The sequence below is a fragment of the Elephas maximus genome, chromosome X, assembly GCF_024166365.1.
Source record: "Elephas maximus indicus isolate mEleMax1 chromosome X, mEleMax1 primary haplotype, whole genome shotgun sequence".
NCBI classification, from domain to species: Eukaryota; Metazoa; Chordata; class Mammalia; order Proboscidea; family Elephantidae; genus Elephas; species Elephas maximus.
In genome coordinates, this window is record NC_064846.1 from 41,574,117 (window position 1) to 41,646,205 (window position 72,089).

The following is a 72,089-nucleotide window of genomic DNA, read 5'->3' on the forward strand; positions in this document are numbered from 1 at the left end:
CTTCTAATCCCACGTTAACCAGAAGTGACATAGTGGGTCCATGTACTTCAAAAACACATTCCACTTGATGGCAGTATTGCACCAGAAATACCTACACTCTCGTCTCCCAGAACCTCACCCTCCGCCCTTTGATATAGGAAAAAAAAAAAAAAATGCCAACAAAGGTAGACATCTAAACAGGTAGCCTAACTGGATCATTTAATACTGCTAGAACAGAAATAATAATAATAATAGGGTCGATGGCACAGAAATACCAAAAGTGGATGCTTTCAACAGTTTCTTCTGTCACAGTCTAGTAGGCTAAGAAAAACTAGTGCCATCGAGTCGTTTCCGACTCTTGGCGACCACAAGGGTTTCCAAGGAGCGCCTGGCGGACTTGAACTGCTCACCATTTGGTTCACAGCCATAGCACTTAGTTGCTACGCCACCAGGGTTTCCAGTAATCTGGCGGTCTAAATCCAACCCTTAAGCTGCAGGAGAAGTTTTTCTTTCCGCGGCCTCTAGAGGGAGTTCCTTGTCATCAATCTTCCTCTGGTCTAGGAGCTTCTAAGACGCGGGGAACGTGTGTCCAAAGGGCAAGCTCTGCTCCTGATCCCCATGTCTCTCTGCTCGCCTCTCTCTTTTATATCTCAAAACAGACTGACTCATGATACAATCTAACCTTGTAGACTGAGTTTTGCCTCATTAACTGCCACCAATCCCGATCTCATTAACAACACAGAGACAGAATTTTTTTTTTTTTTAGTAAAATCACAAAACGGTGGACAATCACACCATACTGGGAATGATGGCCTAGCCAAATTGATATATGTATTTTTGGGGGACACAATTCAATCCATAAAAGCGCCTCACCACCTGTTCACTTTTGGTGCTCCAGCTCCCTCCTCTAGTGCTGAATCTTGCAAGCCCTTGCCTCTGAAGATGGGAGGTTTCCTTCCTTCCTGACAAGGAGGAATTACTCCACATGGGACAATCTGGGTGGACGACCTAAAGCCATCCATATCTGCAACTTTAACACTCCATCTTGGCGGAGACCCCAAGAAACAGATTGCATCTCCGCAGAGTCGACATAACTAGCGCCCCACTGCCGACCTGGGAACATTCCAACTTGAGCTTTCTTACGCCTCACCTAAAAGCGTGTTCGTTATGAGTTTCAATTTTGTTCTTCTTTTGGAAGTACCTGTTGAAACCAAACCCGTTGCCGTCCAGTCAATTCCGACTCATAGAGATCCTACAGGACAGAGTAGAACTGCCCCATAGGGTTTCCAAGGAGCACCTGGTGGATTTGAAGTGCAGACCTTTTGCTTAGCAGCTGTAGCACTTAACCACTATGCCACCAGGGTTTCTCTACGCCACCAGGGGAGTACACACCTAAAATTCAGGGGGTGCTGCCTGAAATCAGATCTTAACTAGATCCTCTGAAATATAAAGATACCTTCTTGATAATCTATTTCCCTTGGGAAGCACAACATCAACTTGACGTGTATAGTCCCAGATCTTTTGTGCTCCACTGTGCCTGTGTGACTACGGAGAACCTACGGAAATGCATTCCCAAGCCTGTTCCCTCCACCACAAATTGCATACCTGACCTTCAGAGGATCATCAGTCCCTCTGACTTACTTGTAAATGGGAAACAGATGTCTCCCATATGGACTGACAGATACCAGCCACACTGTGTAACAAGGGTACTCACTGCAGTTTGTGGACACGTGATAATTCATCCCATATGGACTGACAGATACCAACCACACTGTGTAACAAGGGTACTCACTGCAGGTTGTGGACACGTGATAATTCATCCAACTACTTACCTTTGGGTTACCTTTATAATACAAAATGCATCTGGACGCATACACACACACATTATCATAACTATTAAGTTATAGTCTTCCTCAAAGCAAGTTACTAAAGAAATGCTGATGGAGGCAGACAGAGAAGTTGGTTGGATGCAAAAAAGAAGAAAAAAATTGAAGAAAGGTAGTGTTATGGACTGTATTGAATCCCCCCAAAATGTGTGTCAACTTGGGTAGACCATGAATCCCAGTATTGTGTGGTTGTCTACTATTTTATGATTTGATGTGATTATCCTATGTGTTGTAAACCCTAACCTCTATGGTGTTAATGAGACAAGATTAGGTTATGTTAGAAGATTAGGGTGAGATGCAACACTCTTACTCAGGTCACAGCTCTGATGCAATGCAAGGGCAGTTTCCCTGGAGTGTGGCCCTCATCACATTTTATCTTACAAGAGATAAAAGGAGAAAGCAGCAAGCAAAGAGACAGTAATCTCATACTACCAAGAAAGAAGCCCCGGGAGTGGAGTGAGTCCTTTGGACCAGGGGGACCTGCGCTGAGAAGCTTCTAGACCAGGGGAAGACTGATGGCAAGGACCTTCCCCTAGAGTCCGCAGAGACAGAAAGCCTTCCCCCAGAGCTGGCACCCTGAATTCGAACTTCCAGACTCCTAGACTATCAGAGAATAAATTTCTCTTTTTTAAAGCCATCTGCTTGTGGTATTTCTGTTATCCCAGCACTAGATAACTAACACACGTAGACAGGAAATAAAGAAGGAAGGAAGGATATCTAACACCTGTGTCAAAGGAAACGCCCAGGATAAATAACCCACGTGCCACCCCATCCCCACACAGGTGAACACTAAGCAGTGGATAGAAAGGAAGTGATAACTACCTGCAAGGAAGTTTTCTCTGCACAGATGTGCAAAGGCCAGGACGCATCTTTTGTGAAAGCAGCAAAATGCAGAAGGGTGTATTGCTCAGGATACCCTTTAGGTTCAGTTAAAAGAAGAAATTTGCTTTCATATACCTTAAAAACTGAAAGGATACATAAGGAATAATTCAATCTGGTTCTCGCTATAAGGTGTATTAGAACAAGGAGTGGAAGGGAGAGGAACAGGCTTGGAATTGGGCCTAGAATAATGGAAATGGATGATTTCTTTGAATGGGAGGTGGATCTATACACAGAGGATCTCACTCTTTAGTTTCCATGGCACTTAAAAACAAACATACACGGGCAAAAAAACCATGTATGTGATTGTGTGTAGATGTGAGGGCATGCAGCCAGACCTTAATGTAGACCTTTTGAGTGAAGACTGAAAAACAAATGTCCCTGGCAGTTGTCATTTGTGTATGTGACACCATGGATTCTCCTTCTGATTCATAGACCTCCAACCTAGGGCATCAAATGGCCATATCTACTTGGGATTCCTGAAGGTGAGCCAGGTTATAGGACTCACTGTCTTCTGACCTGCCATGGCCACTGGTAACAACTCCAGCTGCTGCCACAATGGCCTACTCTCTGGGGCTAGGCTCCTGAATCCTTGGCCTGGATAAGTTGACCCATGAGTCCAGAATAGCCAAAAGGCAATGATAAGAGAGGAAATCAAGGTACTCATGTGTGCACACACAGCTCCCCTAGATGTACCAAGCAGTTTGTGTTCAGTTAGTAAGCTTAAGATTGGCAGCTGGAACTCACCCCGAAGTGGTGCAAAGGCCTGGCCATCTAATTCTGTAAAGATGAAAGCCAAGACACACAACAAGAAAAGCATCTGAAGGGTATTGCTTGAAGTATCTGAAATTTTATTAGACAAGTTAACTTATATCAACCTGGCCAAATGAATTCTGAGTCGTTCCCTCCCCCTCCTCCACTCAGACCCTAATAATCACTAATCTTGTCTCTACAGGTGGTCCGTGACTTATGCAAGGGTTCCATTCAGAGAACTCCATTATAAGTTGGTTCTACTATAAGTCGAGTACCCATTTTTGTTTGAATTTTCATTACTATTGCCTTTTATTATCAGCATCTATAAGTCCCATCTTTATTTGTCTTTGGTGGCTAGAAACATTACATAAAATTTATATATGTATTTTAATACATACCCAAACCAAAAACCAAACCCACTGCCGCTGAGTCAATTCCAACTCTTTGTGACCCTACAGGACAGAGTAGAACTGCCCCCCTAGAGTTTCCAAGAAGCACCTGGTGGATTCGAACTGCCGACCTCTTGATTAGCAGCCGTAGCACTTAACCACTATGCTACCAGGGTTTCCTTAATACATACATACATACATAAAAATTACACAAATCATAACAATTTGACGATAAGGAAGAGTTGGAAGACACTGGCATTTTTCCTATTGAGGGAATAACTCCTTTGTGGAAGGTTGTGGATCATCTGGATTATCTCTGGGAACGGGGATGGCATTTCCAGTCAAAAAGTTAGTGAGAGAGGTATCTGTATGGTCCTTTTCTTTTTTTCCTGCATATATTTCACAGTAACATCTCACTGCTTCCCAAATCTACCTATTGACTTTAACAAAGCGACCAGCATTTGGGTCCATGTTTTCAAGCAACTGAAGTCCCAAATGTTGTTCAGAAAACTAAATCTATACAGCAGTGTTTTGAACAGTATCATGGATTGAATTGTGTCCCACAAAATATGTGTCAACTTGGCTGGGCCATGATTCCCAGTATTGTGTAATTGTCTACCATTCTATTATCTGATGTGATTTTCCTATGTGTTCTAAATCCTATCTCTGTGATGTTGATGAGATAGGATTAGCAGCAGTTTTGTTAATGAGACAGGACTCAATCTACATGATTGGATTGTGTCATTAGCCAATCTCTTTTTGAGATATAAGAGAGAAGAGAATAGAGAGACAGGGGACCTTATGCCACCAAGAAACAAGAGCCAGAATGGCTCGTCCTTTGGATCCAGGGTCCCAGCTCTGAGAACTCCTAGTCCAGGGGAAGACTGATGAGAAAGACCTTCCTCCAGAGCCAACAGAGAAAGCCTTCCCTTGGAGCTAACTCCCTGAATATGGACTTCTAGCCTACCAGACTGTGAGAGAATAAACTTCTGTTTGTTGAAGCCATCCACTTAATGGTATTTCTCTTACAGCAGCACTAGATAACTAAGACAAACAGTAAACCAAAAATTGAATATCTGTGAGTGAACATCTGAGAATAACACCAGCAAATTACACGCTGTAACACTATATATAGTACATATTACTAAGGAGAACATGTGGCACACACACAAAAAAGGGAGGGTTCATCACAAGGCGAATACATTGGAAGTTGAGGACTATCTGTATTTGCTCATTCTAGATATTACAAATAAATGGGTGTCTTTTTGTCTCTGGCTTCTTAACCCTAGCATGTTCCTAAGGTTTATCCATGTTCTAGTATCCGTCAATAACTTCATGCCTTGTACTTACTAACAATCCCATATTGCAGATATATCACATTTTGTGATATTTGTTGCTATAAACATTTGTACAAGTTTTTATTTTCCATTATATTTCACTTGTCATCCTGAAATATAAATTTGAATTCCAATTTTAAATGTGGCAGTGTGCTGTGTAAATCGGGCTATGAGCACAACAGACCATGCACGCGCTGAAGTCGACTGCAAAAATAGAATTAACAAGCAGTACGGTAACATATAAAACAGGTAAAATTCCTAGGCCTGAACCCTGCTGTCCACTCTCCCTAGATGATTGTATAAGCCCACAAATTACTGTGGTGAAATAATAATAAAATTTAACCAATTTATGAGTTTTCATAATTCTACCAAGATAATTTTATTTCATGCAATATGCTTTTACTTGAAACCAATGTTTCCAATAAAAAATTCCTCCCTTAAAAAAAAAAAAGATTCCAATTAAGAAAAACCTGTGGGGCAGTTCTACTCTCAATAGGGTCACCATGAGTCAGGTTCTCCTTGATGGTGACATGTTTTTTCTGGATTATCCTGTGGATGGGTCTCTGGTATGAACAACACACTGGCTCATCCTGGTGAGGGTCACTGACTTCTGAACTCTGCTGCGGGCTCTCCGGGCTCCCAATCTTCCTGGGGCCTCCCGGGGCTGGCTGGACAGGCTCCAGGTCTCATCCCTGATCTGGACAGAGTCTCCTCATGGGTTCCGCATCCAGAGCCACCAAACATAGCCTTTTACTAGGGTTCGCAGCAGTCAAGGGAGACTACTGTGGCCCTGGGCTCAAAATAGTTGACCCGCCTCCTGCTCTTGGGGTCTGGGGTATGTGGTAAACTGCCCACAGTTCAATGCTGAGGTGCCTTCCCAGCTAGTCCTACCCAAACATGGTGACCACAAAGGGCTAATTCTTGGCTTCCTGTGCCTAACGTACCTGGTACTATGGCTTCGACGTCACCCTGGCCCACCTCCCCAGCTTCTTGGGTAGGTTCCCTCCTCAAATAACACTTGTCCAATGATTCAGGACGCTGTATATTTGGGACCTTGCGTAAAGCTACGCCTAACACCCTGACTTCTAATTCCAAGCCTCCATAGCAAGCAACAATGGTGGCGCCATGTGCTTTGGAAACAATTTCCGCTGGATGGCAGTATTGCGCCAGAAGTACTGGTGTGCTCTTCTGCAGGCCCTCCCCCTCCGCCCTTTGGTATGGAAAAAAAGGCCAATGATTTTCTGGCCTCACTAGAGTATGTTGCCTCACCATCTTGTCCACTTTAGGGGCTCCAGCTCCCACATCTCCTACTGAATCTTGCAAGTCCTTGCCTCTGAAAAGGAGGAATGACACCACACCAGACACAATGTGGGTGGACGACCTAAAGCTATGCAACCTTAGTGCTGCAGCTTGGTCAAGACCTCAAGAAATAGACTACGCGCCTGCACAGAGTCCACCCACCCTGCACCTGACTACCCACAAGGGAACGTTCGAACTTGAGCTTTCTAAAAAAGCCAGTTGGATATGAATTTCAATTTCGTTCCTGTTTGGGAAAGTACACATGTGTAATTCAGGGATGCTTCCTGAAATCAGACCTTAGAGAAACAGATCCTCTGAAACATAAAGAAATCTTTCTGATAATCTCTTTCCTTTGGAAGCCACAATCATCAACTTAACGTGCATAGTCCCAGGTCTTTTCTGCTCCACTGTGCCTGTGTGTCTGTGGAGAACCTATGGGGATGTATTCCCGAGCCTGATTCTTCCACCACACTTGGACTACCAGACATTCAGACAATCATCAGTTCCTCTGACTCATTTGTAAAGAAATCTCTCCCTTATGGCCTGATAGACATCAAGTACATCCTGTAACAAGGGTGCTCATTGTAGGATGTGGACTTGTGATGATGCATCCGACTGCTTACCTCTGGGTTGACATTTACAATACAAAATGCATCTGTACACATACTCACATTATCATTGACTATGAAGTTATACTCTGCATCAAAGCAAGTTACTAAAGAGAAATACAGGGAAAGAGAGAGGTGGGTTGGATGCAAAGAAGTATAAAAGAAGGTAAAAAAAGGAAGAAAGGTAGGTAGGAAAGAAAAGAAGAAGGAAGGCCATCTAACACCTGTGCCAATAAAAGCCCAGGATAAATAACATATGCACCTACTCCCCCCAACACAGAGGAACACTAAGCAGCTGTTAGGAAGGAAGTGATACCTACCCAGCAGGAGGTTTTTTCTGTACAGATGGGCAAAATCCGGGACATATATTTTGTGAAAGCAGCAAAATGCAGAAGAGTGTATTCCTCTTGATACCCTTTGGGTTCACTTACAAGAAGTAATACAAACACAAATCTCTATTTGCTTTCATGTGCATTAAACATCGGAAGCATACAAAAGAAATAATTCAATCTGGTTCTCATTATAAGGAGTATTAGAGGAACGCAGGCTTGGAAGTGGGCCTAGAACACTGGTAATGGATGATTTCCTTTAACGGGAGGAGGATCTATCCACAGAGCATCTAACTCTTTAGCTTTCCATGCCAGTTAAAGACAAACAGCAACAACAAAAAAAACATGTATGTGATTGTGTGTGTGTTTGTGTGTATGTTAGTGTATTATGCAGCCAAACCTTAATGAAGACCTTTCCAGTAGAGACTGAAAAGCAAATGTCCCTGGCGGATGTCAACTGTTTGGGTGGTATCATTAGACTCTCCTTCTGATTCATGGGCCTCCACCCTGGGGCACCAAATGTGCTATATCTGACAGGGATTCCTGAAGGTGAGCCCAGGTTATAGACCTCGCTGTCTCCGGACCTGCCATGGCCACTGGTAACAACTCCTGCTGCTGCCACAATGGCCTACTGAGTCCTTGGCCTGAATGAGTTGGCCCATGAGTCCAGAAAAGCCAGAAGGCAATGGTAAGTGAGAAAATCAAGGTATTCATCTCTACTCAAGCCAAGAGTCAATTTCTTGTGACAGCTAAAATCCTAACCAAGGAAACCTATCTATCTACATGAATAAAAATATGGGTACCTGTTAGCATGCAATTCTGACATAGGAGTCTCATAGAAATAGATGTAGCCATAGATAAATATAAACATGCACGTATATATATTCTCATACTAGCATTCATGTAAGTGTGTCTACGTGTATCTCCCATGGGTGGGTGCAACCTGTTTGCATCTGTCAACTAGCCTAAAGGTTCATGGTTTGAACCTACGCAGTGGTGGTGCAGAAGAAAAGCCTGGCCATCTCCTTACTTAAAGATTACAGGCAACCAAAACCTGTGGGGCAGTTCTACTCTGTAATACAAGGTGTCACCCTAAGTTGGCACTGACTTAAGGGCAACTTGTTTTTATGGTGTATCTTGTAGAAAAGGCCTGTGATATGAACATGGGTGCATGGAGGGGGGGAAGGGGCAGGACACTGGGGACTTACCAGGCTACCACTGGAGCAGGTATGAAAGCACCAGTGCAATGATCCCAGATAAAGAAGCCAAGGACGCCATACCTACCAGGCTCACAGAGACCTAGAGGGTGGCCTCAGTGGCAGGCATGTTTGCCAAAAAATGGGAACGTGTATTCTGTCCTAACTCTAAATGGTAACTGAAATTACAGATAGTAAAGATGAAGTGAAGCCCCATTGGTGCTTCTGCTAGTCCTGCCCAGACATGGTAGCCACCAAGGCCTGGCTTTTGCTTTGTGTGCCTGACCTGCCTGGCACAGCAGCTATCTGCCTCGTCTTGACCCCCCCTGCCACATATTCCTGGGCAGGCTTCCACCATGGTATGCACTTGCAACATGCCTTGGGAGCTCTGGACCTTGCAGGACTCTTTTTGAAGTCCATTTCCAAGATCCCGACTTTCTTCAAAACCCAGGCCTCCCCAGTAAGTAACCGTGGTGGGTTCTTGGGCTTGGCAAACAATTTCTGCTTGGTGGCAATATTGTACCAGAAATAACACCTTACCCTTTTGCCAGGGCCTCTCCCTCCACCCTTTGCTATACAAAAAACCAGTGTCTGGCCTCCTTAAAGCAAGACATGTCACCATCTTGTCTACTCTTGGGGAGGAAGCTCCCACATCTTCTGCTCAATCTTCAAATTTCTTGCCTGTTTGGGGAAGGGAGGTACGTTAGGTTTCCTTCTGTTCTAGGAAGTGATATCTCTCCCTACTCAGACTCCCTGTGGGTGGACAGGATTAACGCCATCCATATCTGCACCCTTAGTGATCTAGCTTGGTCAAGACCTCAAGAAATAGTGAGTGCCTGCAGAGTTTATCTACCCATCCCCCCACTGTCCACTGGGGAGCAATCCAACGTGAGATTTCTCACACCTCAGTGAAAAGCCAGTTTGACATGAATTTCAATTTTGTTCCTCTTCTGGAAAGTACACATCTTAAAATCAGGTGTACTGCCCAGAATCACATCTTAAGAGAACAATATAAAGATGTTGTCTATGCTATGTGCCACTCAGTCAATATTGTCTCATAGCAACCCAGTGCGTCCGTAGAACTGCCTCATAGGGATTCCGGGGCTATACTCTTTAGTGGAACAGATGGCCAAATCTTTCTCCCAGGTAGTGGCTGGATGGGTTCAAACTGCCCTGAGCCCCCTCATAATACTTCAGCAAGAGCTCGTTAGCATGTCCTTATTAGTCTGGCCGAGGACTATGGCCCAGTGTGCTCCACCCACAAGGGATAAAGGAATCATGGAAGGAACAGGTAGGAGGGCTCAGCTCAGAGGTGAAGGCAAAGGCCTTCAAGACCTTGTTCTCCTCAATGAGTTCCCAACACTCTCTCCCCATGGGAGCCTAAGGCTGCTCCTTCCCCTTGGCAACATGAGTAGACAAATGATCCTCTCTTAGTCAAATGGAATCAAAGAACTCCAGCCTACAAAGGCTTTCCTCTCGCCCTTGCAATGAAGGACACTCATTTCTCATTCCCAGTACCTCACCTTCGGGTGTAGTAAGATTATCTCCATGCCCCTCAACACTGGTACCTCACCTTAAGGTGTAGTAAGATCATCTCCATGCCCCTCAACACTGGTACCTCGCTTTAAGGTGTAGTAAGATCATCTCCATGCCCCTCAACACTGGTACCTCACCTTAAGGTGTAGTAAGATCATCTCCATGCCCCTCAACACTGGTACCTCACTTTAAGGTGTAGTAAGATCATCTCCATGCCCCTCAACACCTTTCAATGTGGAGTCACACAATCGAGGTGTCACTCAAGATACTTCTAAACCATACTGGAAAGCCATTTAATAGTCTAAAAAACATAAAAGAAATACTCTATCAATGTGACTGCTACATGAATGGATCACTGTTGGGAATCTCACTTCCTACGGTTTGTTCAAATACTAGAAATAACTGTACTTCTTTAAGAAAATTAATAGTCATGCGCACCCTGGTTTTGAAAGGGAACAAACAGAAAAAACACCACTCACCCGTAAGTCCACCAGCTAGAGATGAGCGGCGTTCTCTCTCCTGTCTTTCTTTCCAGACCAGGTTCCTCAGCAAAGAGATGCTCAGACACCCAGTCCTAGAATTTGGGAAAGTCAGGGTCTCGGAAAAGGACAAAGGACAGAGTCCTGCAAGGTCCAGAGCTCCCAGGATTCCATTCTGGATTGTCAGAGTGATGGTCAAAGGTAGCCATGTATACTCCATCCAGGCAACACAGATATTATTTGCATGGCTATAAAAGAGAAAAATTTGCTGCTTTTTATTATTTTTTAATGTTATGAAATCAACTATAAGAATAACATCAATTTCTGAATCAATGGCGAAATGAATTTCAACTCTGTTCCTCTTTTAGAAAATAAAATTCAGGGCTGTTTCAATAGATTGAATCTTACAGAAGCAGTTCCTGTGAAATCTGAAAGTAACTGTTCCAAAACTATTCCGAGTGTGACAAGAACAATCACGTCAGAAGACAGTAAGGTCAATGCCCTGACTCACCTTCAGGAATCCAAGTAGACATTACCCATTTGGTGTCCCTAACTGGAGGTCTATGGGTCAGAAGGAGACCCCCATGGTGCCACACAGGCAGACAACCTCTTAGAGGGCCCACTGTTTTACAGTCTCTACTGTAAAGCTCTATGTGAAGGTCTGGCTGCATTGCACACTCAGAACCTCACATATATACATACACACACAAAAACACATACAACCATAGTTTTGTTGTTTGTTTTTAACTGCTATGGAGGTGCCACTGTGCACAGAACCTCACCCCATTCAAAAAAACATCTACTACCATTGTGCTAGGACCGCTTCTAAGCCTGTTTCTCTGCACTGCACCTCTTCTACCAATCCCTCTTATAGTGGGAAAGAGATATAATTTTCCTTGGGGGCTTTCAATAGGGTTAGGAAGAGATCGAAAACCTAAACAAGGATCATGGACTCCAATGCCAACAGTGCACACTTCCATGGGAGCATGGCTACATGGGAGAGATGCCTGTGTGCTCCTCTGGGTAAGGAGGATGCTCTAGTTTCAGCTCAGCAGTAACAATCACTAGACTAGTAATGTCACTAGATGTTGTCTGTATGCATAGAGTGGAAACCTCGGCAGTTGAGCATGTTCTGCTGAAATCAGACTGTGGCTACAGAGTTCCATTAGGAACTTGGTTAACATTTTTGATATCTGAAAGAACGCATGCTGATGGGTCAGATAAACTGGGAAAACACACAGGAAGAAACCAGGTCCTTCTCACTCATTGTCGTGAGAGAAATGGATTCAGTTTGCAATCCAAAGAGGAGATTATCTGGTAGCTATAATTTCTGATTCTCACCTTACCAACTTTCCTGAAAAAAATTTTTTTTTCTTGAGTACATGTTCCTTTAGCATTCAGAGTTTACAAGGAATACCACATTTCCCATTTCTCCCAAACATGGAGGCCACCAATGCCAAGCCTTCACTGCACACACACACACACACACACACGCACATGCGAAGGAAACCCTGGTAGTGCAGTGGTTAAGAGCTAGGGCTGCTAACCATAAATAGGTCAGTGGTTCGAATCCACCAGGCACTCCTTGGAAACTCTGTGGAGCAGTTCTACTCTGTCCTATAGGGTCAATATGAGTTGGAATCAACTCAACTGCAACAGGTTTGGTTGATACATGAAAATACGAACATCAGATATGTGTAAATTTGTATATATACATCAGTATGAACGCATGTATGCATGCATATTTATTTTTATCTATTGCTACACCTATTTGTATAAGACAGTCGATATTGCTTGTTAATATGCGCCTATATTCTTGTTCACACGTGTAGATACACAGGTCTTCTTGGGCAGGACTTTAGCTTTCACTGGTTTCTTAAGAGGAATGTCTTTTTTCTTTATTGTGCTTTAAGTGAAAGTTTTTGATTCAAGTCAGTTTCTCATACAAAAACTTATACATACATTGTTATATGACCCTCGTTACTCTCCCTACAATGTGACAGCACACTCCTCCTCTCCACCCTGTATTCCCTGTGTCCATTCAACCAGCTCCTGTCCCCCTCTGCCTTCTCATCTCACTTCCAGACAGGAGCTGCCCACATAGTCTCATGTGTCTACTTGAGCTAAGAAGCACACTTCTCACCGGTATCATTTTATGTCTCATAGTCCAGTCTAATCTTTGTCTGAAGAGTTGGCTTCGGGAATGGTTTTAGTTTCGGGCTAAAAGAGAGTCCAGGGGCCATGACCTCCCGGATCCATTCAGTCTCAGTCAGACTATGAAGTCTGGTCTTTTTGCTAGAATTTGAGGTCTGCATCACACTTTTCTCGGCTCCATCAGGGATTCTCAAGAAGAATACCTTGATTTCTCTCTTATCATTGGATCATTGGCTTTTCCTGGATTCACTGAGTTACCTCATCTAGGACCAGACAGACAGTAGGGCATTGCGGCATCAGAAGTAATGACCAGTGTCCTCAGCTGGTTGGACAGGCTGCAGGTCTTGTCCCTGTGTTGACCAGAGACATGATCCAGGTTTGCCTCCACAGCCCCCAAGAGTGGCGTTGTGCCCTTTGGCATGGTCTTTAAGTGCAGTTAACTATAGCCAGGGGAGGTCAGCCCACCTCCTGCTTCTAGGTCCGCAGTTATGAGGCAAAATACTCACAGTCCAGGGCTGAGGCACCTTCCTAGTGGCTTCCACTAGTCTCTAACACACATGGCAGCCACCGAGAACTGAGCCTTGGCTTCCTGTGCGAGACCTTCCTACACCATGGCAGTCAATCTTCTCGGTATCCACCTTCGCAGCTTCTTGGGTAGGCCCTCAAATCAGGGCACACTTGCCCAGAGTCATGGACATCTGGATATGGGGGACTCTGTGTTTAGTCATGCCTGGGACCCTGACTTCCTTTAATACCACAATTCAACCAGAAGCCACATGGTGTGTCCGTGCGCTTCGAAAACAATTTCCGCTTGATGGCAGTATTGCACCAGAAATACCTGTGTGCTCATTTCCCAATATCTCCCCCACCACCCTCTGGTACTGGAAAAAAAAAAAAAAAAAAAGACGGAAACCAGTACCCATTCTTCCAAAGGTGTGGCGCTCAGTCGTCTTGTCCACTTTTGGTACTTCAGTTCCCATATCTTGTGCTGCATCTTGCAAGCCCTGGTCTCTGCAGAGGAACATTAGGTTTCCTTCCCTCCTGAGGAGGAGGAATGACTCCACACCAGACACCCTGTGGGTGGATGACCTAGTCATCCATATCTGCAACCACAATGCTCCAGGTAGGCAGAGTCTTCAAGTATAAACTGTGTCCCTGCACAAAGTCCCCCACCCACCTAAGCCACTTCTGCACCTTCTTGTGTAGGCCCCCAGGAGTCAGGGCCCAGAGACAGAGTAGGGCATTGTGACAGCAGGAGTCATTACTAGTGACCAGGGCAATGAAGAAGAAAGTGAGTGTGAGGCCCTGGCTCATCTTCCAAGGGGCCCAGGTAGTTATTGTCCATTTGTTGCCCCAAGTTGGCGGCCATGGGTCACAAGGAGACCCTAGTGGTGCCACACCGACAGGTTTACCGTCTGAAATCCATTTGCTTTACATTTTCTACTTTAAAGCACTACAAAAAGGTTTGGGTGACTTACATACTCAACATCCCACACATACGTGCATATACACACAGAAACACACACTGTATTTTTGTCTTTTAAATTCCAGGTAGGTGCTCCTGTGAACCTACTCATCCAATTCAACGAAAACATCCATTATTATTGTACTAGGTCAGCTTCCAAGCATGTTCCTCTGAATTCCCCTCTTTGTCCCAACCCTCCTTATAGTAGTCAACAGATTTCATTATTCCGTGTGTTTATTTCAGTGTTTAATGTACATAAAAGCAAATACAGGTTCATACATACATCGCACCTTCTCACTTAACCCAGACAGGTTTGTTGTTGTCAGGTACCAATAAGTGAACCTAACTCATAGCGACCATACGCACAACAAAATAAAACACTGCCCAGTCTGGCACCATCCTCGTAATCACTGTTATGCTTGAGCCCACTGTTGCAGCACTGTGTCAATCTATCTCAGTTGAGTGTCTTCCTCGTTTTCACTGACCCTCTACTATACCAAGCATGATGACCTTCTTCAGGTACTGGTCCCTCCTGATAACATGTCCCAAGTATGAGAGACGAAGTCTCGCCATCCTACCTTCTAAGGAACATTCCGGCTGTACTTCTTCCTAGACAGGTTTGTTCATTTTTTTGGCAGTCCATAGTATATTCAATATTCTTCACCAACACCTTAATTCAAAGGCATCAATTCTTTGATTTTCCTTATTCACTCTCTAGCTTTCACATGCACATGAAGCAACTGAAAATACCATGGTTTGGATCAGGGGCACATCAATCCTTAAAGTGAGATCTTTGCTTTTTAGTTGTCCAATGCAATGTGTCCTTTGATTTCTTCACTGATGCTTCCACTAGCGTTGACCATGAATTCACGACATATGAAATCCTTGACAACTTTAATCTTTTCTCCATTTGTCATGATGCTGCTTATTGGTCCAGTTGTGAGGATTTAGTTTTTTTAATGTTGAGGTGTAATACACACTAAAGGCTGTAGTCTTTAATCTTTATCAGTAAATGCTTCAAGTCCTCTTCACTTTCAGAAAGCAAGGTTGTGTCATCTGTATGATGCAGGTTGGTAAGTTTTCCTCCAATCCTAATGCCATGTTCTTCTTTATACAGTCCAGCTTCTCGGATTATTTGCTCAGCAAAGAGACTGAATAAGTATGGTGAAAGGCTACAACCCTGACACACACCTTTCTTAACTTTAAACCACGCAGTATATCCTTGTCCTGTTCTAACAACTGCCTCTTCGTGTATGTACAACTTCCTCATGAGCACAATTACTTGTTTTGGAATTTCCCATTCTTTGCATTGTTATCCATAATTTCTTATGATCCAAATGCCTTTGCATAGTCAATAAAACACAGGTAAACATCTTTCTCATATTCTCTGCTTTCAGCCACGATCCATCTGATACAAACAATGATATCCCTCGTTCTATGTCCTCTTCTGAATCCTGCTTGAAATTCTGGCAGTTCCCTGTTGATGTACCGCTGCAACTGCTTTTGAATGGTCTTTAGGAAAATTTTACTTGTGTGTGATATTAATGATAATGTTCGATGATTTCTATTGGATCAACTTTCTCTGGAATAGGCATAAATATGGATCTCTTACCCAGACGGTAGCATAAGCAATATAGTCTTCTGCTTCCTGTTTTCACAAAATACATGTCCTGGCCTTTGCACAATTATCCAGAGAAAAATCCTGCTGGATACTTTTAACTTCCTTTCTAATGACCACTTAGTGTTCCCACTCAAGGGGATGGGAGGTGGTAAGTTATTTATCCTGGGCTTCTCACCTGATACAAGGTTTACAATGTCCTACTTTCCTAACGACCTTTCTTCCTTCCATTTTCCCTTCTATCCTTCCATCCATTGCCCCTTCCCCCATCTCTCTATATCTCACACTCTTTCCCTTTGTATCTCTTTAATAACATGCTTTGAGACAGTGTATTACCTCATGATACCATGTGTGTGCAGGTACTTTTAATACTAAATGTCACGTCAGATGACATAGCTTGTGCTCTTAGGGACATGGGTCCTGAGTCCTTGCCCTGGATGAGGTAGCTCGTGTGTCCAGAAGAGCCAATGAGATCATGATAAGAGAGAAAAAAAAAAGTACTTATCCTGCTTCAATTCACAAGGCAATTTCCTGTGGAAGCTAAAATCTTGCCTGAGAAGACCAATATATCTATGTACACGTGTGAACAAAAATTTGGGTACCCGTTAATATAGAGTTCTAACTTAGCAATCTTAGAGAAGTAGATGCAGCAATTGATAAAGATACACATGCATGTTGTCTCACAGTAATAAACCCTTACTCTGCTAAAGTAAAGGAGATTTATTATATGTTCTGTAACAGTCCAGACTGTGGAAACCATCTAATTTTACGCTTCCAAAATGGCAAAGCTGCAGAGAACTTTTAAAGGGTAAGAACAAAGGACCTGAACTGTACTATTTTGACTGGACATTACAAACTTAGATTAATATAAGGCAGTTTACTGGAAGTGGGGCTAGGAGGGTAAAGTTACGGGACATCTCTCTCTTAGAAACAGCTTGTTCAAGTGAAATTTTTCTTGTCAGTAGCTGCCTAGAATTCAGCATCAGTCTTCTTCCCGAGACACTGTTTCAGGAAGGGTCTTGATAACTCCTATGAAACAATTTATACACATTAAAAGAAGGGCAAGATGCAGTAGGGCAGCAAACTCTAAAGCAGCCGTTTTACTTTAGACAAGTGCCTCAGTGTACTTGTTCTTACTCACTCTCTCCTTTTGATCAAAGACTTCTATGAACATCTACTGATCGCTTTTTGAAGGAATGCTTTTTCTACATGGACTTGAAACTTTTTATTCTTCTTTTGGTGACTAAGTTCAGTGAAGTTTTACATCGTCATTTTTAAGTAGCCACTGGTCATGATAAGTCTTTACACTGCTTTTTTTCTTTTTTCCTTAGCTTGATGTTCGGCTTTTGTAATTTCATGTTGGTGGGTTAGTAAAGAGCAGGGCCACATTAGAGGAACAACATGGCTATTTCAAAAGGTTAATCTATTTTGTTGTACAGAAAGGCAATTTCTATATATATGAGCAGTATGGCATTCTTATGGGTTTTAATGAGGGCAAGGAAAGTCACAAGTGGAAGACTTCAGCAAGGCATCGTAATGCAGAAATATTAGTAAAAAAAAAATAATATAATAAGGCAAAACCCATAGCCATCCAGTGGATTCTGACTCATAGGAACCCTTCCGTAGAGAGTAGAACTGCCCCATAGGGATTTCAAGGAGTGGCTGGAGGATTCAAACTGGCAACATTTTGGTTAGCAGCTGTAGCTATTAACTGTGCCACCAGACTCCATAATAAGGCAAGGGTCATAAAAATTATATATATTTCCCCAAAAATTCAGTACTGAGGCCCTTTGTCAGCGGCCTGTACTACTCCCACACAGACAGGGGCCGCCAAGGGATGAACCTTGGCTTCCCGGGCTAGACCCGCCTGACACCAAGGCTGTCGGCCTCCTCGGTGGCTGCCTTCGCAGCTTCTTGGGTAGGCTCCCAGATCAGGCGACACTTCTCCCATGACTTACTGGGCTCTGGATATGCAGGTCCCTATGTTTAGTCAGGAAACCCTGGTGGCATAGTGGTTAAGTGCTATGGCTGCTAACCAAGAGGTCGGTAGTTCAAATTCACCAGGTGCTCCTTGGAAACTCTATCGGGCAGTTCTACTCTGTCCTACAGGGTCGCTATGAGTTGGAATCAACTCGATGGCAGTGGGGTTTTTTTTGGCATATTTAGTCATGATTGCAACGCTATCTCTAATCCCACACATCAACTAGAAACAACATGGTAGATCCGTACACTTTAAAAATAGTTTCCGCTTGATGGCAGTATTGCACCAGAAATACCAGCACACCATTCCACAGGACCTCCTCCTCCGCCCTTCGGTATTGGAAAAAAAAAGCCACCTCAATAAAGTAGGGCGCTTTGCTACTTTGTCCACTTTTGGGGCTCCAGCTCTCACATCTTATGCTGAATTGCAAGCCCTTATCTCTGAAGAGGGGCTTTAGGTTTCCTTCCTTCCTGAGGAGGACTAATGGCTACACACAAACAGTCTGTGGGGAGATGACCTAAATACACACACACACAAAAAAAAACCCTTAGTTTTCAAATGGATCCCAACTCAAAGGGACCCTATAGCCATCCATATCTGGAAACTTAGTGCCCCAGCTTGACCAGAATCTCTAGAAATAGACAGTGTCCCTCCACAGATTCCACCCACTCAGCACCTCAGTGACCACTGGGTAACATTCTAACTTGACCTTTATTACAACCTCAACTAAAAGCCAGTTTAATGTGAATTTTAATTACGTTCCTCTTTTGGAAAGTATATACCTGTAACTGAGGGGTGCTGCCTACAATCAGATCTTAGAGAACGAGATCTTGCGAAATATAAAGGGATTTTCCTGATAATCTCTTTCCTTTAGGAAGCACAGACTTCAGCTTGAAAAGTATTGTCCCTGATTTTTTCTGCTCCACTGTGCCTATGAGGCTATGGGAGACAAATGGGAATGTATTTCCAAGCATGGTTTCCTCCACCACAAATGGAATAGCTGACCTTAACAGGGAATCATCAGCTCCTTTGGCTCACTTGTAAGTGTGAAAGAGATCTCTCCCTTATGGCCTGACAGATATTAACTACATTGTGTAGCAAGGGTACTGCTCATTGCAGGGTGTGGGCCTGTGATAATTCATTCATCTGCTTACCTCTGGATTGACCTTTACAATACAAAATGCATCTGTATACACACTCACTATAACTATAAAGTTATAGTCTATATCAAAGCAAGTTACTAAAGAAAGAGAGATAGAGAGAGACAGAAAAGTGGGCTGGATGCAAAGAATAATAAAACCCAAATCAAACTCACTGCTATCGGGTGGATTCCAACTCATAGCAACCCTATACGACAAAGCAGAACTGCTCCATAGGGTTTCCAAAGAGTGCCTGGTGGATTTGAACTGCCAACCTTTTGGTTAATAGCTATAGCTCCTGACTACTACTGTGACTAGGATTTCCCGAAGAACAACAGAGGAAGAAAAAAAAAAACAAAGAAAGGTAGGCAGGAAAGAAAAAGGAAGGACATCTAACACCAGTGTCAAAGAAAAGCTCAGGATAAATAATCTATATGCCTCCCCACTCCCACAAGGGGGAACACTAAGTAGTGATTAGAAAGGAAGATAACTAGGGAGCAAGAGGTTTCCTCTTTACAGATGTGCAAAGGCCAGGACGTATATTTTGTGAAAGCAGCAAAAAGCAGAAGAGTGTATTGCTGGTGATACCCTTTGGGTTCAGTTAAAAGAAGAAATGGAAACATGAATCTGTATTTGCCCCTTTCATGTGCTTTACACACTGGAAGTGAATACAAGGAATACTTAAATCTGGCTCTCATTATAAGGAGTATTAAAATGAGAGGTAGAGGGGAGAGGAACAAGCTTGGAAGTGGGCCTAGAACACTGGTAATGGATGATTTCTTTGAATGGGAGGAGGATCTATTCACAGAAGATCTAACACTTTAGCTTTCCAGGGCAGTTAAAGGCAAACAAAACCCTGTGTGTCTGTGTGTGTGTGTGTGTGTCTGTGGGTGAGGGTGTGTGGTATATTATGCAGCCAAATATTAATGTAGACTTTACCAATAGAAACTGAAAAACAAATGTCCCTGGCAGTTGTCACCTGTCTGTGTGGCACCACTGGACTCTCCCTCTGAATCACGGACAAAGTTTACCCACCTATCACCCCACTGACCACTGGGGAACATTCCAACTTGAGCTTTCTTACGCCTCACTCAAAAGCCAGTTTGATATGAAGTTCAATTTTGTTCCTCTTCTGGAAAGTACATGCCTTTAATTCAGGTGTACTGCCAAGAATCAGATCTCAGAGAACAACGTAAAGATGTCCTTGCTAGGTGCCAGCCAATTGATTTTGCCTCATAACCACCCAATGTGATAGCAGAACTGCCTCATAGGGATTCCTGGGCACATGGCCATGTCTCTCTCCCATGTAGCTAGGTGGGTTTGAACCAACCTGCGTCCTCATAATATTCCATCAAGAGCTTGTTAGCATGTCTTTTTTTGCTTGGCTGAGGGCGATGGCCCAGTGTGCTCCACCAACAAGGGATTAAAAACTCATGGCAAGAACAGGTAGGAGGGCTCAACTCAGAGATGAAGGCAAAGGCCTTCAAGATCTGGATCTCCTTAACGGGTTCGCAACAATCTCTCCTCATTGGAGGCCAAGACTGCTCCTTCCCATTGGAAAGGTGGTTAGCCAAAGGACCCCCCCCTCCCCCCGCCTTAGTCAGAAGGCATCAAAAGGCTCCAGGCTACAAGGGCTTTCTTTTCCCTCCTACAACCAAGGACAATGACCTCTCATTCTCGGCACCTGTACCCGAAGGTGTACTAAAATCGTCCCCACGCCCCTTCATGCCTTTCTAATGTGGAGTTACGCAATCATGACGTCACTCAAGATACTTCTCTACCATGCTGGAAAACCACTTAATAGGCTAACAACGCAAAATAAACAGTCTATCAATGTGACTATGCTACATGAATGGATCATGTTTGGAATCTCTCTTCCTATGGTTTTTTCAAATACTAGAAATGACTATTTCTTTAAGAAAATTAAAAGTCATGTGTATCCTGGTTTTGAAAGGGGAATGAGCAGAAAAAACAGCACTCAACCATAAGTCCACCGCCTAGAGATGAGCAGCGTTCTCTCTTCTTTCTTTCCAGACCAGCTTCCACAGCAAAGAGATGCGCAGACACCCAGGCCTGGAATTTGAGGAAAGTCAGGGTCTCCAAAAAGCACCAAGGACAGAGTTCTGAACGGTCCAGAGCTCCCAGGACTTCATTTAGGTTTGCCAGAGTGATGGTCTAAGGTGGCCATCTACGCTTCACCCAGTCAACACAGATATTATTTGCTTGACTGAAAAATAGAAAAATTTGCTGATATTTTAAAAATGCTACTAGATCAGCTATAGCAATAACCAATTTCTGAATAAATGGCAATATGAATTTCAACTCTGTTCCTCTTTTGGAAAATAAGATTCAGGGCTGTTTCAGTGGATTGAATCTTACAGAAGCAGTTCCTATGAAATCTGAGACTACCTGTTTCAAAGCTTTTCACGTGTGCCAAGTACTCACGTCAGAAGACACTGAGGTCATTGCCCTGACTCACCTTCAGGAATCCCAGGTAGACACTGCTCATTTGGTGCCCCTAATTAGAGATGCATGGGTCAGAAGACCCCAAGAGTGACACGCAAGTAGACGACCTCTTAGAGGGCCCTTTGTGTTAGTGTCTACTATAAATCTCTACATGAAGGCTTGGATGCATTACACACTCACAACCCCACACATATTTACACAAACACACACCCATAGTTTTGTTGTGTGTCTCTAAGTGCTATGGAGGGCTGCTGTGCACAGAACCTCATCCTATTCAAAAAAGTATTCATTATCATTGTACTAGGACCAATTGCAAGCCTGTTCCTCTCCCTTCCTTCCTACTCATCTCCCAATACTCCTAATAGTGTGAAACAGATTTAATTTTTCTCTGGGTGCTTTCAATAGGGTTAGGAAGTGATCCAAAACCTAAACATGTGAGAATGGCTAGATGGGAGAGGAGCTTGTGTACTTCTCTGGGTATCGAAGGTGCTCTCGTTTCACCTCAACAGTATGAGCACAGTCTGCAGGAATGGGGACTGTGGCTACACAGTTCCTTTAGAACATTGGTTAAAATCTTTGATATCTGAAAGAATGTATGCTTATGGGTCAGCTAAACATGGAAAAAGATTCAGGAAGAAACCAGGTTCCTCTTACTTTTCATCCGCATGAGTAAAGGATTTAACTTGTGATCCAAGATGGAAGTGATCTGGTAGCGATAATTTCTGGTTCTCACCTTATCAACTTACCTAAAATTTTTTTTTCTCCCTTGAGTACATCTTCCTTTGGCATTCAGAGTTTACAAGAAACACATTTCCCATCTCTCCCAAACATGGCAGCCACCAATGCCAAAGCTTCATTGCTCCCTCAGTATGGCAGGCTGGGCAGTCTTGGAATTGTTTGTTGGAAACCTGACCTTCCTGCTTTCACACCAGCTCTGCAGGGAGCCTGGTGAAGTCCCAGGATCCTGAGTACCTCTTAACCTACACTTTCTCTTATCACAGGCCTTATCCACAATGTACACCTAGAAGGGGTGGAGACCATGCACCAAAACATCTGCTTAACGGGACTGTTGATTCACAAATGCCAGCCACCTTTTCCACCTTTCCTCTCCCTCTGCCCTTCACTGACTAAAAATTCCAAGCCCTACCAAGAAGCCACCTGTGAATTCCGTGTGGGATTTACAGCATTAAGGTATTCAGAGAAATATTTTCTCTTTCTTTCACAATTTTCCTTGGAATGCATATGCATATACATACATGTAAAAAAAATATGAGTATATGAATATCAGACAACTGTGTTAATCTGTATATATGTCAGTACATACATCTATTGCTACATCTATTGCTGTAAGACCCTCAGTCAATAGATTGTTGATAGATGCCCAGATTTTTGTTTACACGTGTAAATATACAGGTGTTCTTGGGTAGGACTTTAGCTTTCACTCACTTGAGAAGTATTTTTTCTCTCTTACCCTTGAATCGTTGGCTTTTATGGATTCACTGAGTTACCTCATGGAGGGCAAGAGAGACAAGTAGACATTGTGACATCAGAAGTAATGACCAATGGATAAGGCTGGGTGAACAGGCTCCAGGTCTCATCCCGGAGTTGAACAGCGTTAAGATCCAGATTCACCCTCACAACCCCAAGACTGGTGTTGTGCTCTTTGGTGCTTGGTGTGGTCTTTAACAACAGTTAGCTGCAGCCAAAGGAGGTCGACCCACCTCCAACTCCGGGGAGCACGGGTATGAGGCAAATTGCCCACATTCCAGTGCTGAGGCGCCTTCTCAGTGGCTTCCACTAGTCCGTCACAGACATGGCGGCCACCAATGGCTGAGCCTTGGCTTCCTGTGTAAGACCTGCCTGACAACCTGGCTGTCTGCCTCCTCAGTACCCGCCTACGCAGCTTCTTGGGGAGGTCCCCGGACCGGGGCACACTCACCCAAAGGGTCAGGAGCATCTGAATATGCAGGCCTCTGTTTAGTCATGCTTGGGACCCCGACTTCCTATAATCCCACAAGTCAACCAGAAGCAACATGGCGGTCGGTGCGCTTCTAAAACAGTTTCCACTTGATGGCAGTATTGCACCAGATAAAACCTGCCTGCTGACTGCCAGTTCCTCCCCCTCCGCCCTTTCGTTTCGGAAAAAAAAAAAAAAAAAGCAGTATCTAGCCTACCTAAATCGGGGCACCTAGTCATCTTGTCCACTTTTGGTACTTCAGCTCCCATATCTTGTGATGTATCATGCAACCCCTTGTCTCTGCAGAGGGACCCTGAGTTTCTTTCCCTATCGAGGAGGAAGAATGACTCCATACCAGACACCCGGTGGGGGTAGACAACCAAGAGCCATCCATATATCCAACCATAGCACACCAGTTTGGCTGAGTTCTCAAGAAATAAACTATCCCTCCACAAGGTCCACCCATCCACCTCCGCAGCTTTTTGGGTAGGCCCCCAGGAGTCAGGGCTCAGAGAGAGTATGTCATTGCAACAGCAGGAATGCAACACTACCTAGTCCTGAGCCATCCTCACAATCGTTATGCTTGAGCCCACTGTTGCAGCCACTGGATCAATCTATCTCACTGAGGGTCCTCCTCTTTTTCAATGGCCCTCTACCTAGCATGAAGACCTTCTCCAGAGACTGATCCCTCCTGATAACATATCCAAAGTATATGAGATGAAGTCTCACCATTCTTGCTTCTAAGGAGCATTCTAACTGCTTTTTGCAAGACTGATTTATTCGTTCTTTGGCAGTCCATGGTATATTCAATATTCCTCGCCAACACCATAATTCAAAGGTATCAATTCTTTGGTCTTCCATATTTATTATCCAGCTTTCAAATGCATATGAGTCAACTGAAAACACTATGGCTTGCTTAGCTTAGAACTAGATGGTGCCTGGCTACCACCAGTGACTGCCCTGACAGGGAACACAATAGGGAGTCCCAGACAGAGTGGGAGAAAAGTGTGGAACAGAACTCAAATGGTTTTTAACAGGGACTGGAGGAACCCCCGAAACTATGGCCCCCGGACACTATGTTAACCCAAACCTGAAACCATTCCCAAAGCCCACTTTTCAGACAATGATTAGTCAGAAATGTAAAACAAAAAAACATTCATGAAGAGTGTGCTTCTTAGTTCAATCAGATACAAGAGACCAAATGGGCAGCTCCTGTCAGGAGGCAGTATGACAGAGCAGGAAGAGACAGGAACTGGTTGAATGGATACAGGGAACCCAGGGTGGAAAGGGGGAGTGTGCTGTCACATTGTGGGAATTGTAACTGTCACAAAACAATGTATGTGTAAATTTTTGTATGAGAAATTAACATGAGCTGTTAACTTTCTCCTAAGGCACAATAAAATAAAAAAGCAAAATAAAATGTAATAACGGGAACAGAAATCAGACTGTTCACCCATTGTGTAAGCACTGTTACTGAACAACTTGTGTAGAATTTGTTGAATGGGAGCCTAAACTGCTGTGTAAACCTTCACCGAAAACACAATAAAATATAGATAAGCCCCCTCTCCCCCAGAGAAGAAAAACACTATGGCTTGGGTCAGGTACACCTTAATCCTTAAAGTGACATCTTTACTTTTCAACACTTTAAAGACGTCTTTTGCAGCAGATTTGCTCAATCCAATGCATTGTTTGATTTCTTGACTGCTGCTTCATGGGTGTTGATTGTGAATCCAAGTAAAATGAAATCCTTGACAACTTCAATCTTTTCTCTGTGATAATGTTGCTTATTGGTCTAGTTGTGAGGATTTAGGTTTTCTTTATGTTGAGGCATAATCCACACTGAAGGTTATGGTCTTCGATCATCAGTAAGTGCTTGAACTTGTCTGCACTTTCAGCAAGCAAGGTTGTGTCATCTGCGTAACAGGTTGATAATGGGTCTTCCTCCAATTCTCATGCCATCTTCTTCATATAGGCTGACTTTTCGGATTATTTGCTCAGCATACTGACTGAATAAGTAAGGTGAAAGAATACAACCCTGACGCACAGCTTTCCTGACTTTAAACCATGCATATCTTGATTTAAACGACTACCTCTTGGTGTATGTACAGATTCCTCATGAGCATAACTGTTTTGGAATTCTCATTCAGCATAATGTTATCCATAATTTGTTATGATTGACAGAGTCGAATACTTCTGCATAGACAATAAAACAGGTAAACATCATTCTGGTACTGCTTCCAGCCACGATCCATCTGACATCAGCAATGATATTCCTCATTCCATATCCTCTTCTGAATCCGCCTTGAATTTCTGGAAGTTCCCTGTTGATGAACTGCTGTAACGGATTTTGAATGATCTTCAGCAAATTTTACCTGTTTATGATGTTAATGATGTTGTTCGATTACTTCCACATTCTGTTGTATCACCTTTGTTTGCAATAGGCTTAGATATGGATCTCTTACCCAGGCCGTAGCATGAGCTATATACTCTTCTGCTTCTTGCTTTCACAAAATACATGTCCTGGCCTTTGCACAACTGTCTAGAGAAGTCCTGCTGGATACTTTCAACTTCTTTTCTAACGACTGCTTAGTGTTCCCACTCATGGGGATGGGAGGTGGTAAGTTATTTATCCTGAGCTTCTCCTCTGATACTAGGTTTACTACATCCTTCTTTCCTATTATCCTTTCTTCCTTCCATTTTCCCTTCTATCCTTCCTTCCATTGCCTGCCCACAATCTAACTTACCATCTTTTCCTCCCTATCTTTTTCTTTAATAACATGCTTTGAGATAGTGTTACTTCACGATACTGTGTGTGTGCAGGCACTTTTTATATGAAATGTCTTGTCAGAAGACATGGCCTGTGCTCTCAGAGACGTGTGTCCTTAGTCCTTGCCCTGGATGAGGCAGTTCACGTGTCAATGAGACCATGATAAGAGAAAAAATATCAAAGAGCTCATCCTGCTTCAATCCACAAGTCAATTTCCTGTGGAAAGTAAAATCGTGCCCAAGAAGACCTATATATCCACACGTGTTAACAAAAATTTGGGTACCTGTTAACATGGGGTTCTAACTTAGCAATCTTATAGAAATAGATATAGCAAGAGATAAAGATACACATGCACGTTGTCTAACAGTAATAAACCCTTACTCTGTTAAAGTAAAGCAATGACATTTATTATAGGCTTGTTAACAGTCCAGAATGTAAAAATCATGAAATTTTGCAGAGAACAAAGGCTTCCAAAAAAGCGAAGCTGTGGAGAACTTTTAAAGGGTGAGAACAAAGGACTTGAGCTGTACTATTTTCATTGGACATTACAAACTTAGATTAATACAAGCCAGTTTACTGGAAGTGGGACTAGGAGGGGGGAGGTTACAGGACATTAATCTTGTTCAAGTGTAATTTTTCTTGTCAGTAGCTGCCCAGTAGATGTAGGTAAGAGTCAGCATCAAAGTCTTCTTCCTGAAGGTCAGCTCAACTGGACTGCGCCAAAAGCAAAGAAGTTTCCGGGATAAACTGAATGCTTCAAAGGTCAGCGGAGCAAGGGCGGGGGTTTGGAGACTCTGGCTTAAGGGGACTTCTAAGTCAATTGGCAAAATAATTCTATTATGAAAACATTCTGCATCCCACTTTGAAATGTGGCACCTGGGGTCTTAAATGCTAACAAGCGGCCATCTAAGATGCATCAATTGGTCTCAACACACCTGGATCAAAGGAGAATGAAGAACACCGAGGTCAAACGATAATTATGAGCCCAAGAGACAGAAAGGGCCACATGAACCAGAGACCTACATCATCCTGAGACCAGAAGAACTAGATGGTGCCCGGCCACAACCAATGACTGCCCTGACAGGGAGCACAAGAGAACCCCTGAGGGAGCAGGAGATCAGTGGGATGCAGACCCCAAATTCTCATAAAAAGACCAGACTTAATGGTCTGAGACTAGAGGAATCCCTGAGGTCATGGTCCCCAAACCTTCTGTTGGCCCAGGACAGGAACCATTCCCGAAGACAACTCATCAGACATGGAAGGGACTGGACAATGGGTAGGAGAGAGATGATGATGAAGAGTGAGCTACTTGTATCAGGTGGACAATTGAGACTGTGTTGGCATCTCCTGTCTGGAGAGGAGATAGGAGGGTAGAGAGGGTTAGTAACTGGCAAAATTGTCACGAAAGGAGAGACTGGAAGGGCTGACTCACTAGGGGGAGAGTAAGTGGGAGTATGCAGTAAGGTGTATATAAGCTTATATGTGACAGACTGACTTGATTTGTAAACGTTCACTTAAAGCTCAATAAAAATTATTAAAAAAAAAAAAGTCTTCTTCCTGAGACATTGTTTCAAGAAGGGTCTTGATAGTTCCTATGAAACAGTTATTCTAAAGCAGCCATTTTACTTTAGTCAAGTGCCTCAGTTTACCTGCTCTTACTTATTCTTTCCTTTTGATCAAAAATTTCTATGAACATGTTTTATGTTTTGATTGCTTTTTAAATGACTTTTTCTCTATGGACTTGAAAGTTTGTGTTCTTTTAGTGGATGTTTAAGTTTACTGAACTTTTTACCTTGTTTTTAGGTTGACATTCAACTTTTGTGATTTCATTGAGGTGAGTCAGTAAAGAGCAGGGCCCATTAGAGGAACAATTTGACTATTTCTAATGGTTAATCTATTTTGTTATAGAGATTGGGAGTTTCTATACATACAAGCAGCATGGCATTCTTATGCTAGGTTTTGAGGGCAACGAGAGTCAGAAGTGGAATACTTAAAGAATGCTCCATAATGCAAAAATTAGTAAAAAAAAAAAAAAAAAAGATAAGGCAAAACCTATAACCATCCAGTCAATTCCGACTCGTAGCAACCCTAGACAGAGTAGAGCTGCCCCATAAGGATTCCAAGGAGTGGCTGCGGATTCAAACTTCTGACATTTTGATTAGCAGCCGTAGCTCTTGAGCATTGCACCACCAAGGCTCTGTAATTCAGGCAAGTATCATAAAAATTATTTTGATTCCAAAATAAATTCAGTGCTGAGGCTCCTTCTCGGTGGCTTGCACTACTCCCTCCCAGACGTGGTGGCCACCAATGGCTGTCCCTTGGCTTCCTGCTGTAAATTGGCCTGACACCAAGGCTATTGGTTCCTTCGTACCCACTTCCGCAGCTTCTTGGGTAGACCCACATCGGACCACACTTGTCCCATGACTCATGGGGTTCAGAATATGCAGGATCCTATGTTTACTCATGCCTGGGACGTTTTCTCAAACCCTACTTGTCAACCAATAAAAACAAAACACAGTGGGACTATGTGCTTGAAAAAGATTCCCCTTGATGGCAGTATTACACCAGAAATATCAGCACTGTCTTTCCCAAGACCTTACACTTAGCCCTTTGCTATAGAAAAAAATGCCAACCATTATGGAGTCTCCCTAAGGTACCTTGCCTTTTTGTCTACTTTTGGGGCTCCAGAACCCATATCTTGTACTCAATTGCAAGCCCTTGTCTCTGAAGAGGGGTTTAGGTTTCCTTCCCTCCTGACTAGAAGGAATGGGTCTATACCAGACACCTTGTGGATGGATGCCTTAACAAAAACAAAAAAAAAAAACCCAGTGGCATCAAGTCAATTCCAACTCATAGGTATCCTATGGACATCCTTATCTGCTATCTCAGTGCTCCAGATTAACCCAGACCTCAAGAAACAGCCCATGTCCTTCCAGAGTCCCCCCACCCAGCACCCCAATGACCACCAGGGAACATTCTAACTTGAGTTTTCTTAACAACCCAAAAAAGCCAGTTTTATATGAATTTAGGAAAGCAGACATCTGCAATTCAGGGGTACTGCCTAAAATCAGATGTTAGAGAACCAGATCTTTTGAAATACAAAGATATCTTCCTGGTAATGTCTTTCCTTTATGAAGTACAATCTTCAACTTGAAAAGTATAATCCCAGATCTTTTCTGCTCCTAGGTGCCTACGTGACTATGGGATAGCCTACGGAAATGTATTCCCAAGCCTGTTTCCTCCACCACAAATGGAGTATCAGACCTTCAGGGGAACATCAGCAACTCTGACTCACTTGTAAATGGGAAAGAGATCTCTCCCTTATGGCCTGATAGGTATCAGCCACGTTGCATAGCAAGGGTCCTGCTCATTGTAGGATGTGGACCTGTGATAATTCATCCAACTGCTTACCTCTGGGTGGATCTTTACAATACAAAATGTATCTGTACACATGCATTATTGTAACTATGAAGTTATGGTCTGCATCAAAGTAAGCTACTAAGGAAACAGAAATAGAGGGAGACAGAAAACTAGGTTGGATGCAAAGTAGAAAAGAAAACAAAACAAAGAAACGTACGTAGGAAAGAAAGAAGGACATCTAACACCTTTGTCAAAGGAAAAGCTCAGGATAAATAACCTATGTGCCTCCCCACACAGGGGAACACTAAGCAGTGGTTAAAAAGGAAGTGATAACCACCTGGCAGGAGGTTTTCTCTACACAGATGTGCAAAGGCCAGGACATATATTTTGTGAGAACAGTAAAAGGCAGAAGAGTATATCATTCATGATACTCTTTGGATTCAGTTATAAGAAGAAATGCAAACATGAATCTGTATTCGCTTTCATGTGCATTAAACACTTGGAAGTATATACAAGGAATTCTTAAATCTGGTTCTCATTAAAATGAGAGGTGGATGGGAGAGGAACAGGCTTGGAAGTGGGCCTAGAACACTGGGAACAGATTTCTTTCAATGGGAGGAGGATCTATCCACAGAGGATCTCTTTTGCTACCCACGCCAGTTAAAGACAAAAAAAAAAAAAAAACCATGTATGTGATTGTGGGTGTGTGTGTGCGCGCGCCCGTGCATGTGAGGTTGTGAGTATATTATGCGGCGAAACATTAATGTAGAACTCTCCAGTAGAGACTGAAAAACAAATACCCCTGACAGTTGTCACCTGTCTGTGTGGCACCATCGGACTCCTCCTTCTGAATCATGCACCTCCAACCTAGGGTGCCAAATGGGCAATATCTACCTGGGATTCCTGAAGATGAGCCAGGTTATAGACCCCACTGTCTTCTGACCTGCCATGGCTGCTGGTAACAACTCCTGCTGCTGCCACAATGGCCTAGTCTCTCTCTGGGGCTGCACTCCTGAGACCTTGGCCTGGATGAGTTGATCCATGAGTCCAGAATAGCTAGGAGGCAATGATAAGAGATGAAATCTCTCATCTCTACTCAAGCCAAGAATCAATTTCTTGTGAAAGCTAAAGAAGACCACATAGACCTATATATCTACATGAGAAAAAAATCTAGGTACTCCTTAGCAGGCAATCCTGATATAGAGGACTTATAGAAATAGATGTACCAACAGATATAAACAAACATGCATGTAAACATATACTAGGATGTGTGTGTATACATATATACAAACCCACCCACTGTCGTCAAGTCAATTCTGATTCATAGCAACCCTATAGGACAGAGTAGAACTGTCCCATAGAGCTTCCAAGGAGCGCCTGGTGGATTCAAACTGCAGACCTCTTGGTTAGCAGCTGTAGCACTTAACCACTACGCCACCAGGGTTTCTGTATACATACATATACACATACATATACGTATACGTATACATATACATATATATTCCCTGGGCGGCGCAGTTTGTGCACAGCTACTAAGCTTAAGGTTAGCAGTTGGAACCTACCCCGTAATGGCGAAGAATAAAGGCCCGGCCATCTGGTTTTGTAAAGATGAAAGCCAAGACACATGATGAGGAAAGCATCTGAAGGGTATGTTTCTAATACCTGAAATGTTGTTAGAGAAATTCATTTATATCAACCTGCCCACATGAATTCCCCCTCCTCCACGCAGGCTCTAACAACCACTAATCTTGTTTCTATAGCTGGTCCCTGACTTAGGACAGCATTCAGTTCTGATGGCTCTGCTGTAAATGGGCTCTGACATAAGTACCTCATTTTGGTTTTAATTTTCATTATCATTGCCTTTGATTATCGGTATCTATAATTTCATCTTTGTCTTTCGGGTTTGGAAACACATATAAAGTTACACATACATTTTAATACATACATAAAAATTACACAAACCATAAAAATTTAATTTGATCATGAAGAAAAGTCCGAAGACATTGGCATTTTGTCAGTTGTGATAATAACTCCACTTGTAGAAGGTTCTGGATCATATGGATTATCTCTGGGAATGGGAATGCCATTTACAGTAGAAAAATTAGTGAGAGTTGTCTATATGGTCCTTTTTTTTTTCTTGATATATTTCACAGTAACATCTCACTGCTTCCTAAATCTGCATTATCGACTTTAGCAAAGCAATCAGTGTTTGTGTCCGTGATTTCAAGCAACTGAAGCCCCTGATTTAGTTCAGAAAACTAAATCTGTACGGCAGTGTTTTGAACAGTACATCAAAAATTGAACATCTGCAAGTGAACACCCGAGAACAGTAACGTCAGCATGTTATATACTGCAACATTGTATGAGTACATATTACTAACGAGAAGATGTACACACACCAAAAAGAGATGGTTCATCACAATGGAAACATGGTGTTAAGTCAAGGGCCAGCTGTATTTGATCATTCTAGATATTAGAAAGAAATGGGTGTCCTTTTATCTCTGGCTTATTAACCCTAATGTGTTTCTAAGGTTTATCCATGTCCTAGCATCCATCAATAACTTCATTCATTTTACGTACTGATAATCCCATTTTACGGGTATGTCACATCCTGTGATAGCTGCTGCTACAAACATTTGTAGAAGTTTTTGTTTTCCACTGCATTCCAATTCTGTGAGCTCACTTCCTGAAATATAAATCTGAACTCCAATTTTAAATGTTTCAGTGTGCTGTGTAAATTGGGCTGTGGGCACCCTAGACCACGCGCTGAAGTCAGCTGCAAAAATCAAATAAGCTAGCAATTTGCCAACATAACAAATTGGTAAAATCTTTACTCCTAAACCCTGCTGTCCACTCTCCCTGGATAATTGTGTAAGCCCAGCAATTAATGTTCTGAACTAATTAATAAAATTTAACCAATTTATGAGTTTTCATGATTCTACAAAATTTTATTTCATGCAATATGCTTTTATTTGAAGCCAATATTTCCAATAAAATTTTCATCCCTTAAAAAAAAAAGTTTGTTTAAACCTAAGAAAACTCTGTGGGTCAGTTCTACTCTAAATAGCCACGTCATTAGTGTGATTGTATTTGGTGGCGACATGTTTTTTGTGAAGTATCTTCTGGATAAGGCATGTGCTATCTACAACACATTGGCTCATCCTGAAGATGGCCATTGATTTCTAAGCTCTGCTGTGAGCTTCTGGGCTCCCAGTCCTTCTGGGGCCCTCCAGGGGCTGGCTGGACAGGCTCCAGGTCTCATCCCTGAGTTGGACAAAAGCACATCAAGGGACCTGCCTCTACAGCCACCAAGGGCCGTGTTCTGCTCCTTGGTGCTAGTCATGGTCTTCCACTGGGGTTCACTGCACTCAAGAGAGACTCCTGTGGCCCTGGGTTATGAGGCAAGTTGCCCAGAGTCCAGAGCTGAGGTGCCTTCCCAGCGGCTTATAGTAGTCCCATCCAGACATGGCAGCCTTTAAGGTTGTGCCCTGGCTTCCTGTGCCTAAGGTGCCTGGCACCATGGCTGTCTGTCTTGTCCTGACCCACCTCCTCAGCTTCTTGGGGAGGCTCCCACCTCAGGGCACACGTGCCCCACAATTCAAGGGGCTATGGACGTGCGGAGCCCTGCGTTTAGTTATGCCTAGCACCCTGAGTCCCTCTAATCTCGGGCATCCCCAGGAAGCAAGATGGATGGGTTCGTGGTCTTTGAAAACAGACTCCGCATGATGGCAGTATTGCTCCAAAAATACCAGTGTGCTCTTCCACCAGAACCTCACCCTCAGCCCTTTGCTACTGGGAAAAAATGGGGCGGGGGGAACCCACCAACCAATGTCCTGACTTCTAAAAGCATGGTGCCTCACCATCTTGTCTACTTTGGAGGCTCCAGCTTCCATACCTTGTGCTCAGTCTCAAAAGCCCTTGCTTCTGTAAGGGAGTATAAGTTTTCGTTATTTCCAGACTAGGAAAAATTACTCCCCACCCAGGTGTCCAGTGGAGGGACAACCTAAAAGCCATCCTCATCTGCATCCTTAGTGCTCCAAGTTAACTGAGACCTCAAGAAATAGGCTGTGTTCCTTCACAGAGTTCAAGCCACTCAGCACCCAGTTCCCTACCAGGAAACATTCCAACTTGAGCTTTCTTACGCCTCACCAAAAGCCAGTTTGATGATTTTTAACTTCGTTTCTCTTTTGGAAAGTACACACTGTGATTCAGGGATTCTGCCAAGAATCAGATCTTAGAGAATCAGACGCTCTGAAATATAAAGCTATCTTCCTGATAATCTTTTTCTTTGGGAAGCACAATCATCAACTTGATGTGTATAGTCTCAGATCTTTTCTGCTCCACTGAGCCTGTGAGACTAGGAGAGAACATATGGGAATGTATTCCCAAGTCTGGTTCCTCTACCACAAATGGAATTCCAGGGGATAATCATCTCCTTGACTCACTTGTAAATGGGAAAGAGATCTCTCAAATATGGACTCAGGTGGGTAAGAAATGAAGAAGGAAAGGACACCCAAAACCTAGTGTCAAAGTAAAAGCCTGGGATAAATAACCTATGTGCCTACCCACCCCCACAAAGGGGAACACTAAGCAGTGGTTAGAAAGGAAGTGACCTACCTAGCAGGAGGTTTTTTCTGTAGAGATGTGCAAATGCGAGGGCACACATTTTGTGAAAGCAGCAAAATTCAGAGGAGAATTGTGATGGTGAAGGTTGTGTGTCAATTTGGCTGGGCCATGGTTCTCAGTGGTTTGCCAGTTATAATGTAGTTTGGCAGCTGTGTTAGGACGTAATCACCTCCATAATGAGATCTGACGGAACGAAAGCACCTCTGTGATCAGATCTGTTATAAGTAGCCAATCAATTGAAAAGGACATTTCCTTGGGGGTGTGGCTTGCATCCAATATAGGTACTTTCACAATGGGTTTCAATAATCCCATCCAGACATGGTGGCCACCAAGGATGATCTTTGGCTTTCTATGCCCAATGCACCCTGGCATCTTGGCTGTCTGCCTTGTCTGGCCCACCTCCCCCCAGCTTCTTGCATAGACCACTGCCTCAGGCCACACTTGTTCCCTGGCTCACGGAGCTCTGGACAAGTGGGACCCTGCTATAAGGAAAGTTAGGACGGGGGCGAAAGGACAGAAAGGATCAGAATTGGAAGTAGTCCTAAAACAATAGTAATACATATTTTCTTTGAATGGGATGTGTAGGACCCTGATTTTCTCTCATTTCAGGTCTCCCAAGGAAGTAACAGTAGCGGGTCCCTAGGTTTCAGAATAAATTTCTGCTTGATGGCAGTATGGCACCAGAAATACCAGTGTATTCCTCCCGTAGGACCTCACCCTCCATCCTTTGCTATTGAAAAAAACACTAATACCCAGCTTTCCTAAAACATGGTTTCTCACCATTTTCTCCACTTTTGGGGTTCCAACTCCTGTATCTTGTGCGGAGTTTCTCAATCCCTTGCCTCTACAGTGGGGCCATAGGTTTCCTTCCATCCTGATGAGGAAGAATGACTCCCGACCCAGGCGCCCTGTAGGTGGACAACCTAAAGCCATCCCCATCTGTACCCTTAGTGCTCCAGCATAACTGAGGCCTCAAGAAATAGACTGCGTCCCTGCACACAGTTCCAGCGACCCAGCACTCAACTACCCACAGGGGTACATACCAATTTGAGCTCTTACTGAAAAGCCAGTTTGGTATCAATTTCAACTTCATTCCTCTTTTGGAAAATACTCACCTACAATTCACGGATGCTGCCAAGAATCAGATCTTACGAGAACCAGGTCCTCTGAAAAATAAAGGTACCAAAAACCTATTGTTGTAGAGTTGATTCTGACTCATAGAGACCACATAGCACAGAGTAGAACTGCCCCACAGGGTTTGCAAGGCTGTAATTTTTATGGCAGCCAACTGCCACATCTTTCTCCCTCAGAGTGGTCTGAACCAAAGACCTTTCGATTAGCAGCCAAGCACTTGATTGCACCACCAGTGCTCCAAGGTCCTTTTGTACCATGTTGGAAAACCACTCAAACCTATACCAATGTCACTTCTATGTTCCTAAATGAGATTTTCTCAACTCCCAGAATATACTGCATTTTTATAAGATGACAGACATCACTGTCCTACATAACCTGTTGTTGAAAGGAGAATCAATAGTAGAAAGTACACTCATCCAAAACGCCACAGCCTAGAGGCGACTGGTGTTCTTTATCCTGTCTTTCTTTCTAGTCTGTTTCCTCTGCACCAAGAGGCCCAGGAACATGACTTGATTTGTGATCACCAGAGTGACACTGGAATGATGTCCATGTGTACCCAATTCCACACGACACAGATATTTGCTAAGCTGAGAACGTATATAGATATGTGTCTTTTTTTTCCTCAATACTACTAGATGAGGAATAGGAAAAACAACAATTACTTAATAAATATGAATCTCAACTCGGTTCCTCTTTTGCAAATTACACAAATATAATTCAGGGTGTTGGAAAGAATCGGATCTTACAGAACCAGCTCCTGTGAAATCTGCAGGTACCTGGCCCGGAAATCTCTTTTCTGTGGGAAGCACAGTGTTCACTTTAACCTGTGTAACTACAGATCTCTCCTCCTGCACTTTGCATTTGTGAACGTGCCAGAGCACAGACGAACATACTCAGCAGCCCGTTTCCTCCACCACAACTGGAACACCGGCCCTTCCACAGATCATCAGGCCCTTTGACTCCCTGATGAATGGCAACCAGGTCTCTCCCTTATGGCCTCACACATACCAACCACGTTGTCTTTCGGGGAATAAAGTTATTTATTCTAGGGGGAGGCCCTATTATCCTTCATCCAACCACTCACCTCTGGGTTGACATTTACAATATAACATGTATGTGCACACATGCTCACACTATCATGAGGTTATACTCTGCCTCAGGGAGGTTATTAAAGGAGGAAAGACACAGAGGGGGAAAGGGCAAGAGACAGGGAGAAGGGATAGAGGAAAAATAGAAGGAAGAAATGAAGGAAGGTAGGAAGAAAAGGTATACTAAACCTAGTGTCAGAGTGTCAGAGGAGAAGCCCTGGATAAATCACCTCCGACCCTACCCACCTTCAAACAGGGAACCACTAAGTAGTTCTTAGAAAGGAAATGAAAACTATCTAGCAGGACATTTTCTCTGCACAGATGTGCAAAAAAATCTGTGCAGAGAAAATGTCCTGCTAGATAGTTAACAGGGAACCACTAAGTAGTTCTTAGAAAGGAAATGAAAACTATCTAGCAGGACATTTTCTCTGCACAGATGTGCAAAGGCCAGGCCATATATTCCGTGAAATCAATGAAGAAGAATATACTACTCATGCTATCCTCTGGGGTAGGTAAAAAGGTGAAACACAACATGAATCTGTATTTGCTTTCATGTGTATTAAATATCGAAAGCAAATACAAGGAAAAATTAGATATGCTTCACAGTATAAGGAAAGATGGGATGAGGGGTGAGAGGAGAGAGAAAGATATACAGGGGAAAAGAGAGAGAGAAGGAAAAACAGGCGGAAGAAATGAAGGCAGGAAGAAAAGTCATATTAAACCAAGTGTCAAAGGAGAAGCCCAGGATAAATCACCCATGCCTCTACTCACCTTCAAACTGGAAATCTCTAAGTAGTTGTTATTCTCTGCACAGATGTGCAAAGGCCAGGCCATATATTCTGTGAAAGGAATGAAGAAGAATACATCGTTTATGCTACCCTCTGGGGTAAATGAAAAGGTGAAATACAAGCATAAATATGTATTTGCTTTCATGTACATTAAACATCAAAAGCATACACAAGGAAAAATTAAATAATGCTTCACACTATTAGGAAGGTTGGAATGAGGGGTAAAAGGAGAAGGAGAACTGGGATTGGAAGTGGTCCTAATATCCTGGTAATGTATATTTTCCTTGAATGGGATGAGGCTGTATCCAAAGTGGCATCTGTATGGTAGTAAAAGACAAAAGCAAACACACTCACTCACACACTCTCAATGTATGTGTATATATGATATATATATATATATCATATACACACACACTTATAGGGTCACTATGAGTCGGAATCGACTTGATGGCACTGGGTTTTATACTGTGTATATATACTCCATCCTCATCATTAAAGTCGAATATCCTTTGTGGAAGCAGCTTTCAGGCCCTTCGTCTGCTGATGTGGCATGACTTAAATTGAAAAGAAAAAGCTACAAACATCCATTGGTAATTGGAACAAGGAACATACAAAGTATGAATCAAGGAAAACTGGAAGTCGTCAAAAATGAAATGGAACGCATAAAGATCAATATCCTAGGCATTAGTGAGCTGAAATGACTGGTAATGACCATTGTGAAAGGGACAATCATACTGCCTATTATGCCCACATTCGTCATCAAAATGAATATTAAAAGATCCATCTTGAAGTACGATTCTGTCAGAGCTAGGATAATATCCATACACCTAAAAGGATGACCAGTTAATACAGGTATTATTCAAATTTACACACCAACCACTGATGTTAAACATAAAGAAACTGATGATTTTTACCAACTTCTACAGTCTGAAATTGATCAAACATGCAATCAAGATGCACTGATAATTACTGGTGATTGGAATGCAATAGTTGGAAAGAAAGAAAGAAGGAAGGATATGTAGTTGGAAAATATCGACTTGGTGATAGAAACGACATGAGATCATAAAATAGAATTTTGCAAAACCAATGACTTATTCATCGGAAATACTTTTTAAAACAACATAAATGGCAAGTATACATGTGGAGGAAACCCTGGTGGTGTAGTGGTTAAGTGCTACAGCTGTTAACCGAAAGGTCGGCAGTTCAAATCCACCAGTCGCTCCTTGGAAACACTATGGGGCAGTTCTACTCTGTCCTATAGGGTTGCTGTGAGTTGGAATCAACTCAAGGGCAATGGATTTTTTTTTTAATACATGTGGACCTCGCTGGATGGAATACAGAGGAATCAAATCGACTACGTCTGTAGAAAGAAACATAGAGAGACTCAATATCATCAGTCAGAACAAGGCCAGTAGCCAACTTCAGAAAAAACCATCAATTGCTCATATGCAAGTTCAAGCTGAAACTGAAGAAAATTAGAACAACTCCAAGACAGCCAAAGTACGACCCTGAGTACATCCCACCTGAATTCAGACACCTCAAGAACAGATTTGACTCACTGCACGCTAACAACCAAAGACCAGAAGAGTTGTGGGACGGCACCCAGGACATCATATATGAAGAAAGCAAAAGGTTGTTAAAAAGACAGAGCAAAAGAAAAGACCTAAATGGATGTTAGAGGAGACTCTGAAACTTGTTCTTGAACATAGAGTAGCTAATGCAAAAGGACCTGGAGTTAGAAAACCAGGAGGAAAGAACAAGCTTAGCATTTCTTAAGCTGAAAGAACAGAAGAAAAAATCAAGCCTCGAATTACAATACTGAAGGATTCTATGGGCAAAAAATTAAATGACACAGAAGTATCAAAAGAAGCCTGAGCCTAGAAGGACTAGATGGTGCCCAGCTACCACCACCTACCGTTCTAACAAGGATCACAACAGAGAGTTCTGGACAGAGTGAGAGAAAAATGTACAACAAAATTCGAATTCACACACAGAAGACCATACTTACTGGTCTGACAGAGGCTAGACCATGGCCCCTGGATAATCCGCTATCTCAGAACTGAAACTGCTCCTGAAGCCCACTTTTCAGACAAAGATTAGACAGGCCCACAAAACAAAATAACACACATGAGAAACGTGGTTCTTAGTTCAAGCAAATATGCAAGACCAAATGGGCACCTCCTGCCCAAAAGAAAGATGAGAAGGCAAGAAGAGACAGCACGTCAAGGAATGGACACAGGGAACCCGGAGTGGTAAGGGGGAGAATGCTGTTACATTGTGGGGACTGTAATCAATGTCACAAAAACAATACGTGTATAAATATACATATTATTTATACACATATGTAATATGTGTATAAACTTTTCAATGAGAAACTAACTCAACCTGTAAACTTCCATTGAAAGCAGTACCAAAAAGAATAGGTTAACATTCAACCACTTCAGGAGGTAGCATATGAACAAGAACCAATGGTACTGAAGGAAAAAGTCCAAGCTGTGCTGGAAGCATTAGCAGAAAACAAGGCTCCAGGAATTAATGGAATACCAACTGAAATGTTTCCAAAAACGGATGCGGTGTGGGAAGCGATCACTCTTCTATGCCAAAAAACTTGGGAGACAGTTACCTGCCCAATCGACTGAAGAGACCTACATGCCCATTCCAAAGAAAGCTGATCCAACAGAATGCAGAAATAAACAAACAATATTATTAGTATCACATCAAAGTAAAATTATGCTGAAGATAATTCAAAAGCGGCTGCAGCAGTATATCAACAGGGAACTGCCAGAAATTCAGGCCAGCTTCAGAAGAGTACGTGGAACAAGGGATATCACTGCTGATGTCAGACGGATCCCCTGGCTGGAAGCAGAGAATACCAGAAGGATGTTTACCTGTGTTTTATTGACTGTGCAAAGGCATTTGACCGTGTGGATCATAACAAATTATTCATAACATTGTGAAGAATGGGAATTCCAGAACACTTAATTGTGCTCATGAGGAACCTTTACATAGATCAAGAGGCAGTTGTCTGGACAGAACAAGGGGATACTGATTGGTTTAAAGTCAGGAAAGGCGTGCGTCAGGGTCGTATTCTTTCACCATACCTATTCAATCTGTAGGCTGAGCAAATAATCCGAGAAGCTAGACTATATGAAGAGTGGGGCATCAGGATTATAGGAAGGCTCATTAACAACCTGCATTATGCAGATGACACAACCTTGCTTGCTGAAAGTGAAGAGGCCTTCAAGCACTTACTAATGAAGATCAAAGACCACAGCCTTCAGTATGGATTGCACCTCAACATAAAGAAAACAAAAATCCTCACAACAGGACCAATGAGCAACATTATGATAAATGGAGAAAATATTGAAGTTGTCAAGGATTTCATTTTACTTGGATCCATAATCAAGAGCCATGCAAGCAGCAGCCAAGAAATCAAAAGACGCGTTGCATTGGGTAAATCTGCTGCAAAGGGCCTCTTCAAAGTGTTGAAGAGCAAAGATGTCACCTTGAAGACTAAGGTGCACCTGACCCAAGCCATGGTATTTTCAATCGCATCATATGCATGTGAAGCTGGACAATGAATAAGGAAGACGGAAGAATTGACGCCTTTGAATTGTGGTGTTGGCGAAGAATATTGAATGTACCATGGACTGCCACAAGAACAAACAAATCTGTCTTGGATGAAGTATAACCAGAATGCTCAATAGATGAATGGCAAGACTGATGTTTCACGTACTTCTGACATGTTATCAGGAGGGATCAGTCCCTGGAGAAGGATATCATGCTTGGTAAAGTAAAAGGTTAATGAAAAAGTGGAAAACCCTCAATGAGATGGACTGACACAGTGGCTCCAACAACGGGCTCAAGCATTAATAAGGATTGTGAGGATGGTGTAGGACCAGGCAGTGTTTCGTTCTGTTGTACATAAGATTGCTGTGAGTTGGAATCGACTCAACGGCACCTAACAGCAACAATGTAAGCATGTGTGGGAGGCTGTGAGTATGTATGATGCGGCCAAACTTTCATGTAGGGTTTTAAAGTTGTTGATGTTGTTAGCTGCCATTGAGTCCATTCTGACTCATGGTGACCCTATGTGGTTTTCAAGCCTATGAGCTTTTGGAGGCATTATCTCCAGGCCTGTCTTACCAGGAGCCTCTGGGTGGGTTCGAACCACCAACCTTCCAGCTAAGTGTCCAGGACTTATGTATTTGTACCACTAGAGACCCAAGTTTTACAGTAGAGACTGTAAAACAAATGGCCCACATGGAGGTCCCTGACCTGTGTGGAATCTCTGGACTTTCCTGACCCATGGAACCCCAAACTGGGCACCAAATGGGGAATGACTACCTACTACCTGGGTTCACCCTCACTGCCTTCTGACATGCTATGGCCACTGATCATTAGTCCTGATGTCACAATGGCCTACTTTCTTTGGGTCCAGGCTGCTGAGTACTTGTCCTGGGTGAGGTAGCTCAATGAGTCTAGAAAAGCCAATGAGCCAATGATAATAGAGGAAATCAAGTTACTCATCATAACCTAAGCCATGAATCAATTTCCTGTGAAAGCTAAAATACCACCCAAGAAGAACTGTTACCTATACCTGTGCACAAAACACTGGGAACCTATTAAAATGGAACTCACTTAGAAGTCTATAGAAATAGATCTAGCAACAGACAGTTAGCAAGTACAAATAAATACTTATAACAATAATTTTATATATAAATATGTATGTGTGTATGTATATATACACATATACATGCATTTAAATATATGCTTGCTAGGTGCCGTCCAGTCAGTTCCCACTCATAGTGACTCTATGTAAAACAGAACAAAATGCTGCCCAGTCCTGCACCATCCTCACAATCGTTGTTATGCTTGACCCCATTGTTGCAGCCACTGTGCCGATCCATCTCATTAAGGGTATATATATAAATGTATACATGTAAGTGTATATTCCAAGCAAATATACAGGCAGCCCCCCAATTACGAAAGTCTGACTTACAACTTGTAGTTAGAAATCAACTCCCGTGAAGCCTATATTAAAAATTCAAAGTACATGCAATGGTTCCTAATAACAAATGGGCGTTATCTGCAATGCATATCAATACATTATTATTACCATTACTGTATTTTTATGTTAAAGATGTTTTAGTGTATCTGGAAGTGTTTATTTAATGTTTTTAATTCATAGAAAGGTATACTATATCCTACCTATTAGGAAAAACATCTGACTAACAGACAGACGTAAGATAGGAACCGTACCCAACTGTTCTGGCTTACATACAAATTCACCTTAAAAACAGACTAAGGAACAGAACTCATTCATAATTCTGAGACTGCCTGTATTGGTATTCACATAGTCATGTAGTTAGCGCTATGCTACTAACCTAAATGTTAGCATTTTGAACCCACCAAGTGGTACCATGGAAGAAAGGCCTGGTGATCTTCTTTTGTAAAGATTACAGCCAATAAATCCTATGGAGCAGTTCTACCTTGTAATACATGAGGTCGTCATGAGTCAGCATTGACACACTGGCAATGGGATTTTGGGGTAAATAGTTACACATTCAAGCAAAAAGCCTGAAAGGAAAAGAAAATATTTCCCCAACAGTTCAATGCAGTAAGCCCCACTTAGAAGGCCTGGATGGCTCTTGGGCCCTCCTTGGTAGTTTTTAGTCAGGAAAGGGCAGAGGGGGAGGCCATCGGGAGGAGGTGGGTGGCAACTGTGAGGTATCAATGCCATCCAGTGGAATGCAGAAATTATCGAACAATATCATTAATTATCACATGCGAGTAAACTATTGCTGAAGATAATCCAAAAACGGCTGCAGCAGTACATAGAAAAGGAACTGCCAGAAATTCAAGCTGGACTTAGAAGAGGATGTGGAACCAGGGATATCATTGCTCATGTCAGATGGATCCTGGCTGAATGCAGAGAATACCAGAAAGATGTTTACCTGTGTTTTATTGACTATGCAAAGGCATTTGACTGTGTGGGTCATGACAAATTACGGATAACATTGTAAAGAATGGGAATTCCAGAACACTTAACTGTGCTCATGTGGAAACTATACATAGACCGAGAGGCAGTTCTTCTAACAGAACAAGAGGATACTGCATGGTTTGAAGTCAGGAAAGTTGAGCATCAGGGCTGTATCAGTCTGTAGGCTGAGCAAATAATCTGAGAAGCTTGACTATATGAAGACAAATGCAGCATTGGGATTGGAAGAAGACTCATTATTAGCCTGCAATATGCAGATGACACAATCTTGCTTGCTGAAAGTGAAGAGGACTTGAAGCACTTACTGATGAAAATCAAAGACTATATAGCCTTCAGTATGGAGTACACTTCAAGATAAAGAAAACAGAAATCCTCACAACTGGACCAATAACCAACATCATGATAAACAGAGAAATGACTGAAGTTGTCAAGGATTTCATTTTACTTGGATCCACAATCAACAGCCATGGAAGCACCAGTCAAGAAATCAAAACATGCATTGCACTGGGTAAATCTGCTGCAAAAGACCTGTTTTAAAGTGTTGAAAAGCAAAGATGTCACCTTGAAGACTAAGGTGCACCTGACCCAAGCCCTGGTATTTTCAGTCACCTCAAAAATGCATGCAAAAACTGGACAATGAATAAGGAAGACCAAAGAATTGTTGCCTTTGAATTACAGTGTTAGCAAAGAAAAATGAATACACCATGGATTGCCAGAAAAACAAAGAAATCTGTTTTGGAAGAAGTACAGCCAGAATGCTCATTAGAATCAAGGATGGCAAGACTTCGTCTCACATAATTTGAACTTGTTATCAGTAGGAGCCAGTGCCGAGATAAGGATATCATGCTTGGTAAAGTAGAGGGTCAGTGAAAAAGAGGAAGACCCTAAAAAAGATGGACTGACACAGTGGCTGCAACAATGGGCTCAAACATAGCAACGACTGTGAGGATAGCACAGAACCAGACAGTATTCCATTCTGTTGTATATAGGGTTGCCAGGCGTTTGAACTGACTCAACCGCATCTAATGACAACAATGCCATCAAGTGGAGGCTTTTTGAGTATAGTTTTAAATTGTAGGTAATTCCTGTAATACAAGGAAAGGTGGGTTGAGGGACACTCAGAGGATTCTGGGGCCTCATGGGACCACCTTCAGAGCAAGTGTGAAAGTGGCAGGGAGAGGGTTCCCCACAAAGAAGCCCCAAGGTACCAGGTTCTGTGTGCCGTGGGAGCACGTCCTCAGTGGACGCTATGTTAAAGAGAAAAGTAATATGGTATTCTTTCCTAACTCTGCATGGTAATAAAGAACTTCCTGAAGGACAAAAAATATGTGCCCTGGCTCCTTAGGAGCGGCTAGTTTCACCCAGGCATGGCAGCCACCAAGGTCTGAGTCTTGGCTTCCTCGGACTAACCTGCCTGGCATTGTGGTTGTCTGCCTTGTCCTGACGCTTCTCCACTGCTTCCTGAGCTGAACTAGCCCCATGCCTCAGGGAGCCCTGGTTCTGCGGGGCCCTGAGTTTCCTCCAATCCCAGGCTAGAAAGGAACACTGATGGGTCAGTGGGCTTGGCAAACAATTTCCGCTTGATGCACCAGAAATGCCAGCAACCATTCCTTAGGACTTTACTCTCTGCCCCTTTAACTGGAAAAACACACCAACCACTGTCCAGCTCTCCTAAAGAATGGTTCCTCACCACCTTGCCCACTTTTGGGGAGCAAGCTCCCATTTCTTGTGCGGAGTCTCACAATCTGTATGTGGGCGCTAAGTTTCTGTCCTTCCTGAAGAGGAAAAATTTGTCCCTTCCCAGGTGCCCTGTGGGTGAACCTAAATCTATTCGTAACTGCCCCACTGCCCACCAGGGAACATTCTAACTCGAGCTTTCTTACAGCTCACTGAAAAGCCAGTTGGAATAACCCGTGAGGTCTCTAGGAGTCAGACATAGGGGGCGCCCACAGGCAATGTGGCACAAAGGATGAGGGGAAACTCAAATCACCAGACCATGGTCCTGAGGGCCCGGCTTTTCTCAGTTGGCAGTTCCAAGGTTTCTGACAACTTTGGTTGTACATGTAGGTCAGGAGGGGAGCCCTGTGCCATACCAGGGACAACAGACAATACGGCTTTGCATGGAGAACTCACAGGTGTGTGAATGCCCACAAAGACTCACGTGTTTTAACTGGGAGCATTCGCAAGGGGCTGTGGATGCTTTTGGGTTTCTTTTAGACACAACGGGGGAAATTACAGGATGAACACATAGCCACTCTGTACACTTGTGGCCCACGTGAAAATAGAAAACATCTTTGTTTAAAATGCTACTACCACATAAGCTACAATAAGGCAATTAAACTGATACTACCCTCCTCATCCTCAGAATACTGACCTACGCTCACTTGGAAGTACATGCTTAAGTAGAATTTGTATGTGTTTTTACTACAGTGCGCTGTGAGGTAAGTGTTGCCTGGTTTCAGCTTGTCTCTCAGAGTTGCCTACGTCTTCTCGGAGCCCATTGGGTGATTCCACTCCTGCTTGCAGTCAAAGTTTCACGGGAAAACATATCCACAGCATGTATACTGTGGTCATTGTGAGTGACTTGTTTTTACTGCTCACATGTGATGGTACTGCGAGTCCCACCCTGTAGCTTTCCATCTCAGGACTATCTGGTCTTTGTGCTCCGTTCTGGAAAGTTGACTACCTTTTTCCTCAAAGCTTCATTTAGCTTTGCAGAAGGCCCAGGCATGGGCCAGAGCCTTCTCTTTTGGCAAACCTGCACTTTCCTCCAATGCCAGCCTGCCCAACAACAGACATTCATCCTGCACTTCAAGGGGTGCTCAAAGGATTCCGCTTGATGGCAGTATGGCTCCGGCATACACACCCACCCCGTCTCCCCTCCTCAGCATATTACCAGTCACTTCCCTTGCTAAGAGAAAACACAAACCAGGATCCAACCTCCCCAAACTTGTCAATGCTTTGGGGAAACCCCCTCGCTGACGCACATTTTGTGGCTTAATCACTTGATGGTCTTCTTGCTCTAAGACTGTTGTGCTTTGCAAGGTGGAAGACAGGAATCATACCTCAAGTCATCACACTTTCGGGTTGATCTGTCAAGAGATACAGTTACCGAGTATAGAGCTATGTGTGTCATGCTGCCCCCTACGCCTGTCCCAAGCCCTCTGCACCCCTAGAATATTCCAGCAACAGCTTCTTACCACTTCCTCACTCGCCTGGCTCATCCGGAGAAACAAGTAGGGAAGGCTCAACTCAGCAGAAGGGAAAGGCCTTTAAGACCTGGTTCTCAACGGGTCCCCTTATAGTCTGTCCCCACTGGAGGCTTGAACTACTCCTTCGCAGAGGTGAGGTGGGTAGCCAGATCTTCCTCTCAGGCAGATGGCCTCCGGGGCTCCAGCCTCTAATGGCTTTCCTCTCTCCCCTGCACTGCAGGACACTGACCTCTCATTCCCTGCACTTCTGCCCTACGGTGGACACAGATCCTCTCTCTGCTGCTCCAGGCATTTCTAATGTGGGATAACACAATCAGAAGATATCTCAAATCTTTTTCTAGCATGTTGAAAAGCCATTTAAAAGTCACCAATGTCACCTAGTCATGAATCTGTTGGAAGACTCTCCTTCTTGAGGGTTCTCAACTACCAGAAACTACTGCATTTAAAAAATACAGTAAGATTAACTGTCACAAGTAACCTGTTTTTGAAAGGAGAATGGACAGAAAAAAGCTGACTCACCCATAACACCACTGCCTATAAATTTGGCGAGTGTTCAATTTCCTGTCTTTCTTTTGAGTGTGTTTCCTTTGCAACAAGATATTAAGTATGTCCTTGACTCAGAGCCCTGGTGGCACAGTGGTTCAGAGCTAGGCTGCTAACCAAAAGGTCGGCAGTTCGAATTCACCAGCCACTCCTTGGAAACCCTATGGGACAGTTCTACTCAGTCCTATAGAGTTGCTATGAGTTGGAATTTGACTTGACAGCAATGGGTTGGGTTTTTTTTTTTAGACTCAAAATGGGATTGCCATTCATAACTGAATTGAGCAAGGTATGCCACAAACTCAATATATTACATATACCCATGTCCTTAGTTTTGTAAAGTCTTTTCTTGGTTTTCTTTCTTTCCCTCAGGGCTTTGATAAGTCTTTCATGTATCAATTGTTGTTGTTTGGTGCCACTGAGTCAATTCCTACTCATAGTGACCCTATGTACATAAGAATGAAACACTGCCCGGTCCTGCGCCATCCTCACAATCGTTATGTTTGAGCTCATCGCTATAGCCGCTGTTAGGAATTACTTTCAAACCAGTCACAAAACAGAGCTCTCTCCAGGTAACCTTTCCTTCACATGTGATCCCACGATTTGTGAACAGAAAAGGTTAAAAGACGGCAGCGTACAGTCCATTCCACCAACCCAGATACTGTTTTTTCCACTGAGAAATACAGAAATGAGTTTTTTGTTTGCTTCTATTGTGTTATGTCTCGGGTCAACAAAAATGTCTTACTAAAGCACAGTGTTTAAAAAATCCCTTTATTTTTGGTAACTACACAAACATAATTCAGGGGTGATGCAAAAAATCAGATCACACAACCACCTCACGCAAAATCTGAAGGCATCTATCCCCTAAAAGCCTATCCTCTGTGGCAAGCACCATCTTTACTTTGCCTTTATACTCGCAGACCTTTCCTCCCGGCTTCTGTGTATGCGTGGCTGCAACTGAGTAAATATGGAATATATACAAATACACTGACAAGAATGTTTCTTCCACCATAAGTAAGAAACCCTCAACTGATCAACTGCTCATTTTACTCACTCATAAATGGGAACCAGGTTATCTCCATCATCACTACAGAGATCTAAGACATTCTCTTCAGAGAGTAAATGGTATTTAGTCTAATGTATGGCCATGTTATAATTTATCCAATTAATCATCCCTAGGTTGACACTTGCACCATAAGTTGTACCAGAAACACGCACAAAACTTCTTACCTATGGGGTTATTCACTGCTGCATCCTTTGTACTTTGAAAAAAAGGAAGGAAGCCAAGTGCTCTATGAGAAAGAACACTTAACCAGTGTCCCTACCCAATCTTCCCCCACATGTGGGAATCCTTATCAGTTGTTAGAAACGAAGTGAACAGGACCGAGTAATACATTTTCTCTGTAGAGACATATAAAAGCAGCAAGGTGCAGACAGTATATAGCATGTGTTACTTTTGATGTCTAAAAGAGAGCTAAGTGAAAACATGAATCTATGTTCACTTTCCCTTGCATTAAACACTAGGAAAAAAAAGGGAAATGACCTAAACATCTAATTCTAAAGGGAAATTAAGCTTTTTGTGAAAAACTGGTCTGAATACAAGATATTATACACAAAAAGAAGCCCATATTAGTCTTTCAAAATGAAGTGCATGAAGATATTTTCTTTTGATTTTATCTGTTTCTCTTGCCTATATATTTCTGCATTTCTTAGCAAGATACAAGGATAGCCTTGCTTTTTCAAATGTCCTATTAATCTAACTATAAAATCTTTAATCATTTAAAAATCCAGATTAAAAAAAAATTCCCATATACTATTGTTATTTCTCTACCCTTTTCAGCGCTCCCTTTTCTACCCACTCATGTTAACACTGACTTAAAAAAAAAAAAAGGCACCAGGCAATCCACCATTTGGAGGGTATAGAAGTTGACGGGACAGGGTGTATAGCCTTCCAAAAAGACAGAGGTAATTTTTTGACAACAAGGCAATCCTAATCTTGACAGTTATAATAGAAAACATAATGGCCCCCAAGGATTTCCTTGTCCAAACCTCACCTTCCATATCGAAGGAACTTTGTAAAAGTGATTGATTTTGCAAATGTGACTAAGGCTAAATTCTTTGAGATGGGGCGATTATACTGGATTATCCAGGTCAGCCCAATTTAACCACACAGAATTAAAGAATCTTTCCCAGCAGTAGTCAGAGGGAGTAGTGGCTACTGTAGAAGGGTCAGAGAGATGCAACGTTGCTGGCTTAGAAGATGAAGGAAGGAGACCAGGAGCCATGTATGGGCAGCCTCTAGAAGCTGGCAACTGGAAACAAAGGGGTTCTCCCTAGAGCCTCCAGAAAGAAATACAGCTGTGCCAACACCTTAATCTTAGCCCAGTGAGAACCATGACAGACTTCTGGTCTACAGAAATGTAAGAATATAAATTTGTGTTGTTTTAAACCACTAAATCAGTCGTACTTTGTTACAGCACACATAGAAACCTAATTTACCACTTTACTCATAAAACGTATGTTCTCTGACCACAATGGAATGAAATTAGAAACCAGCAAACTGAAGGACCTTTCAAAAAAGTAGGAAGAATGGAAATAAAACACCACCCTCTGAATAACCAATGGGTCAAAGAAGAAATTACATGAAGGTAGAAAAAACTTTAAGACTACTGAAACAAACACGCAACCTATGGGATACAAAAAAAAAAAGTGCTCAGATGAAAATTTATAGCTGAAATGCTTATAGTGAAAAAAAAAAGATCTCACATCAATAACCTAACTTTACAACTAAAGGAACTAGAAAAAGAAGAGGAAACCAAGACTAAAGCTACTAAAAAAAAGCTACTAGAACTAAGGAAATAAGAAAATCACAGTAGATACAAAGAAACTAGACAATTAAAAAAAAAGAGAGAGAGAATCAAAGAAACCAAAAGTTGGCTCTTTGAACAAATCAACAAAATTGAAAAACTTTTGGCTAGAATAAGCAGGAAATAAAGACTCAAATTACTAGAGACCTTACAAAAATAAAAAGGATTATAGGAAAATACTACAAATATTTGTACACCAACAAATTACACAACTTTGATGAAACGGACAAACTCCTAGAACACATAAATATCAAAACTGGCTCAAAGAGAAAACAGAAAATCACAACAGACGTGTAACACGAAAAAGAGATTGAATCATTAATGCAAAACCTACCAATAAAGAAAAGCCCAGGTCCAGAGGGCTTCACTGGTGCATTCTTCCAAACATTTCAGTTCTACAACTACCAATTTTTCTCAAACTTTACGAAAAAACAGAAGAGGAGGAAACACTTCCTAACTCATTCTTTGAGGGCAGTATTACTCTGATACCAAAGCCAGAAACAGACAAAGCAGGAAATCTATATACTGATATCCTCACAACTATAAATGCAAAAATCCTCAACAAATACTATCAAAGCAAATCCAGAAGCATATTAAGAGGATTATATACCAGGATCAAGTGGAATTTCACTCAGGAATGGAAAGGTGGTTCAGTGTACTAAATGCCACTGAACTGTACACTTTAAGATAGTTCATTTCACGTTATGTGAATTTTACGTAGGTTTTAAAAAAACACTAAAAAAGGGTATAAAAGAAAAATAGCCTATTTTGACACATATCCCCAAATAGGAACAGACTCTAAGACATACAAGAATTTCAGATTTGATCCAGGCAATCTCTTAAATCATTGAGAGTAAAGACGGCCTTGGAACAAAGCCACAGTCGCCTCAAAATAGGCTCTTGGTTCCACGTCTCACATCCTAAATGAGGATAAACTCTACATGGACCCAAGAATTATATACACGATGAAAAGAATCATAAAACTACCTGAAGAAACCTGGACTCATTCCTTTATAACCCTGGAGTGGGGAAAGCCTTTCTACCTTTAACTCAAAATCCAGAGGCCATCCAAGAAAACATGGATAAATATGAACACATAAAATTCACCATGTTAAACAAACCAATCAACCCACAATCAAAGTCAGAAAAGCGCTACTAAATGGGGCAAAAAATTTGCAGTGCACATCGGTAATCTTCCTGATGCATAAAGAGCAAGCTCCTAGAAATCCTTCAAGGGAAAGGGCAACAGCCCAACAAAAAGACATTCAAGTCTACAAAGAAAAAAACACAAAAGGCACTAAAATGCATGAAAGATTCCCCAGCCAGTCAAAACAAGGGAAACAAAACAGAAACGACACTGTTGTACAACTTCATATGTGAGTTCCAAACCACTGCCTGCCCCTCTGAGGAGCCTGTGCTACCTGCTGTTTCTCACCCTGTCTGACTGTCTAATGTTCCCAAGTCATCACTTCCTATTTTCTTGCAAAGATTTGTCCTACACAGACTCCTAAACTCCATTCCACAGGCAGATGCTCTTACACAGGGTCTGGGGCCAAGTGCTTTGTGATCGTCACCCTTAAAACACTTTCGATCCCACTGCAAATACTATTGGCCAAGATGACTAATTTCGAGCCACTTTGACAGTTTCAAATACACAGAATGTAAAAGCCTTGATTTCCTCATTAATTTTTCATTCAGGGCATTTTCCCCCTTCAAATTTAGTCCCTGCTAAGTTTCAACTCTCAAGCACTACCGACTTGTGAAAACTGACGCTGGTCACACAGATTCCATCAACCCCATTTAACATAACTCCTATGGGCATCCCTTCATAACCTTTTGCAAGCGAGCCATTATGTGACGCTGCTGGTTTCATCTAAATAGAGCCAATTTCCAGGGCAAACCGGTTTGCCAGGTCGGTCCCTGAGACTAGTTTCCTGCAAGATTTTCAAGAAAGTAAAGAGAGAAATTCAGCCCAACTTCACCCAGGACGCTCACCTGTCCCCCTGCCCCGTCCCTGGAAGCAGCAGGTCCTTTCCAGGTAAAGTCGCTCCCCGAAGGACCAACTCCTGCTGGGGGAGGAGTGGGGAGGGGCCTGGGGCCACAGGGCCACGCTGCCAGGCCCCGGGGTGGGAGGGCAGCAGGCTCGCCGCGGAGGCTTCTCCCTACACGGCCCGACACGGCCCGAGTTGGCGACAGACCCGGGGCTACAAGCACCGAGGCGGCCGGGCTGCGGCCACCACGCCCGTGGTCTCCCGCCGGGCACGGTCGCCACTCGCTGAGGCGTGAAAAGACCTAGAAGCCGGAACGGCCGCCACGGCCACCAACCTCCGCCACGGCCACGACCACCTTCGGCCCGCTGTCACCCGTCAGAGAACGGAAAGACGGAAAGCGGAGAGACCTACCTGGCCAGGGACGTGGCGCGGGATAAGCCGCGCTGCCCCGAGCCCCCGCCCCTGCCGTAAAGCGCCCCCGACGCCCCCAGCTCCGCGCTCCTCTCCTCCCCGGAAAGGGAGGGGGTGGGAACTGGCGCTGGGGGCGGGCCGCCCAGCGGGTGGGAGGGGCCGAGGCTGAGGGGCGGGGCACGGGCGGCTTGGGAGCGCCGGGGCGGGGTCCACTTACGTCCTTGGTCCCGGGCTGGGGAGAGCCGATTTGCCTCCCTTCCAGAGGGGTCCCCGCCGGCGAGATGGCAAGCAAAGGCTGAGACGGAACAACCAAATGGAAAATTTAGCGTTTGACAGTCGCGAAACGCATCCGGTGTAAAAGAAGTTTAAATAAGTGCACTTTATCAAGTGATTTTGAAAAGTTCGAGACATTCCAACATTGCGCGGATTGGGAAAGCCTGGAGGGCGCCCTCCCCAGGTGACAGGCAGGTTCCCTACAGCCGGCAGTCCTGCGCACCCTGTCACCTCCCGCTCTTTGCCCAGGATCTGCCAGGTCGCCGGCGCCTCCCCGGTGGCCTTCTTGGAGTTCATCGCCGCCTAGGGGGTTGGACAGCGCTGAGCCCACAGGAGTAAGCCACTCTAAGGATTCCTCTGCATACCGGCACCTTGATTTAGTTTTTCCTTCCTTTGTGAAAAAAGGAACACCCGCTCCTTACAAAAGACTGTTCAAAAAAGGAGACACCTGGAGAAAGGGAAACTCAGGTAACTGGTGGTGCCACCACTCAGAGATGAGGAATCTTACATTGGTCGTGTATCCTTCTAGCAGGTCCCTGGGTGGTGCAAATGGTTAATGATCTGGCTGCTAACCAAAAGGTTTAAGTTTCAAGTCCACCCGGAGGTGCCTCAGAAGAAAGGCCTGGCAATTCTACTGCAGAAAAATCAGCCATTGAAAACCCTACGGAGCAAGCACAGTTCTCTCACACACATGGGGTCGCCATTAGTCAGAGTCCACTCAAGGGCAATTGTTTTGGTCTTTTGGTATCCATCCACAGAGAGAGAGGGAGAGAGAGAGGCAGGGAGGGAGAGAGGGAGAACCGGGTGGCGGGGGAGAGGGAGGGAGGGAGGAAGAGAGAGAACTAAAGCCCCCATTAAACCAACAGACTACCAAACTCCATAGAGCCAGCAGTAACCTGTTAGCTATTAGGTTACCAATGGTTGACTGTGAAAATATTTTTATTTCCATTGACAAATGGAATATATGCTTAATTTTATTTTAGGAAAAAGGAAATCTTCACAAACACTGAAGTGTTTCCAGTCAAAACTGAGATCCTCCCTGCCCAGATCCATGCCTCAGTGTAACCACCCTTAAAAGATTGGTGTTCACTTCTGTACTAATTTTCTGTGTATATAAAATCATTGAAATACATACATATATATTTAAATAACACTTTTAAAGGAAATCCAAGACCTCTGCAACTACCACAAGTCAGCACAACTGGCCTGTAATCTCCCCGTGCCCCTCAGAATTCCCTGCCCCAATTACATACCCACAGTGAGGATCCTAGGGGCCCTGGTGGCGCAGTGGTTAAGAACTTTGCTGCTAAGCAAAAGATCGGCTGTTGGAATCCACCAGCACTCTTTGGAAACCTTATAGAGCGGTTCTACTCTGTTCTATCAGGTTTCTATGAGTGGAAATTAACACGAGGGCAGCCAATTTGATTTTTTTTTTATTAACTTTTATTGAGCTTCAAGTGAACGTTTACAAATCAAGTCAAACTCACCTATAAGTTTATATACAGCTTACTCCGTACTCCCAATTGCTCTCCCCCTAATGAGTCAGCCCTTCCAGTCTCTCCTGACAATTTTGCCAGCTTCCAACTCTCTCTATCCTCCCATCCCCCCTCCAGACAGGAGATGCCAACACAGTCTCAAGTGCCCACCTAATACAAATAGCTCACTCTTCATCAGCATCTCTCTCCTACCCACTGTACAGTCCCTTTCATGTCTGATGAGTTGTCTTCGGTAATGGTTCCTGTCCTGGGCCAAAGAAGGTTTGAGGACCATGACCGCCGGGATTCCTCTGGTCTCAGTCAGACCATTAAGTCTGGTCTTTTTGTGAGAATTTGGGGTCTGCATCCCACTGATCTCCTGTTCCCTCAGGGGTTCTCTGTTGTGCTCCCTGTCAGGGCAGTCATCGCCACTTTGATTTTTGAATGAGAATCCCCACTGCTCAGCCCTCTCCCAACCACAACACACCACCTGGTGGCAGGCTGTCTCCCAGCTTAGGGCCCAGGCCCTGACTCACAGTCCTTTGTTGGGCAGAGGTGGGCGGAAATCTCCAGGGCAGGGGGAAGGAAGAATATGAGGCTCCTGAGGTGCTTTGTTCTGGCCAGGTAGCAGGGTTTTGTTTTGTTTTGTTTTGTTTTGCTTTGCATTTCAGGTCAATACAGGAACCCTCACAAAACCTAGTGGCCTTCAACTGGTAGGGGGTGAGTTGGAGGTAGGGGTAAATCACCTGCCACAACTTCCCCACCTATTAGAAAGTGAAAAGAGTTTGGGCCTTCCCCCGGGTGGGCTTACATGACAAAGCCCTGATCCCTGAACCTCTGCTACCCCTCCCAGGATTCTTCTTTGTCTTTCACCTCCTTCACTTTATGTGAAATGTCCAGAATAAGCAAATCCAGAGAGAAGGAAGGTAGATTAGTGGTAGCCAGGAACTGGGAGGAGAAGGGAATGGAGAGAGACTGCTAATGGGTATAGCATTTATTTTGGGGGTGATGAAAATGTTCTAAGCTTGATTGTGGTGATGGTTGCAAAATTTGGTCAATCTACTCAAAACATTGAAGTGTACTCTTTAAAATGATGAATGATATGATATGTGAGTTAAATATGAATAATAAAAACTAAGCCAGAACATAAATTCTAGAAATTTTAGGTAAAAGATTGATGGGAAATTTTATAATGTGGATGAATGGAAGTGACATTACTAGAACCCACTAATCTGTCTTTACATCACTACAATTGTGCCAACCAGATACCTTGTGTGTTCTGATAAAATACAGTTGGAATACACAGCATCGACTATGAAATCTTCTTGCCAGAATTATTGAGCCTAAATCTAATCTAGTCCATAGATGTAACTACAAGAAAGACTGATTATAAAGGAACATTTTTAGGCCCAAGTACACAACGGGTGACGCCAGGAATGTGTGTAATTCATCAAGACATAATGTAGTCTGTTCACTAAAGAAATGGCAAAGAAAACAAAGGCTGAGGGCTTTTATAGATTAAAAGAGAATGTCTCGAAAATTGCTATGTATGATGCTTGTTTGGCTCCTAATAAGAACAAAACAAATTCAAAAGGCATATTTAGGGCACTCAAGAAAATTGAACATGGATATTTTTACGTGGCCTTAGGGAATAATTGCAATGTTTCTTAGACGCGATGCTGGCTCAGTCCAGATGTACAGGTGTTTATAGCTACCTGAAATAAAAAAAAAAAACTGAAATAAAAGTGCTCTACAAAACCTAAACTCTTGCTTGCCACCTAGTGCCAGGATACCCTCCCTCCCTGGAGAATTGGGAACTTGATGCTGAGAACGTTTTTTTCCATGGATGTAGGGCTAACAGTGTTTATTTCACTACTTGAGGGGCAATAGCTTAGCTAAGCAGGAAAGCCTGTTCAGTATCTTGGACCACAAGCCCATCTCCCAGGAAACAAGGGTATGAAGTCACTAAGGGCCACAGCTGATTACATCACAATGGTTTTCCACTATAAAGTCCAGAGCAACTTTAGGCTTGGGATTATTTCACCCAAGGTGTGTAAAGGCTAGAAGGGTTTCTGTTTGTTTTTCACACAGCTAGAAAAGGACTGGGCTCTTTTATCCTGCTGAATCCTTTCTTTATAAATTTGGTTTTTATCTGTGCAAAGATACTCAACAATACTTTCTTTCCTTATCAGATCACAGTATTGTAAGAAAATCAAAGAGCAGGATTTCCAGCTAGTGCTGCACCTCAGACAAGGTTTGACAGCGATTTCGCTCATCTGATAGGTACGTAACATCTTTCTCAATTTTATCCTGATTGTGTTTTGCCCCCTTCTGTGTAATAGGCTCCTTGTTACAAAGCAGTTCCCCCACTGAACTTTTTCTGTTAACATCTGATAAGGTATTGTGTCCAAGGGTAGGAAATAGGTGTAATTGTTAATTATGATAATCGTGAGGGTTCTGCCTGTGTAACTGGAAAAATTACCTATTTGGTAAGTTTCACCACCCCAAATTTGGCTTAAACTCAAAGCTCCATAAAAGGTCATTAGTTTACTATAGCTCAATGCCTTGATTTTTAGAAGCATGCCTTTCTGAAATCCTTTAATCCATTTTATACTGGTACCTTAGAGGTTTGGTAGAAATCATTTGTACATTAGGCTTCGATTAGTATTATAGCTATGTTCTTAGCGCTCAAGTCTGAGCAAAATAACACCGGCCTCTTTCAGTATCCTAGACCTATAAAAGTAGATCAGTTTACATTTTCGTAGACCTTAGAGCTAGGAAAGAATTTGAGGCGATCCTCCTTGTCCCCATAGGTTGGTAAAGAAATGATCTTCTCTTATCCTACACTGGTAGTTAGCTGTACTTTCTGGAATGATGCCTGAAGGATGACGTGAAACTCCCCTTATGAAGTGTACTCAGCTGTGTCGCCTTTTAGTTAAGCAGTTTTATTTATAATTAATTGAAATCGTTCCTGGGAAGGATCAAGTATGAACTCTTTTGCTAGGTCTTCAAAGGAAGAAAACAATAGCTGTTGAATGCCAAATATATATTCTTTTACTCCTTAGCAGAGAGCATGCTCACGATAAAATTCAAAGATGAATGTCTTATTTCCACTTCATGTATTATTCTTTTGTGCTTTTAATACTAATACACACATATTGTCAACAAACGAGAAATGTATATAATTGAGACAATATACCACCAACAATCATGTCACACAAGAACTACTCATTTTCAGCTTGGTGCTTTACTTTTTAATCTATCCATCTATGCTAATTTTCATTGAGCATACTAACCTTCAAAATGTGACTTTTAATGTCTGTATACCGTTCCATTTTATGGATAATGATTGGAAACCCTGGTGATGTAATGGTTAAGCTCTGTCTATGGCTGCTAATGGAAAGGTCGAGATTATGGTAATTGGCTTAACATCTCTGTTGTTCTACACCTGGATTATTGTCAGTTTTTCACATTTGTGAATAGATTTGCAGTGAACATCTTGTTTATAAATGTCTGGCATTTTCTTGATCCTTAGAATCAAATTCTAGAAGTGAAGGTATGAACTTTCAAAGGCCAAATGCTTTTCAGTAAACTTGTGTCACATTACATATTCACCAGTAATACAAGCTTTACTCCTCCACTGGTAAGCAAAAGGTCACCAGTTCGAATTTACCATCCTGCTCCTTGGAAATTCTGTGGAGCGGTTCTACTCTTTCGTATAGGTTGCTGTGAGTCGGAATTGATGGCAACGGGGTAGCTGTTAAGAATTGACCCCCATAATGCCTATCACAAAAAAATTGACTCCAAAGATGGAGGAGAGACAGACTGGTTCACGGCTCTCTAGCCTTCCTCCTCTCTGTGGTCCCCGCCCTTTGACCTGACCAGAGATGCAAGGCTCACCACTATTGGGTGCACAGCCTCGCGTAGGCGGGCGCTGGGTTTCCCACATGCTGATTGGCCAGGCCCGCCGTTTGGAGCTGAGGGGAAGTGCTTGGGGCACGTGGAACCTGGGGCCGGCCGTTTCCTAGCTGCTTCTGAGGTTAAGTGTGTGTTCTCAGCTCGGTGCTACAGGCTGCCTAGGCTGGGAGCACCGTGTTGCAGGGTGCGGCCCGCTGCCAGCTGCCACCCAAGGACCTGCTGCGGCACCTAAACATGCGGAAGAGATATGTCCTGTCGTGGGAGCCCGGAGGCTCCAACACCGTGTAACTGCAGGTGGCGCGGTGGCCTGGATGCCAGCGCCACGTTTTATGTGTTATCCGAATACAACCAGTCAGTGTGCCGTGCTGGGCACAGGGCCGGGCCACCGTCGCATCCCCTTACCCTGCTCCTTATCCAGCTCCGCCCCGCCCCATCCTGACTGGCCCTTTGTGACAGGTAGCTGGAGCCATCACAGTACCTCTGTGGGCTTCTGTTTCCTTATCTCCACATGCAGTATTTCACTCTTGCACCGGTTCTTAACCTTCTGGTGACAGGAAGGGGGGGCAGTCATAGTTTCCTGACCTCTGTATGTCCATATGATTTCAGGGGGTTCCGTGGAGAAACTTTGGCCTTGAGTTTCCCAACGTGTTCTCTTCCAACCCTTATGCCCTGGCTGGCTCACAGCACACCCTGTGCGTCACTTTCTCCCTTGCACTCCGATGCAGGGGCCTCAATAGTTGGTGCGTGAGGTTGACAGGTTTGTTGAGGAGGTGAGTGGAATGATCCATCTGGGCCCAGCCCCCCCCCCCCCACTTATGCCGTCAAGGGTCCTTGTCTCTGCTGAGGAGGGTTCAAAACACGGGAGAAATGCAGCTGATGGTACAAGAAAGATTTTTTAGTTCAGAGTCTATAATAAAGTAATTAGTCTCCAAGATTTAGTAGAACAGAATCTTTTCAGTATTTTGGGTAAAGTTTGCCCTGTAGGTAGCTCTTCAACTGTGGAGAAGGTACATACAGTGGGTAGTAATAACAAAAGAATGTTTCTTTGAAACAGGCATCAAAACAGTGTTACTGCATTTTTATGTTAAAGATGTTTTAGTGTATCTGGAAGTGTTTTCTTTAATGTTTTTTTAATGCATATAAAGGTGCACTATAAACTATATAGTAAGGCAAGCATTTGAATAACTGACTTTAAATACAAACCAGTACCTAACTCTTCCTTTTTTCTTACATACAAATTCAACAAAAAGCAGACTTGGGAACTGAACTCATGGTAAATCAGGGATTGCGTGTATATGAGAATGTTGGTCTCACTGCCTTCTTCCACTGGGACTGATAAACTCGGTCATTTATTTCATACTCTGATGAGGGAGCCATAAGAGAGTATTTCCAAATATTAGTATTTGCTTAATTGTCACACACACTCTCCTGTTCTCTTGGAGTAGCTGGTTCAGTGTTTAAGAGACATTGGCTCCATGTACTGTGTGTCAAGTTCTTATGACTGGGAGTCAAAAGCATTGGGGTAGGGGGACAGAAGGGTGCCAGGTGAGAGAGGGGGATCAGTATCATAAACCCATTATGACTTCATCCACTTGTGAGCTCTGATTTTAAACAAATCATTTAACTCCTCCAGGTTTCAGTGTCCTCAACTCGAGAGTCAGGAAAGTCAAATAAATGAATGGTTCTTAATAATTTATGGTCAAGGACCTATCTGCAAAGCTTATGGATGGTGTGGAAATTTTATGTTAAGAAAAAAAAAACACACAGACACGTAAACATATACTGGAACTTAAAATCTATGAATCTCTGAAGATCACCTGGACTTAAGGAGCTCAACGTCTCTCCTCATTTTATAAGTCCGTGATTCTAGTATCTCCCATAAATCATATCAGGTCCATCCTATAACTGCAAGAATTTCCCATGTGTATTAAAACCAAAATAATTACTAACTATGGCCAGCAGTGAACAAGATCTGGCTACTCTGCCCTCATCACTTACCACTTTCCTCCTTAGTTGTTTTGTTCCGGCCACACAAGCTTATTTTTTAAGCTTTATTGCGGTATTATTGAGGTATAATTGACTTAAGATAAACTGCCCTTATTTAACTTGTACAATTTGATAACGTGTGTGTCTGCGTATAAAGCCATGTGACAAACATATCCATCACACCCAAATGTTTCACATTTCCTTTTATTTTTTTTTTGGATTTTTTTTCAGAAATTAAAGTGGGTTTATTTACCATAGAATGGGGGCAGATTTTCTCATTACTCCCACCCCCACAGGAGTTATTGTCATGAAAATAATCAACAACGTTTTTCTTGGGTTTGAAAATTCAGTGACCAAAATACTTTCCCTTTATTTCATAATACTGATGAAAGCTTTCTTGAAACCATATTAGTAAGTGTATGTTTATCATGATGATCGTTGCAGTTCACTGAAGAATTCAGAATCCCAATGCTAAGCTCAAGCTAAGATGCAGAAAAAGGAAGAAAAAATCAAGGTGCTTAGAACAGAATACCAGCAACACTGAACCCAGGTAATGAAACTAGGTACTGACTTTGTCATTTCACAGTGAGTCCTATGGTAGAAAATTTTCTTGTTAGATGGAAGGAGAATGTGACCAAAAGGCGACTTTCTGGTACCTTCAGATTTCAGCTCAAGTAGCTCCACAGATTTCCTTTTCCAAAGCAATACATTATTTTTATGTGTGGAAAAGATTGAGGCATTAGTTTCTTACACTGCCCTGAATATTTTGTGACAGAATATATTATATGTAAGCAAAACTGTTTTTGAGAGGAAAGGTTCATGATTTGAAAAACTGGATCCGCTATATTAGCTTCCTAGGGCTGCCATAACAAAATACTACAAAATGGATGGCATTAAAGAAAAGAATTTACTGTCTCACAGTTCTTGAGACTAGAAGTCCAAATCAGAGCCTTGGCCATATTGATTCCTTCTGAAGTCTCTGAGAGAGAGACTCTCCTGGCAATCCTTGGCCTCTGTATTCACATAGCTGTCCTTTCTTTGTCTACTTGTCTCTATTTGTCTTCTCTTTAATAAGGACAGCAGTCATATAGGATTAGGACCCTGTATTCCTATAGGACCCACCCTATTCCGGTATGACTTCGTGTTAATCGCCAAAACTTTTGTAGACCTCTGTAAATCTGTTTTTTTTTTCAATTCACCTTTAGATGAAGGGTACAGAATAAACTAGTTTCTCATCAAACAGTCAGTACACACATTGTTGTATGACATTGGTTAACAACACCACGACCTGTCAACACTCTCCCTTGTCAAGCCTGGGTTCCCTATTACCAGCTTTCCCATTCCCTCCTGTCTTCCAGTCCCTGCCCCAGGGCTCCTATGCCCCTTTAGTATTGTTCTGTTTTATGGGCCTGTTGAATATTTGGCTGAAGGGAGAACCTCAGGAGTGAGCTGAAAGGGTGTCCAGGGCCATATTCTCAGGGTTTCTCCAGTCTGTGTTAGGCCAGCAAGTCTGTTCTTCCTTTTTAAAATTTTTTTATTTTCATTGTGCTTTAAGAGAAACTTACAAATCAGTCTCACACCCAAACACTTACATACACCTTGCTACATACTCCCAATTGCTCTCCCCCTAATGAGACAGCCCGCTTCCTCCTCCACTCTCTCTTTTCCTGTCCATTTCCCCAGCTTTTAACCCCCCCATGCTCTCATTTCCCCTCCAGGCAGGAGATGCCAACATAGTCTTAAGTGTCCACATGATCGAAGAAGCTCACTCCTCACCAGCATCCCTCTCCAACTCATTGTCCAGTCCAATGCCTGTCTAAAGAGTTGGCTCTGGGCATGATTCGCATCCTGGGCCATCAGAAAATCTGGGGGCCATGGCCAACGGGGTCCTTCAAGTCTCAGTCTGACCAATAAGTCTGGTCTTTTTACGTGAATTTGAGGTATGCATCCCACTCTTCTCCTGGTCCCTCAGGGGTTCACTGTTGTGTTCCATGTCAGGGCAGTCATCCCTTGTAGCTGGGCACCATCTAGTTCTTCTGGTCTCACGCTGATGTAGTCTCTGGTTTATGTGGCCCTTTCTGTCTCTTGGGCTCGTAATTACCTTGTGTCCTTGGTGTTTTTCATTCTCCTTTGCTCCAGGTGGGTTGCATCTTAGATGGCCGCTTGCTAGTGTTTAAGACCCCAGATGCCACTCTCCAAAGTGGAATGCAGAATGTTTTCTTAATAGATTTTATTATGCCAATTGACTTAGATGTGCCCTGAAACCATGGTCCCCAAACTCTCGCCTCTGCTACGGTGGCCTTCGAACTGTTCAGTTTATTCAGGAAGCTTCTTTGCTTTTGGCTTAGTCCAGTTGTGCTGACCTCGCCTGTATTGTGTGTTGTCTTTCCTGTCACCTAAAACAGTTCTTATCTATTTTTTAATTAGTGAATGCCCCTCTCCCACCCTACCTCCCTCCCCCCTCTCGTAACCATGAAAGAATATTTTCTTCTGTGTTTAAACTATTTCTCAAGTTCTTATAATAGTGGTCTTTTACAGTATTTGTCTTTTTGCAACTGACTAATTTCACTCTGCATAATGCCTTCCAGTTTCCTCCATGTTATGAAATATTTCACAGATGCATCACTGTTCTTTATCGATGTGTAGTATTCCATTGTGTAAACATACCATAATTTATCCATTCATCCGTTGATGGGCACCTTGGTTACTTCCCTCTTTTTGCTATTGTAAACAGTGCTGTAGTGAATATAGGTGTGTATATATCTGTTCGTGGAAAGGCTGTTATTTCTCTAGGATATATTCTGAGGAGTGGGATTGCTGGATCGTATGGTAGTTCAATTTCTAGCTTTTTGAGGAAGTGCCAAATCGATTTCCAAAGTGGTTGTACCATTTTACATTCCCACCAGCAGTGTATAAGTGTTCCAATCTCTCCACAGCCTCTCCAACGTTTATTGTTTTGTGTTTTCTGGATTAATGCTAGCCTTGTTGGAGTGAGATGGAATCTCATTGTAGTTTTGATTTGCTTTTCTCTAATGGTTAATGATCATGAACATTTCCTCATATAGGGTCGCTATGAGTTGGATTCGACTCGACGGCACTGGATTTTTTGTTTGTTTTAATGGCTAATGATCATGAGCATTTCCTCATGTATCTGTTAGCTACCTGAATGTCTTCTTTAGTGAATTGTCTGTTCATATCTTTTGCCCATTTTTTAACTGGGTTATTTGTTTTTCTGTAGTTGAACTTTTGCAGTATCATGTAGATTTTAGAGATCAGGCGGTGATGGGAAAGGTCATAGCTAAAAACTTTTTCCCAGACTGTAGGTAATGTTTTTACTCTTTTGGTGAAGTCTTTGGATGAGCATAGGTGATTGATTTTTACGGCTTCCCAGTTACGTAGTTTTTCTTCTGCATTGTTAGTAATGTTTTATATACTGTTTATGCCATGTAGTAGGGCTCCTAACGTTGTTCCTGTTTCTTCTTCTATGATCTTTATCGTTTTAGATTTTATATTTAGGTCTTTGATCCATTTTGAGGTCGTTTTTATGCATGGAGTGAGGTATGGGTCTTGTTTCATTTTTTTGTAGATGGATATCCGGTTATGCCAGCACCATTTGTTAAATAGACTGTCTTTTCCCCATTTAACTGCTTTGGGGCCTTTGTCAAATATGAACTGCTCATACGTGGATGGATTTATGTCTGGTTTCTCAGTTCTGTTCCATTGGTCTATGTGTCTGTTGTTGTATCAGTACCAGGCTGTTTTGTCTACTGTGGCGGTATAATAGGTTCTAAATTCAGGTAAAGTAAGGCCTCCCACTTTGTTCTTCTTTTTCAGTAATGCTTTTCTTATCCTGGGCCTCTTTCCCTTCCATATGAAGTTGGTGATTTGTTTCTCCACCTCATTAAAAAATGTCATTGGAATGTGGATTGGAATTTGCATTAAATCTATAGATCGCTTTTGGTATAATGTACATTTTTATAATGTCAAGTCTTCCTATCCACGAGCAAGGTATGTTTTTCCACTTATGTAAGTCTCTTTATGTTTCTTGCAGAAGCATATTGTAGTTTTCTTTGTATAAGTCTTTTACATCTTTGGTAGGATTTATTCCTAAGTATTTTATCTTCTTGAGGGCTACTGTAAATGCTATTGATTTGGTGATTTCCTCCTCTATGTTCTTTTTGTTGGTGTAGAGCAATCCAACTGATATTTGTATGTTTATCATGTATCCCAATACTCTGCTGAACTCTTAGTTTCAGTGGTTATCTTGAGGATTCCTTAGGGTTTTCTGTGTATAAAATCATGTCATTTGCAAATGCAGATACTTTTACTTCTTCCTTGCCAATCTGGATGCCCTTTATTTCTTTACGTAGCCTAATAGCTCTGTCTAGGACCTCCAGCACAATGTTGAGTAAGAATGGTGATAAAGGGCATCCTTGTCTGGTTCCTGTTCTCAGGGGGAATGCTTTCAGACTCTCTCCATTTAGGATGATGTTGGCTGTTGGCTTTGTATAAATGCCCTTTTTTATGTTGAAGAATTTTCCTTCTTTTCCTATTTTGCTGAGAGTTTTTATCATGAATGGGTATTGAACTTTGTCAGATGCCTTTTCTACATCAGCTGGTAAAATCATGTGATTCTTGTCTTTTGTTTTATTTATGTGGTGGATTACATTAATTGTTTTTCTAATGTTGAACCATCCCTGCATACCTGGTATAAATCCCACTTGGTCATGGTGAATTTTTTTTTTTTTTTATATTTTGTTGAATCCTATTGGCATGAATTTTGTGGAGGATTTTTGTATCTACGTTTGTGAGGTATATAGGTGTATAATTTTCCTTTTTTGTAGAGTCTTTGCCTGGTTTTGCTATCAGGGATCCGGTGGCTTAATAGAATGAGTTTGATAGTATTCCGTCCTTTTCTGTGCTCTGATATACCTTCAGTAGTAGTGATGTTAACTCTTCTCTGAAAGTTTGGTAGAACTCTGCAGTGAAGTCATCCGGACCAAGGCTTTTTTTTCTTGGGAGTTTTTTTTTTTTAATAATTTTTAATTTGCTTTAAGTGAATGTTTACAAATCAAGTCAGTCTGTCACATATAACCTTATATACACCTTACTCCATACTCCCATTTACTCTCCCCCTAATGAGTCAGCCCGGTGCCTCCTTCCAGTCTCTCCTTTCGTGACCGTTTTGCCAGTTTCTAACCCTCTCTACCCTCCCATCTCCCCTCCAGACAGGAGATGCCAGCACAGTCTCAAGTGTCCACCTGATACAAGTAGCTCATTCTTCATCAGCATCTCTCTCCAACCCATTGTCCAGTCCCTTCCATGTCTGATGAGTTGTCTTTGGTTATCGTTCCTGTCCTGGGCCAACAGAAGTTTTGGGGACCATGACCGCCGGGATTCTTCTAGTCTCAGGCAGACCATTAAGTCTGGTCTTTTTATGAGAATTTGGGTCTGCATCCCACTGTTCTCCTGCTCCCTCAGGGGTTCTCTGTTGTGCTCCCTGTCAGGGTAGTTATAGGTTGTGGCCAGGCACCATCTAGTTCTTCTGGTCTCAGGATGATGTAAGTCTCTAGTTCATGTGGTCCTTTCTGTCTCTTGGGCTCATAGTTATCGTGTGACCTTGGTGTTCTTCATTCTCCTTTGATCCAGGTGGGTTGAGACCAATTGATGCATCTTAGATGGCCGCTTGTTAGCATTTCAGACCCCAGACGCCACACTTCAAAGTGGGATGCAGAATGTTTTCTTAATAGAATTTATTTTTCCCGTTGACTTAGAAGTCTTGGGAGTTTTTTGATTACCTTTTCAATCTCTTCTTTTGTTATGGGTCTATTTAGTTGTTCTACCTCTGTTTGTGTTAGTTTAGGTAGGTAGTGCGTTTCTAGGAATTCAACCATTTCTTCTAGCTTTTCAGATTTGTTAAGAGTACAGGTTTTCATAGTAATCTGATATGATTCTTTTCATTTCAGTTGGGTCTGTTGTAATATCGCCCCTCTCATTTCTTACTCTGGTTATTTGCTTCCTCTCCCATTTTTTTTTTTTTGTCATTTTGGCCAGCGATTTATCAATTTTGTTGATTTTTTTCAAAGAACGAGCTTTTGGTGTCATTAATCGCTTCTATTGTTTTTCTGTTTTCTATTTCATTTAGTTCAGCTCTAATTTTAATTATTTGTTTTCTTCTGGTGCCTGTGGGTTTCTTTTGTTGTTTTCCTTTTTGTTCAAGTTGTAGGGATAATTCTTTGATCTTGGCCCTTTCTTCTTTTTGGATGTGTGCATTTACTGATATGAATTGACCTCTGAGCACCGCTTTCGTTGTGTCCCAAAGGTTCTGATAGGAAGTGTTTTCATTCTCATTGGATTCTCTGAATTTCTTTATTCCATCCTTAATGTCTTCTATAATCCCGTCTTTTTTGAGCAGGGTATTGTTCAGTTTCCAAGTGTTTGATTTCTTTTCCCTGCTTTTCCTGTTATTGATTTCCACTTTTATGACCTTATGGTCAGAGAAGATGGTTTGTAAGATTTCAGTGTTGTGGACTCTGCTAAGGCTTGCTTTGTGACCTAATATGTGGTCCATTCTCGAGAATGTTCCATGTGCACTACAGAAGAAAGTATACTTGGTTGCTGTTGGGTAGGGTGTTCTGTATATATTTGTGAGGTGAAGTTGGTTTATTGTGGCATTTAGATCTTCAGTGTCTTTACTGAGCTTCTTTCTGGATGTCCTGTCCTTCACTGAAAATGGTATGTTTAAGTCTCCTACTGTTATTATGGAGCTGTCTATCTCACTTTTCAATGCTGATAGGGTTTGTTTTATGTATCTTGCAGCCCTGTCATTGGGTGCATAAATATTTAATATGGTTATATCTTCTCGGTATATTGTCACTTTAATGATTATGTAGTGTCCTTCCTTATCCTTTTTGATGGATTTAACTTTAAAGTCTATTTTGTCAGAAATTAATATCGCCACGCCTGCTGTTTTTTGATTGTTGTTTGCTTAATATATTTTTTTCCATCGTTTGACTTTTAGTTTGTGTCTCTAAGTCTAAGGTGTGTCTCTTGAGGACTGTATATAGATGAATCTTTTTTTAAAATCCATTCTGCCACTCTCTGTCTCTTTTTTTGTGCGTTTAGTCCATTTACATTCAGCATAGTTATGGATAGGTATGAATTTAGTGCTATCATTTTGATGTCTTTTTTGTGTGTGTTGTTGACAGTTTCTTTTTCCCACTTAATTTTCTCTGCTGAGTAGATTATCTTTATATATTGTCCTTTCCTCATATTTGTTGTTCTTGATTTTGTTTCTGTGAGTCTCTATTTTTTTCTTGTATTTTATTTTGATACGTAGGATAGTTTGTTTCCTTTGTGGTTACCTTGTCTTTTAGCCATATTTCCCTAAATTTAAACCTAACGTTTATTTTTTTGTATCACCTTGTCTTCCTCTGCATATGGAAGATCTATGACTACATTTCTTAGTCCCTCTTTATTGTTTTAATGTTGTCTTCTTTTACATAATAACATCGCTGTTTCTCTGTTTTGAACTTTTTTTTATCTTGGTTTATTTTTGTGATTTCCCTGACTGGGTTGACTGCTGATTGCCCTGCCCAGTGTTCTAGTCTTGGGTAGATACCTGATACTGATTTTCTAAGCAAAGAACTCCCTTTAGTATTTCTTGTAGTTTTGGTTTTTTACGAATTCCCTAACCTTCTGTTTATCTGGAAATGTCCTAATTTAACCTTCATATTTGAGAGACAGTTTTGCTGGATTTATGATTCTCTGCTGGCAATTTTTTTCGTTTAGTTAACGCTAGTAATGTCCAGCTGCCGTCGCTCTGGGAATGGCGCCTGAGAGCTCCCTGTGATTCAAGTCTGGTAACTCTTCTCCGCTTGTGAACTGCCTCTTCCTCCCCCTGCCCCTCAGTTCATTTTCTAAACCCGCCTTTGATGTTCAGGGCTCCTAGGTTTTCATAAATATACTTGTTTCACTTGTTTTTTTTGGGTCTTTGTTGTAAAGTGGGCTCGCCAGAAGCTTCTGTCTATTCCACCATCTTGGCTCCACCCTAGTCTTTCTTTTTGAGTTAGAATTTTGTTCTACATTTTTCTCCAGGTGTGTCCGGGATCCTGTATTGTGATCCGTGTCAGAGCAGTCAGTGGTGGTAGCCAGGTGCCATCTAGTTGTCCTGGACTCAGTCTGGTGGAGGCAGTGGCAGATGTGGTCCATTAGTCCCTTGGACAGATCTTTCCCTTGTATGTCTTTAGTTTTCTTTTTTTTTACCTGAAGGGGTGAGACCAGTGGAGTATCTTAGATGGCCACCCACAGGCTTTTAAGACCCTAGACAATATTCACCAAAGTAGCATGCAGAACATTTTCTTTATAAACTCTGTTATGTCAATTGAGCTAGTTGTTGCCTAAGACCATGGTCCCCATAGCCCTCAGCCCAGCAATTCGGTCCCTCAGGGAGATTGAATGTGTCTATGGAGCTACCATGGCCTTGCATTGTACAGGTTGTGCTGGCTTCCCCAGTATTGTGTATCCTTACACTTTATGAAAGTTACCACTTATCTGTTGTCTATTAAGTGTTTTTCCATCCCCACCCCCTCCTCCCAAAAAAAAAAAAAAAACAAACCAGGTAACCATTAAATACTGCTTCTTTGTGTGTAAACCTTTTCATGATTTTTTACAGTAGTGGTCTCATACAATATTTGTCCTTTTGTGATTGACTTATTTCACTCAGCATAATGTCCTCCAGATGGCTAAAGTTTTCTTTGTTCCTCTTACTCTCCTGTGCTGAGTTCCTTTTGTTTGTGGATTTCTTTTGTTTTTGTAGATTTTGTTTTTATTGAGACTTTGTTTTTCTTCTTCATTGTGATGAGAATGGTTTGTTAACGTTCTTTGTGGTTACCTTACAATTTACCCTTATGTTCTTAGGTTTGAACCAGTCTATCATTACTTGGTATCGCCTTGCCTTCCTTTCCGTTAGGAAGTTGTATACCCATACCGTTTGTTCCCTCTTTTATTGTTCTGATGTTGTTGCAATTTACAAATTAACCTCTCAGGTTCCCTGTTGCAATTGTTTTGGTTTTGGATAATCCTTGAGAGTTCAAATTCTAGGTTTGTATCTGGCTGGTACAATCTTGCATCCTAGGTTCAGGCTGTGGTCTGATGTTCATTCTCAGACTGAAGGACTGCCTTTAATAATTCTTGTGAGTTTCGTTTGGTTTTTACATATTCCATTAAATTCTGTTTATCTAGAAATGTCCCAATTGCACCATCATATCTAAATGAGTTTTACAGGATATACCATCTGCTTGTGGATATGGTGGAGGAAGTGTTGACAAATGACATGCATTCATGAGGAGGTGATGACAAATGACATGCATTCATGAGGAGGTAGTCTGCTGTTTTAGAAAGGGGAGTGAATTAGGTCACTGTGTGACCCTTGTTCCATCACTTGAAGTATTGGAGTTTCAGTTTCCTTGTCTATCAGCAGGGAGATGAAGCTACTTGACCTGCCTACATTACAGCCTTATAATGAGGATCAAAACTGATAACAGATGCAAAAAGTTTGATAAGCATATATTATATGCAAATGGATATTACTTGTTAATTATTGGTAGTAGAAGACTTTTTGTGTAAAGCTGATTGGTCCCCGCAGGGATGAAAAACATGCCCTCGTATTGATTATTCCAGATTTGAAACAACTCATCCAAGAGGCTCAAGCCGTATACAGTAATTCTTTGCATAAGTTCATCACGAGAGCTAATTTTCCATTATTTTAGAGATTATTTCACAAAGCCTTAGATGAAAATGGCCTAGCATTCAAGAGTAAATAGTCATTGTCCAGAGTTCAAAATGTACTTTTCCATGTACTACTAAGTCTTTGCATATTGCTAACTTAATAAGCAGTATATGATCTTTAAACAAACACAGTCTACAGCTGTGTATTCTTGACTGCCAGGTTTTATTTAATCATTGGATGATTTTTATTACAGGAGCATGGACCCTCAGGTTGCTAGTAGATTCCAGGACTTCCTCCATCGCATCGACAATGAGCTCGCGGGTCATCCCCACAACCACCCCTACGCGGACCTCCTCTACCCGGAGGTGTTGCTCCTCCTCCTCCAACTCCTTTACCTGGCGTAAGTGGTGTCATCACTGCAGTTCTACTCTGTCCTGTAGGGTTGCTATGAGTTGGAATCAACTCAACGGCAGTGAGTTTAGTTTGGTTTTTGGAATAACATTCTTAAATATAAGCATGTATTTTTTAAAATTTTATTACTGAGCCTTTTTAGTTATTCTTAGAGAATGATATTTCTGTTGAGTTTTAAACTTTCAGATAGTATGGGATAGGTGACAGTATTCAGTGGTGGCTATAATTGTTTTTCCATATGATGTATGAAAGCGGTGTTTCCTTAAATATTATTTTTCCTAAGTTTCATCAAACTATGTTTTTAAAAAGTTTGTTAGAAAGATTAACACAGTCCCCATTAACTGGGAACAAGTCTTACAATGAAAAATACACTTCCATGGTTCACCATATGGGGAAACGACTCATCCATGGACATAAAGGAAACAAAGTAGGAAGGCAATTTCATGTATTTGGTTTGGCTTCAGTTTATTTTAATTATATTTTCGCACGAGCTCCACTTCACCTGGCCAGAATTTGACTACTTTCTGCACTGATACATTCTAAACACCTTGATCAAGGCTGGGCCCCCAGTAAATAAATACATGTATATTTGAATGAATGAAATAAAAAACTGGCATGTAAATACAATTTTATTGGTACACACAACCCTGTGAACAAAGGTTACCTCATGGAACAGATGCTGGACAGAGCAGAGGGACAGGGTTTCACTTTTTTTCTGTATACACTGCTGCCTTCTCTAACCTATTGCCGAGACCCAAAGTGCCCAGGGGCACCTGCATGCATTCATGTGGGCCAGGGCTGGGTGGGTTGTATACCAATTTCGTAGAGGTACCCTGACTGTAATTGAAGAGGGCCTTACATAGCTGTAGAGCTTTCCAGAAATGAGATGCTAGTTTCTAAGAGCCGGCAGTCCTGTGCACCCTGTCATCTCCCACTCTTTGCCAAGGATCTGTTTGGGCAATGGTGCCTCCCTGGTGGCCTTCCCGGGAGTGCCAGGTGGAGGCCACATGGCTGCCTAGGGGGTGGGACTGCGCTGAGTCCACCGACGTCACAGCCACTGGAAGGATTCCCCTGCATGCCGGCACCTTGATTTTTTTCCCTTATTTTTGAAAAAAGGAGCATGCTCTCCTTGCACAATGATGTTCACAAAATATAGGCACTTGTAAAGAGAGAAACGGAAATAACTGCTGATGCCACCACTCAGAGATGAGAGAGTTAAACTGAGTGTATTCTTGTCTTCCATGCAGGAGACCCAGGTTCAATTCCAGGCCAGTGTTCCTCAAGAGCAACCACCCACCTGTCTCAGTGGAGGCTTGCGTGTTGCTATTGATGCTGAACAGGCTTCAGGGGAGCTTCTAGACTAAAATGGACTAGGAAGCAAGGCCTGGCTATCAACTTATGAAAATTAGCCAAAAGAAAATCCTATGGATCGCAGTGGTCTGATCTGCAACCAATCATGGGGATGGCACAGGACTGGGCAGCATTTCCTTCCATTGTGCATGGGGTCATCATGAGTGTGGGGGGAGGGCTGCCTACAGGGCAGCTACCAAGGACAACATCATTCCAGCAAGGACAGAGACAGAAAAAAGATGCAAATAAAGATCATTTAAAGCAAACTACCAAGCTCCTGGGTAACCTGCTTGCTGTTTCGTTACTAATAATTGATTGTGAACATATTCTTCTCTTTTTCATTTCTATTGACAAATGGGATGCTTACTTCATTTTTTTTTTAGCAAAGGAATTGTCATAAATACAGAAGTGTTTTAGTCAGAACTGAAATCACCCTTGCCTAGATCCACTCCCCAGACGCATGGCAACCCCATGTGTTGCAGAGTAAAACTGTGCTCCATAGGGTTTTCAATGCTGTGACCTTTCAGGAAAGGATTGCCAGGCCTTTCTTCCCAGATGTTTCTGGATGGGTTCGAACCACCAACTTTTTTGTTAGTGTAGCTCTTAACCATTTGCCCCACCCAGGGACTTTCCCCAGTGTAACCAGACTTAAAAGATTGGTGTGCCCTTGTGTACTAATTTTTCTGTGTATATAAAATCATTTTAACGGAT

General features: G+C 42.6%; 1 long non-coding RNA gene across 2 annotated transcripts; it reads right to left on the reverse strand.

Annotated features, from left to right (window-relative positions):
- Positions 1-21,278: 21,278 nt before the first annotated feature.
- LOC126069023 (uncharacterized) lies at positions 21,279-52,226 on the reverse strand. 2 transcript variants are annotated; one of them, XR_007515810.1, is made up of 4 exons: positions 51,829-52,226; positions 37,197-37,264; positions 35,319-35,369; positions 21,279-27,568 (listed from the first exon to the last, which is right to left on the reverse strand). It is a non-coding gene; the product is annotated as an uncharacterized LOC126069023 (long non-coding RNA). The 2 variants fall into 2 exon arrangements; XR_007515811.1 differs by lacking the exon at positions 21,279-27,568 and adding an exon at positions 31,246-34,386.
- Between the last annotated feature and the right edge of the window lie 19,863 nt (positions 52,227-72,089).